Source organism: Triticum urartu, chromosome 2A, assembly GCF_056163025.1.
Source record: "Triticum urartu cultivar PI428250 chromosome 2A, HENAU_Tu73, whole genome shotgun sequence".
Taxonomy (NCBI): Eukaryota; Viridiplantae; Streptophyta; class Magnoliopsida; order Poales; family Poaceae; genus Triticum; species Triticum urartu.
This window is the reverse complement of record NC_141874.1, coordinates 677,948,979-678,021,067: the sequence shown is the minus strand read 5'-3', so window position 1 is coordinate 678,021,067 and position 72,089 is coordinate 677,948,979. Positions and strand designations below refer to the sequence as shown.

Sequence of the window (72,089 nt, the reverse complement as noted above, 5' to 3'; positions counted from 1 at the left end):
TTTGTTAATGTTCGGTTGTAGATAACCTGAACTTGACCTTAATTAAAATGAAACAACAGCGTGTGTCACCGTGATGGTCTCTTTCCGGCGGAGTCCGGGAAGTGAACACGGTTGTTGGAGTTATGCTTGACGTAGGTTGTTCTAGGATCACTTCTTGATCATAGTTTCTCGACCATGCTTTGCCTTCTCTTCTCACTCTCATTTGCGTATGTTAGCCACCATATATGCTAGTCGCTTGCTGCAGCTCCACCTCATACCTTTTACCTTACCCATAAGCTTAAATAGTCTTGATCGCGAGGGTGCGAGATTGCTGAGTCCCCGTGACTCACAGATACTTCCAAAACCAGCTTGCAGGTGCCGTTGAACCGTGCAGATGACGCAACCGAGTTCAAGGAGGAGCTCAATGAAGATCTTGTCATTTATGTTGTTTCGTTCTAGTTGATCAGTAGTGGAGCCTAGTTGGGGTCGATCGGGGACCTTTGTCGCATTTGGGGTTCTTCTTTTATTTTGGTTCCGTAGTCGGACCTTGATTGTATTTGGTTGATGTAATGCTTTATTCATGTAATTATGTGAAGTGGCGATTGTAAGCCAACTATGTAACTCTTTCCCTTATGTATTACATGGGTTGTGTGAAGATTACCTCACTTGCGACATTGCTTTCAATGCGGTTATGCCTTTAAGTCGTGCTTCGACACATGGGAGATATAGCCGCATCGAGGGCGTTACACAACCCCACCGGGAACTATTCATCCAACCCCCCCCCCCCCCCCTGCAACGCTCACTGTTCATCCAGAGGCAGCATCGATCGGCTTCAGTTAGCAGCAGTAGCGAAGGAATCGCTCGATCGGGTTCAGTTAACAGCCATCGATCGATCGCTCGGGTTCAGTAATGTGTAGCCTGCAGTGCAATCGCTCGGGTTCAGTTAGAGCCCAACCCCTCGCTCGGGTTTAGTTAGAGCCAACGCCTCGCACACACGCGCATACGTGTACGAGAGAAACGCGCATCGCTTGGCCCCCGACCTCCCACCGTAACCGGGAACTCCCCGAAATTTTCCTCACCCTCGCTTATACCACGGTTTTTTCCATCATGGACGGCCTAAAGAATATCATGCAGCTGCGTCTCCGGCCCGCCCAGGACGAAAAGCCCATTTTCTGTCATGATTTTTTGTCATAGAAGTAGGAGCCCACCACACCTATGATGATACCGGGTTTTGTCACAATTATCGTCATAGAAGTGTCATATGTATGACAGAAAAAAAATTCGTTCGGCCCAAAATGTCACGGATGTGTCTTTTTTTGTAGTGTATGGTGCTCCATCGGACAATACAGCATGAAAATGTAACAGTCAAGTCAAATGAACTGAGCTTCTGAACTTCGGGTGGTGCATTTATCTGCTAGACTGTTAAGTTTTATGCCAACCTTCCTTTTGTTATATAGTTGTAATTTGTTTTGGTGCGATACAAAATTTATTCTTAACGTGCAGCCACCTCCTGAAGAAAACAGCAAACCATTTTTGTATAGTGTAGGGTGTTCCCTATATTTGCACTGGTGGCGATCTTTGATGCCGAGTGGATGTAATCTGTGCAATCGCCTTAATAGCCTAGCGTTAGTTTCGGCCTTATTTATTTCCTAGTCTTCTTTTTCCCTGGTTTGCTAGTGGCCGCAACTACCATGGGCCATATACGAGCCGTAGGATCCATGGGTCTCCTACGGGTCGTCGATAAATGGGCCTGTAATCGGTGGGCCTCGGGCCATCGGATAAATGGGTCTACATGGGCCATAATCGGGCGTAATTGGTATCGGCCTAGCACGGTAACAGGCCGTTAACAGGCCGTAGGACAGCAAAGGCTTAATTCTGTCATAGGCATAACGGGTCGTTAATGGGCCAGGATATAGGACGGGCTGGAAACGGCGCAACGGGTTAACAGGCCAGAAACGGGCCGACTCTTGCCATGGGCCGAATTTGGCCCATTAGGGTAACAGGCCAGTAACGGGCCGACTCTTGCCATGGGCCGAATTTGGCCCATTAGTGGAACAGGCCAGTAACGGGCCAGCTCTTGCCATGGGCCGAATTTGGCCCATTAGGGGAACAGGCCAGTAACGGGCCGGAAGTAATCGAGGGCCGAAAAGGAGCCCAAGAATGTATGGGCTGTCAATAGGCTGAAAGCTAACACAGGCTGGAAACGGCCCATGTAAATCACGGGTCGTTAACAGGTATAAAGAAAATTACTGTTCATTATGGGCTAGAGTCACCGTGGGCCCGTAATGGGCCGAAAGATACGAAGGCCTCATATGGGCCGAAAGACGTCGTGGGCCATACATGGGCCGAAAGAGAAATGGGCTGGTATTATATTTGATGGCCCACATGACATTGTTGGGCCGATTTCCTTTAGGGCCTAACGGGCCGTGAGTTAACGGGCCGTAAAATGGGCTATTTGCGAAGAGACCATTAACAAGCTTTTCATGGGCCAGCCCGTTAACTTTTGACCAAGTCAAATGGGCCGGCTTTGTAAGTTAAATGGGCCACTGTTAGGCCGTGCCACGTGTCGACATATCATAGGCGCCTATCTGACCAACTGACGAGCTGACACGTGTTACGTCCGGCCAATAAGAATTTTACACGTGGAAATTTCCCATTGGTCGGGGCTGTTAACGGGTTATCGGATCCAAAACCCGAGCCGGTAGCTTAACGGCGTTCCGTTATGGTGGATGCCACGTGTCGGTCACCCTTGACGAAAGCACTTCTGTGACGCGCGATTTATCGTCATGGAACTGGACACTTCCGTGATGATAATTTTAGTAATGTCATGGAACACTTCTATGACAGCACAGGTATGACTATCTTGATTCTATCATAAATTTGTCATGGATGTACATGCATGAAAAAAAAGCGACCTACTGTGACAAACACGTATCATCATGGAAGTGTATTTTTTTGTAGTGCATACATCATTGGGAAATAATATATAGCATTGAGCACCATGTTTAAGTAGAGATTACAGCGGGCAAAAGAGGGGTTACACCGCTTCATAGAGGGGGGAAGAGTTGGTGATGACGGTGGTGAAGTTGTTGGTGTAGATCGTTGTCGCGATGATGGCCCCGGCGGCGTTCCGGCGCCACCGGGAGAGAGGGGGAGAGAGCCCCCCTTCTTCTTCTTCTTCCTTGACCTCCCCCCTAGATGGGAGAAGGGTTTCCCCTCTGGTCCTTGGTCTCCATGGCATGGGAGGGGCGAGAGCCCCTCCGAGATTGGATCTGTCTCTCTGTCTCTCTCTGTTTCTGCGTTCCCTGATTCTGTCCTTTCACCGTTTCTTAAATTCCCGGAGATCCGTAACTCCGATTGGGCTGAATTTTGGACACGATTTTTATCCGGATATTGGCTTTCTTGCAACGAAAGAAGGGCACCAACTGCCTTATGGGGTGGCCACGAGGTCCCAGGGCGCGCCCCCTGCCTCGTGGCCCCCTCAGGCGTCGTCTTGCTGATTTTTCTTCCCAAAAATCACATATATTCCAAAAAAATCTCCGTTAGTTTTTAACCCGTTTGGACTCCATTTGATATGGATTTACTATGAAAAAAACATGCAACAAACAGGGACTGGCACTGAGCACTGGATCAATATGTTAGTCCCAAAAATAGTATAAAAAGTTGCCAAAAGTATATGAAAGTTGTAGAATATTTGCATGGAACAATCAAAAATTATAGATACGACGAAGACGTATCACAAGTCTCTTTACTCATTTCATAATACATCACCTCGTGACTAACTCCTTAGTCGTTTGCTTGCAAGCTTATGATGTGTATTACCGAGAGGGCCCAGAGATACCTCTCCGATACTCGGAGTGACAAATCCAAATCTCGATCTATGCCAACTCAACAAACACCTTAGGAGATACCTGTAGAGCACCTTTATGATCACCCAGTTACGTTGTGACATTTTATAGCAGACAAGGTTAATGGAGAACGCAATATTTCAAAAAAATTACCTACGATCAGCCAAGATCTATCTAAGAGATGCATAGCAACGATAGGGGAGAGTGTGTCCACGTACCCTCGTAGACTGAAAGCGGAAGCGCTTAGTAACACGGTTGATGTAGTCGAACGTCTTCGCAATCCAACCGATCCAAGCACCGAACGTATGGCACCTCCACGTTCAACTCGATGACATCCCTCGAACTCTTGATCCAGTTGAGGCCGAGGGAGAGTTCCATCAGCACGACGGCGTGGCGACGGTGATGATGAATTTACCGGTGCAGGGCTTTTCCTAAGCACTACGATGGTATGACCGAGGTGTGTAACTGTGGAGGGGGGCACCGCACACGGCTAAGAGAAGACTTGGTGTGCCTTTGGGGTGCCCCCTCCCACGTATATAAAGGGGGGAGAGGTGGTCGGCCCAAGGGGGGCGCGCCATGGGGGGGAGTCCTACTTGGACTCCCGGTCCAAGTAGGATTCACCCCCCTTTCCTAGTCCCACAAGGAGAAGGAGGGAAGGGGGAGGTGTCGGTGTCAAAACCGGCGGATCTCGGGTAGTGGGTCCCGAACTGTGCGTCTAGGCCGGATGGTAACAGGAGGTAGGGAACACGATGTTTTACCCAGGTTCGGGCCCTCTTGATGGAGGTAAAACCCTACGTCCTGCTTGATTAATATTGATGATATGGGTAGTACAAGAGTAGATCTACCACGAGATCAAGGAGGCTAAACCCTAGAAGCTAGCCTATGGTATGATTGTTGTATATGGAGTTGATTGCCTACGGACTACAACCCTCCGGTTTATATAGACACCGGATAGGGTTAGGGTTACATAGAGTCGGTTACAATGGTAGGAGATCTTGAATATCCGCATCGCCAAGCTTGCCTTCCACGCCAAGGAAAGTCCCATCCGGACACGAGACGGAGTCTTCAATCTTGTATCTTCATAGTCCATGAGTCCGGCTGAAGGTATAGTCCGGCTACCCGAACACCCCCTAATCCAGGACTCCCTCAGTAGCCCCTGAAGCAGGCTTCAATGACGACGAGTCCGACGCGCAAATTGTCTTCTGCATTGCAAGGCGGGTTCCTCCTCCAAGTCCTTCATAGAAGATTGTAAACACCAAGAGTAGTGTCCGGCTCTGCAAAATAAGCTTCCACATATTGCCATAGAGAGAATAATATTAACAGAAATCAATTCTGCTGACGTATTCCACAGTGCGTCATCACACTACAGCCAAGTCCTTTACTCGAATCATTTTCACTTTTCCACCTCAGCGTGTTTTGCGAGGCGGTTTCCTTGGCACGTCTTGTCAAAGCAGAGATCGTGTACCCCCCTTTTACGGGATTCTCATCAATACGAGCATGGGTAACCCAACCGCGCCACTTATCATGGCGCTTGGGAGGCAAGCAAGTTTTACTAGGCAGGTGGGGACGCACAACCGCATCCGCCCATATAAGGGGACAAGGATCCACCTTTTTACCTACGCCTTCTTCCTCCTTTGCCTATCCATCTCCTGTGCACCCGAGCTCCAGCGCCCAAGCCCGCACTTCCCACCTCAACCTTCTCCAGCAATGTCCGGAGCGGGAGGCAAGTGGATGGTCTCCTCCGCCACGGAGGGCCAAGTCAAGAAGCTAAGGAAGGCCGGATACCTGTCCAAGGACATCGCACACCGGCTTCCCGAAAAGGGGCAGCTTCTCCCCACCCCAAGGCCCCATGAGAGGGTAGTATTTCTCCCCCACTTCCTCCGCGGACTGGGTTTTCCACTCCACCCATTTGTCCGGGGGCTCATGTTCTACTGCGGCCTGGATTTCCACGATCTAGCCCCGAACTTCATCCTCAACATCTTGGCGTTTATCATCGTGTGCGAGGCTTTTCTCTGCGTCCGCCCTCATTTCGGCCTCTGGCTCAAGACCTTCAACGTCAAGCCCAAGGTGGTGCGCGGTAGCCAGGCGGAGTGCGGAGGTGCCATGGCGGGCAAGATGGCCAACGTCCTATGGTTCGAGGGCTCTTTCGTGGAGACCCTAAAGGGGTGGCAATCCGGGTGGTTTTATATCACCGAGCCGCGCGATCCGAAATGGACCGCAGCCCCCGAGTTCTGATCCGGACCCCCCACGCGGCTTATGTCCTGGAAAGAGACGGGCCTGTCATGGGGTGACGAAAAAGAGGTGACCGGATGGCAAACATGCATCCGGTCCCTGGTGAACAAGCCAGTCCGGCTTGTTAATGTAATCCAGGTTATGCTCGTCCGCCGGATCCTCCCATGCCAACAACGGGATTTTAATCTGTGGGAGTTCGACCCGGCGCAACATCAAACCCTCAGCAGGCTCTTCGACACGATGTACGAAGATGCCTGGAAGATGCTATTCAAGGGCGCCGAGGCTCCCGCATCCGCTTCCGAGGACCGCGGATACAGCTTGCAGCGTCACGCTGGCGAGGTAAGCCATCTACACCTTTTATAGGATGTTAAGCTTTTTTCATAGTTTAACTCTATGCGGGATCTAAACTCCCTTACCTTTGACAGGCTTGGCGGGCGATATCCGGACCGATTAACTGTCCGGCTCCGCTGCCCGAAGACCCAGCCACAACTCTACTAGTGAAGCTGCTGGTTCCGGCGCCTTATGTGGTGCCGGAGAAGAAGGCCAAGAAGAAGAAGACCACGGGGACTCGAAAGAGTGCCCGCAACGTGGTGGTGTCGGACTCGTCATCTGACGAGTCCGAGACGCCCTCCTCCCGCGAAAACGAGGAGGAGGAAGAAGAAAACTCCCCCCCCCCAGCGGAGGGAGGAGAGAAGAGGAAGGCCGCCCCAACGGGGGAGGCCGAGGGGTCTAGGAAAAGGAAGACCCCTTTGCCGGACTACGCCCCCAACACCGAAGAGGGCAAAGAGGAGTGGCCAAATAGGGCCAAGCGTCCGGCGAAATCATAAGTTCGGATATCAGAGTAACTCATGATGTTCCTTTGTTGCACAGCTTTCCCAAATGTCGAATGTAATTATGCAGTCCGCCCCGGGCCAAATTCGACGAATCGTCGGGCGGCTCCCTGGACTCATCGGACGTGAACTCAGTTCCGCCCGCTGTCTCCCCCCACACTGCAGACGACGCCGAAGTGGCGTCGCGACAAGCTCCGGGGCAGGAGGAGGTGGTCCCGGAGGAGCCGCAAGGCAACCTCCCGGACTCCAGGAGTGAAGGGGATAAGGCTCCCCAGGGCTCTAAGTCCGGCTTTGTGCCGGACACCGCGCCGGAATCAGTTCCGGACCGCGGTAGGCGAACTCCTTCCAAGAGGAGCAAGCCTTCTGAGCCGGCGGCCTCCGTCCAACAGGAGGTGCCGGACAATTTGCTGGAGGTGCTTGACGATGCCTCCATCGACGAGGGGCACCGTACTATTATGAGTACGGTGATCCAGAAGGTTTAGTCCACCAAGAGCGGACTAACTGAAGCTTGCGCTAGCCTTCTAACAGGCTTCGAGGTAAATAAAAATATGTAAAAATATTACCGCATAGAAAGTAGCGCCTAATGCTCTGTTTGGCGTTCGGAAAGAAAAGCCGAATAGAGGATCTATTAAATTTCGCAGGAGTCTAAAAAAAGAGTCAATATGCGTATGCAGGCTTCGCTGCTATCCACCGCCGCACTGACTGCGGAGGTGGGTGTCCTGAAGCAGGACCTCGAGCGGACCGAGCAAGAGCTCGGCCTTATAAAAAGTGCCTATAAAAAGGCTTGATTGCAAAAAGAGTAACAGGATTGTACTGCTTATTGTAGGGGCCACGACTGAGGTGGCGACCCTTAAGCAGGCGCTGTCTGAGGCCGAAAAGAAAACGGCCGCGGAGCGCACCGAGCGAGACAGACTTGGGGCTCAGGTCGGCGAGGTGCAGCAAGAGCTTCAGGCTCTCATGAAAAAACATGAGAGTTTGGAGCTGGAGTCGAAGGCGCAAGCATCCGAGCTTGCAACGGCCCTAGAGGCTGCCAAGTCTGCCAATGCCGAAGCCCAAAAGGCCCTCCAAGAGTTGGAGGAGATGAGGAAGATAGCAGCGGGTAAGGCATTCTTTATGCAAAGCAGAAATATAAAAGTGAACTACCTGTTACTTACCCGAATCCGGAGCTCTCCAGGGGCATTCGCAGATCTTCCCCGCGGCATATCCGACGCCACCGCATTCTACCAATCTGAAGAGGGTAGCTCGATGGAGAAGGTGTTCTGGTCTCAGTATTCTGAGGCCGGACACCCTGTGCCCTTGAGCGACCAGCTGAAACAGCTGGTCGAGCTCCACAAGGCGGCCGAGCAGGCCATGGAGGGCTTCATAGTTCGGCTTTGGCCCGGAGAGGCCCTGCCTGGGAGCTATTTCGGGCTGGTGCGGCGGCTGGTGGAGGCTTGTCCGAGGCTCGAGGTCATCAAGCGCTCCGTCTGCATCGAAGGTGCCCGTCGGGCCCTTGCCCGTGCAAAGGTGCAATGGGGTAAGCTGGACGGTGAGAAGCTTGTGAAGGACGGGCTGCCGCCGGGGAAGGAGCATCGCAAGCCCGAGAACTACTACAAGGATGTTCTTGCAGGTGCCCGCCTTGTGGCGGATGAATGTACCAAGGATGTGATTTTTGAATGAACTCGCTCGTGTTTATCCTGTGCGCTGAAAACTTGTTCATATGCGCTAAGCAATGCTTATTGAATTTAAATATTACTTTTTGTGCGGCCGTTTATCAAAAATTGAGAGATGGCCAGTCGTTGGCTTCTGCCCCCATGCCACTAGTGCTGGGGTGTTCGGGATAAACCTGAGCGCTCTTTTTCCCATAGTTGGGTCCTTCGAGGGAGGCGCTCAGCACAACGAACCAGGCAATCGGACTATAATGCTTGAACACTCTCACTTAGCCATAGAACTCTATAATTTTAAATTTCGGCGAAACCCCTAGTTCGAAAGACCGAGTTCGGGGCGCTATCCACGCCTTGGCCGGACAAAGCCAGCTCCTCGCTCGAAGCGGCATAAGCCTTTAGGGACTCGAAAAACCTCTCGAACAGCGACCGGTCTCTCACCACATCATGACAGTCAGTTTTAGCTTTCTCCACTGAGGTGCTTAACCCAGCTGAACCGGGGCACAACCGCAGTGGTTCTCCTAGTGCTACCTTAGCCGATAGAGCGGAACGTAAGGCACCAAAACATAGGAGCCGGGCAAACCCAACTATTGACCCAAATCATGATTCGGAGCCGATGCATATAGTGCTATAAGTTCAGGGTGCCGCACTTGTGAAAGTGTACGGACTTCTCACACCATTATGAGGGGTACTGAAGCCCCTGGCGTGTTTTCCGTACCATGGTGTACGGGTGCAATCATGTCATTTAATAAACATAAATGTGAAAAGAAGATAATGCAAAAAATAGACAAGAAGCTAATCATTGTTTATAGAGAGGCTATTTATCAAAGCCGAACGATAAAAATAGTGCGGTAATCAAAAGATATTGGACTATTTAGTATGTCCTGACCAGGGGCAGGCCACGGAATTGTATTTAAAACAGGTATACCGCTCGTAACAGAGACCACCTGGGAGTTCCATAATGCGGCATGGCTTGTCTGCCTCCCTGGAGCTTGCATCGTTTGTGCGGCAGTCGAATTACCGAACAGGTCGTCCGAAGTATGGAGTCCTGAACGTAAGAAAAAATTAAAAAAGAATCCGGCAGTCCCTAGTACGTTTTAAGCCGTATTTTGGGTATGCCGTTATTGTGCCCCTTCCCCTGTGCCCATGGTATTTCAAGGGCGTAGTTATGTACGCGAGGTACTGGTTTCGCTATGTCGCGAGAGCTGGGGTTGGGGCCGCATTGCTACGCTTGCTCAGAGTGTGCCAGGCGGTCCTGCTGTGGGTTACTCCGGGCGCGCTTGGCAGTGTCTGGCTTTTTAATGGCCGGACTGGAGAATTGCCTGGGAAGGCTACTTTGTACCTCCGCTGCGAGAGCCGCCGTGTGCTCCTCCGTACGGAGGGAGCGTTCGGTGTTTCCGTTGACCGTGATTACTCCTCGAGGGCCTGGCATCTTGAGCTTGAGATATGCGTAGTGCGGCACCGCATTGAACTTTGCGAATGCGGTTCTTCCGAGCAGGGCGTGATAGCCACTGCGAAACGGGACTATATCGAAGATTAACTCTTCGCTTCGGAAATTGTCCGGGGATCCGAAGACCACGTCAAGTGTTACTGAGCCTGTACAGTTGGCTTCTACACCTGGTATAACGCCTTTAAAGGTCATTCTTGTGGGCTTAATCCTTGAGGGATCTATGCCCATTTTCCGCACTGTATCCTGATAAAGCAGGTTCAGGCTACTGCCGCCGTCCATGAGGACTCTTGTGAGATGAAATCCGTTGATGATTGGGTCGAGAACCAATGCGGCGAAGCCACCATGACAGATGCTAGTGGGATGGTCCCCTCGATCAAAAGTGATCGGGTAGGAGGACCATGGGTTGAACTTTGGGGCGACTGGCTCCATCGCGTATACATCCCGTAGCGCACGCTTCCGCTCCCGCTTGGGAATGTGGGTTGCGTATATCATGTTCACCGTCCGCACTTGTGGGGGAAAGCCCTTCTGTCCATTGTTGTTCGGCGGCTTGGGCTCCTCGTCATCGCTGTGCAGCCCCTTGTCTCTGTTTTCGGCCCTTAACTTGCCTGCCTGCTTGAACACCCAACAATCCATGTTAGTGTGATTGGCTGGCCTTTCGGGGGTTCCATGTATCTGGCACAAGCGATCGAGTATTCGGTCCAAACTGGACGGGCCCTAAGTATTCTTTTTGAATGGCCTTTTCCGCTGACCGGATTTATAGCCTTTGAATCCGGCATTGACTGTCGTGTCTTCATTGCTGTCGCTGCTAACGCGGCGTTTTTGCTTATTCTGACGTGTCCTGCCACTTTTTTCCTTGGTATCCGAATTACCAGGGTTCTTTGATAAGTTGTTACTGCGAGCTAGCCAACTGTCTTCTCCCGCGCAAAAGCGGGTCATGAGTGTCGTGAGGGCTGCCATAGATTTCGGCTTTTCCTGTCCCAGGTGCCGGGCAAGCCATTCGTCGCGGATGTTATGCTTGAAGGCTGCTAGGGCCTCTGCGTCCGGACAGTCGACTATCTGGTTTTTCTTTGTTAGGAACCATGTCCAGAATTGTCTGGCCGATTCCTCTGGCTGCTGAATTATGTGGCTTAAGTCGTCGGCATCCGGTGGTCGCATGTAAGTGCCCTGGAAGTTGTCGAGGAGTGCAGCTTCCAGGTCCTCCCAAGAACCGATTGAGTCTGCTGGCAAGCTGTTAAGCCAATGTCGGGCCGGTCCTTTAGGTTTGAGCGGGAGGTATTTGATGGCGTGTAGATCACCGCCGCGTGCCATGTGGATGTGAAGGAGATAATCCTCGATCCATACTGCCGGATCTGTTGTGCCATCGTATGATTCGATGTTTACGGGTTTGAAACCCTCAGGGATTTTATGATCCATTACTTCATTTGTGAAGCATAGAGGGTGTGCGGCGCCTCTGTACTGGGCTATATCACGACGCAGCTCGGAAGAGCTATATCTGTTGTGTTCGGCCCGGCCGGATTTGTTGTATCCGGAGTGAAGATCATTGTCACATGCCGTAGGGTGCCTGCGCGATCCGTAGATCGATCTTGTTTGTCTTGTCTTATCCTCCAGTATGTCTCGCAGGTCTGGCGCATTTTCCCATGCCTTAGTTGAGCAGCGTCGGGGCATGGCTTGGGTGGAGGGCCGAGAGGCCTCTCTGTCGCGGCCGCGAGGTGGCCGGTCTGCCATGTCATGCGCTGGTGATGTAGGTGCTTCCTCCTCTGATCGGGGTAGCGGCCTGCGCTTTGGGTAACTCTTGGAGGGGCGTTCGAGTTCATACTCTTCGGCCGCAAGGACTTCAGTCCATCTGTCAGCTAGCAAATCTTGGGCAGCTCTAAGCTGTTGCTGCTTTTTCTTGAGGCTGCTTGCCGTGGCTAAAAGCCTACGCTTAAAACGCTCTTGTTCGGTGTGGTCTGATGGTATGACGAATTCGTCGTCATCGAGGCTTGCCTCGTCTTCAGAGGGAGGAGTATAGTTATCATCCTCGACCTCTCGGTCTGCCGCTCTCTCATGAGTGGCTTCTCCATCTTCCTGTGCCGAATCTTGCTGAGGTGGGTGTTCTTCGGCGCTATCTGGGGTAGTATTATCTTCCTGCCGGAATCACCGTTTTTGCTTTGGCGGGATTTAGAGCGGCGCCGCTGACGCCGGCGCTTTGGTTGTTTCTTGGGAGCGTCATCCCCCACTGTTCCATCTCCATCTCCATCTTTTGGAGTATCCACCATATATATGTCATATGACGAGGTGGCCTTCCAGCGCCCTACAGGTGTTGGTTCCTGTTCGTCTCCTACATCGTCGTCCATGCCGTTGATGTCTTCGGAGCCGAAGTCAAGCATGTCGGTTAGATCGTCGACGGTGGCTACAAAGTGGGTGGTGGGTGGGCTTTGAATTTCCTCATCGTCCGTATCCCACCCTTGCTGACCGTAGTTCGGCCAGGGCTCTCCTGATAAAGAGAGAGACTTAAGAGAATTCAGGATGTCGCCAAAAGGCGAATGCTGAAAGATGTCTGCGGTGGTGAACTCCATTATCGGCGCCCAATCGGATTCGATTGGCAGGGGCGCGGGGGGTTCGGAGTCCGGGGAGGAGTCCGGATCCTCGGAGTCACGGGTCGTGCAAAGTGCGGGGCTAGCGTTCGGCTCGATCGCTTTTGGGATCGCAGCCCCCAAGGTGACATCCAACCGCTCATCCTCAATTGGCGCAATAGGCTCCGAGTTAGGGGTCGGAACCGATGCGTGTGCGGCCTCCAGGACACTATCCGGGGGCAGAGCTAGATCATGCCCCTCGAGATAGTGCGGCGCGCTTGGCCATGGCTCGAACCCGTCGAAGATCAAGTCTCCGCGGATGTCAGCCGTGTAGTTTAAGCTTCCAAACCTGACTTGATGTCCAGGGGCGTAGCTTTCGATCTGCTCCAGGTGGCCGAGCGAATTGGCCCGCAGAGCGAAGCTGCCGAAGACGAAGATCTGTTCGGGGAGAAAAGTCTCACCCTGGACCGCATCGTTGTTGATGATCCAAGGAGCCATCGGGCCTAAAGGCGACGACACAGAGGAACTCTCAATGAAAGCACCAATGTCGGTGTCAAAACCGGCGGATCTCGGGTAGTGGGTCCCGAACTGTGCGTCTAGGCCGGATGGTAACAGGAGGCAGGGAACACGATGTTTTACCCAGGTTCGGGCCCTCTTGATGGAGGTAAAACCCTACATCCTGCTTGATTAATATTGATGATATGGGTAGTACAAGAGTAGATCTACCACAAGATCAAGGAGGCTAAACCCTAGAAGCTAGCCTATGGTATGATTATTGTATATGGAGTTGATTGCCTACGGACTACAACCCTCCGGTTTATATAGACACCGGATAGGGTTAGGGTTACATAGAGTCGGTTACAATGGTAGGAGATCTTGAATATCCGCATCACCAAGCTTGCCTTCCACGCCAAGGAAAGTCCCATCCGGACACGGGACGGAGTCTTCAATCTTGTATCTTCATAGTCCAGGAGTCTGGCTGAAGGTATAGTCCGGCTACCCGAACACCCCCTAATCCAGGACTCCCTCAGGAGGAGAAGAGAAGGAAAGCCCCCCCCCCCCAACCCTAGTCCAATTTGGTTTGGGCTTGGGGGGCGCCACCACCTAGCCACCGCCTCCTCTCTCCACTAGGGCCCATGAATGCCCATTAACTCTGGGGGGGTCCAGTAACCCCCGGTACTCCAGAAAATGCCCGAACCTTCTGAAACCATTCCGGTGTCCAAACATAACCTTCCAATATATCAATCTTTATGTATCGACCATTTTGAGACTCCTCGTCATGTCCATGATCTCATCTGGGACTCCGAACATACTTGAGTTCATCAAATCACATAACTCATAATACAAATCGTCATCGAAAGTTAAGCATGCGGACCCTACGGGTTCGAGAACTATGTAGACATGACCGAGACACATCTCCGGTCAATAACCAATAGTGGAACCTGGATGCTCATTTTGGCTCCTACATATTCTATGAAGATCTTTATCGGTCAAACCACATAACAACATATGTTGTTCCCTTTGTCATCGGTATGTTACTTGCCCGAGATTCGATCGTCGGTATCATCATACCTAGTTCAATCTCGTTACCGGCAAGTCTCTTTACTCGTTCCGTAATGCATTGATACGTCTCTAACGTATCTATAATTTTTGATTGTTCCATACTATTATATTATCTGTTTTGGATGTTAATGGGCTTATTTATACACTTTTATATTATTTTTGGGACTAACCTACTAACCCAAGGCCCAGTGCAAATTGTTGTTTTTTGCCTATTTCAGTATTTCACAGAAAAGGAATATCAAACGGAATCCAAACGGAATAAAACCTTCAGGAGAGTTATTTTTGGAACAAACGTGATCCAGGGGACTGGGAGTGGACGTCAAGAAATCAACGAGGAGGCCACGAGGCAGGGAGGCGTGCCTGCCCCCCTGGGCGCACCCCCACCCTCATAGGCCCCTCGTAGCTCCACCGACCTACTTCTTCCTCCTATATATATCCATATACCCTAAAAACATCCAGGAGCACCACAAAACCCTATTTCCGCCGCCGCAACCTTCTGTACCCAAGAGATCCCATCTTGGAGCTTTTTTGGAGCTCCGACGGAGGGGGAATCAATCATAGAGGGCTTCTACATCAACACCATAGCCTCCCCGATGATGTGTGAGTAGTTTACCTCAGACCTTCGGGTCCATAGTTATTAGCTAGATGGCTTCTTCTCTCTCTTTGGATCTCAATACAATGTTCTCCTCGATCTTCTTGGAGATCTATTCGACGTAACTCTTTTTGCGGTGTGTTTGTCGAGATCCGATGAATTGTGGGTTTATGATCAAGTTTATCTATGAACAATATTTGATTCTTCTCTGAAATCTTTTATGTATGATTGGTTATCTTTGCAAGTCTCTTCGAATTATCAGTTTGGTTTGGCCTACTAGATTGATCTTTCTTGCAATGGGAGAAGTGCTTAGCTTTGGGTTCAATCTTGTGGTGTCCCTTCCCAGTGACAGCAGGGGCAGCAAGGCACGTATTGTATTGTTGCCATCGAGGATAAAAAGATGGGGTTTATATCATATTGCTTGAGTTTATCCCTCTACACCATGTCATCTTGCCTAATGCGTTACTCTATTCTTGTGAACTTAATACTCTAGATGCATGCTGGATAGTGGTCGATGTGTGGAGTAATAGTAGTAGATGCAGAATCATTTTGGTCTACTTGTCGCGGACATGATGCCTATATACATGATCATGCCTAGATATTCTCATAATTAAGCACTTTTCTATCAATTGCTCGACAGTAATTTGTTCATGCACCGTAATACTTATGCTATCTTGAGAGAAGCCACTAGTGAAACCTATGGCCACCGGGTCTATTCTCTATTATATTAATCTCCCATCAACTAGCTATTTCTGGCACCATTTATTTTGCAATTTTATATTCCAATCTATATCATAAAAATACCAAAAATATTTATCTTATTATTATTATCTCCATCGGATCTCACTCTCGTAAGTGATCATGAAGGGATTGACAACCCCTTTATCGCGTTGGTTGCGAGGTTCTTATTTGTTTGTGCACGTATGAGGGACTTCTGTATAGTCTCCTACTAGATTGATACCTTGGTTCTCAAAAACTAAGGGAAATACTTACGCTACTTTGCTGCATCACCCTTTCCTCTTCAAGGGAAAACCAACGCAGTACTCAAGAGGTAGCATGCATCATCCCATGAATAAATCATTAGTCACATTGCTTGCAAGGCTCATAGTGATGTGCATTACCGGGAGGGCCCAGAGATACCTCTCCTATACATAGAGTGACAAATCCTAATCTCGATCTATGCCAACTCAACAAACACCATCGAAGACACCTGTAGAGCATCTTAATAATCACCTAGTTACGTTGTGACATTTGATAGCGCACAAGCTGTTCCTCCGGTATTCGAGAGTTGCATAATCTCATAGTCCGAGGAACATGTATAAGTCATGAAGAAAGCAATAGCAATAAAAACTAAACAATCATTATGCTTAAGCTAACGGATGGGTCTTGTCCATCAGATCATTCTCTAATGATGTGATCATGTTCATCAAATGACAACACATGTCTATGGCTAGGAAACTTAACCATCTTTGATTAAGGAGCTAGTCAAGTAGAGGCATACTAGGGACACTCTATTTGTCTATGTATCCACACATGTACTAAGTTTCCGGTTAATAAAATTCTAGCATGAATAATAAACATTTATCATGATATAAGGAAATATAAATGACAACTTTATTATTGCCTCTAGGGCATATTTCCTTCAGTCTCCCACTTGCACTAGAGTCGGTAATCTAGCTTACATAGTAATGATTCTAACACCCATGGAGTCTTGGTGCTGATCATGTTTTGCTCGTGAGAGAGGCTTAGTCAATGGGTATGCAACATTCAGATCTGTATGTATCTTGCAAATCTCTATGTCTCCCTCCTTGACTTGATCAAGGATGGAATCGAAGCGTATCTTGACGTGCTTGGTTCTCTTGTGAAATCTGGATTCCTTTGCCAAGGCAATTGCACCAGTATTATCACAAAAGATTTTACTTGGACCCGATGCACTAGGTATTACACCTAGATCGGATATGAACTCCTTCATCCAGAGTCCTTCCTTTGCTGCTTCGGAAGCAGCTATGTACTACGCTTCACACGTAGATCCCGCCACGACGCTCTGCTTAGAACTGCACCAACTGACAGCTCCACCATTCAATATAAATATGTATCCGGTTTGTGACTTAGAGTCATCCGTATCAGTGTGAAAGCTTGCATCAATGTAACCATTTACAACGAGCTCTTTGTCACCTCCATAAACGAGAAACGTATCCTTAGTCCTTTTTAGGAATTCCAGGATGTTCTTGACCGCTGTCCAGTGATCCACTCCTGGATTACTTTGGTACCTCCCTGCTAAACTAATAGCAAGGCACACATCAGGTCTGGTACACAACATTGCATACATGATAGAACCAATGGCTGTGGCATAGGGAATGACTTTCATTTTCTCTCTATCTTCTGTAGTGGTCGGGCATTGAGTCTGACTCAACTTCACACCTTGTAACACAGGCAAGAACCCTTTCTTTGACTGATCCATTTTGAACTTCTTCAAAACTTTATCAAGGTATGTGCTTTGTGAAAGTCCAATTAAGCGTCTTGATCTATCTCTATAGATCTTGATGCCCAATATATAAGTAGCCTCACCGAGGTCTTTCATTGAAAAATTCTTATTCAAGTATCCTTTTATGCTATTCGGAAATTTAGTACATTTTCCGATCAACAATATGTCATCCACATGTAATATTAGAAATTCTAAAGAGCTTCCACTTACTTTCTTATAAATACAGGCTTCTCCAAAAGTCTGTATAAAACCATATGCTTTGATCACACTATCAAAGCGTATATTCCAACTCCGAGAGGCTTGCACCAGCCATAAATGGATCGCTGGAGCTTGCACACTTTGTTAGCACCTTTTGGATCGACAAAACCTTCTGGTTGCATCATATACAACTCTTCTTTAAGGTATCCATTAAGGAATGAAGTTTTGACATCCATTTGCCAAATTTCATAATCATAAAATGCGGCAATTGCTAACATGATACAGACAGACTTAAGCATCGCTACGAGTGAGAAGGTCTCATCATAGTCAACTCCTTGAACTTGTCAAAAACCTTTCGCAACAAGTCAAGATTTGTAGATAGTAATATTACCGTCAGCGTCAGTCTTCTTCTTGAAGATCCATTTATTCTCTATGGCTTGCCGATCATCGGAAAAGTCAACCAAAGTCCACACTTTGTTCTCATGCATGGTTCCCATCTCAGATGTCATGGCCTCAAGCCATTTTGCGGAATCTGGGCTCATCATCGCTTCCTCATAGTTCTTAGGTTCGTCATGGTCAAGTAACATGACCTCCAGAACAGGATTACTGTACCACTCTGGTGCGGATCTTACTCTAGTTGACCTATGAGGTTCAGTAGTAACTTGATCCAAAGTTTCATGATCATGATCATTAGCTTCTTCACTAATTGGTGTAGGAATCACTGGAACTAATTTCTGTGATGAACTACTTTCCAATTTGGGAGAAGGTACAATTACTTCATCAAGTTCTACTTTCCTCCCACTCACTTCTTTCGAGATAAACTCCTTCTCTAGAAAGGATCCATTCTTAGCAATGAATATCTTGCCTTCGGATCTGTGATAGAAGGTGTACCCAACAATTTCCTTTGGGTATCCTATGAAGCACATTTCTCCAATTTGGGTTCGAGTTTATCACGTTGAAGCTTTTTCACATAAGCATCGCAGCCCCAAACTTTAAGAAATGACAACTTGGGTCTCTTGCTAAACCATAGTTCATATGGTGTCGTCTCAACGGATTTAGATGGTGCCCTATTTAACGTGAATGCAGCTGTCTGATGACCCACAAGATAGGGGATCTATCGTAGTCCTTTCGATAAGTAAGAGTGTCGAACCCAACGAGGAGCGGAAGGAAATGACAAGCGGTTTTCAGTATGGTATTCTCCGCAAGCACTGAAATTATCGGTAACAGATAGTTTTGTGATAAGGTAATTCATAACGGGTAACAAGTAACAAAAGTAAACAAGGTGCAGCAGGGTGGCCCAATCCTTTTTGTAGCAAAGGACAAACCTAGACAAACTCTTATATAAAGAAAAGCGCTCCCGAGGACATATGGGAATTATCGTCAAGCTAGTTTTCATCATGCTCATATGATTCGCGTTCGTTACATTGATAATTTGATATGTGGGTGGACCGGTGCTTGGGTACTGCCCTTCCTTGGACAAGCATCCCACTTATGATTAACCCCTCTTCCAAGCATCCGCAACTACAGAAGAAGTATTAAGGTAAACCTAACCATAGCATGAAACATATGGATCCAAATCAGCCCCTTACGAAGCAACACATAAACTAGGGTTTTAAGCTTCTGTCACTCTAGCAACCCATCATCTACTTATTACTTCCCAATGCCTTCCTCTAGGCCCAAATAATGGTGAAGTGTCATGTAGTCGACATTCACATAACACCACTAGAGGAAAGACAACATACATCTCATCAAAATATCGAACGAATACCAAATTCACATGACTACTTATAACAAGATTTCTCCCATGTCCTCGGGAACAAACGTAAATACTCAAAAATCATATTCATGCTCATAATCTGAGGGGTGTTAATATGCATAAAGGATCTGAACATATAATCTACCACCGAATAAACCAACTAGCATCAACTACAAGGAGTAATCAACACTACTAGAAACCCACACGTACCAATCTGAGGTTTTGAGACAAAGATCGGATACAAGAGATGAACTAGGGTTTGAGAGGAGATGGTGTAGGTGAAGATGTTGATGGAGATTGACCCCATCATGATGAGAGGATTGATGGTGATGACGATGGTGACGATTTCCCCCTCCCAAAGGGATGTTTCCCCGACAGAACAGCCCTGCCGGAGCCCTAGATTGGTTCTGCCCAGGTTCCGCCTCGAGACGGCTGTGCTTCATCCCGAAAGCTTCCTTATGATTTTTTTTCAGGGCAAAAGACACCTTATACCAGAAGATGGGCATCGGAGGCCTGCCATGTGGCCCACAAGGCAGGGGGGCGCGCCCAGGGGGTAAGGCACGCCCTCCACCCTCGTGGACAGCCGGTGGCCCCCCTCTGGTGCTTTCTTCGCCCAATGTTTTTAATATATTCCAAAACTGACTTTCGTGGAGTTTTAGGACTTTTGGAGTTACACAAAATAGGTCTCTAATATTTGCTCCTTTTCCAGCCCAGGATTCCAGCTGCCAACATTCTCCCTCTTCATGTAAACCTTGTAAAATAAGAGAGAAAAGGCATAAGTATTGTGACAGAATGTGTAATAACAGCCCATAATGCAATAAATATCGATATAAAAGCATGATGCAAAATGGACATATCAACTCCCCCAAGCTTAGACCTCGCTTGTCCTCAAGCGGAAGCCGATATCGAAAAATATGTCCACATGTTTAGAGATAGAGGTGTCGATAAATTAAAATATGGACATGAGGGCATCATCATCATTATTAGAATAGAACATATATATATTGTCATATGATTTCTTATGATAAAGTAACAATCTATTCACAATGTCGAGTATGAATCAGAAACTTCATTGAAAACTAACAAACTATAATCTCAGTCATTGAAGCAATTGCAATTTATCATAACATTAGAAAGAGTCAATATAAGAGCCTTTCAGCAAGTCCACATACTCAACTATCATTTAGTGTTTCACAATTGCTAACACTCACGCAATACTTATGGGTACGAAGTTTTAATCAGACACAGAGAAAGATAGGGGCTTATAGTTTTTCCTCCCAACCTTTTACCCCAAGGGTAATATCAACAATAATAGTTTATGAAAACCCACATCCAATTAGCTATATATATCAGGATCTTTCCAACACACAGTGCTTGCCAAAGGATAAAATGTAAAAAGGAAAGGTGAAGATCACCATGACTCTTGTATAAGGTATAAGACAAAAACAAAAGATAGGACCTTCGTAGAGGGAAGCAGACGTTGTCATGTGCTTTTATGGTTGGATGCACAAAATCTTAAGGCAAAAGAACGTCACTTTATATTGCCACTTGTGATAGGGACCCTTATTATGCAGTCTGTCGCTTTTATTTCTTCCATATCACAAGCTCGTATAAAGCTTATTTTCTCCACACTAATAGATTATACATATTTAGAGAGCAATTTTTATTGCTTGCAACAATGACAACTTACTTGAAGGATCTTACTCAATCCATAGGTAGATATGGTGGACTCTCATGGCAAAACTGGGTTTAAGGATATTTGGAAGCACAAGTAGTATCTCTACTTGGTGCAAAGAATTTGGCTAGCATGAGGGGGAAAGGCAAGCTCAACATGTTGGATGGTCCATGACAATATACTTTATTTCGGATATAAGAAAACATAACCCATTGTGTTGTCTTCCTTGTCCAACATCAACTTTTTAGCATGTCATATTTTAATGAGTGCTCACAATCATAAAAGATGTCCAAGATAGTATATTTATATGTGAAAACCTCTCTTTCTTTATTACTTCCTATTAATTGCAACGATGACCAAAACTATGTTTGTCAACTCTCAACAACTTTTATTCATCATACTTTTTATATGTGAAGTCATCACTCTCCACAAGATCAATATGATCTCTTTATTTCTTTTTATTCTTTCTCCTCTTTTTCTTTTATTCCCTCAAGATCATAGCCAGATAACCAAGCCCTTGACTCAACACTAATCTTTATTATATATAGCTCACGGACTCAATTACATAGAAGGATCATAAAGCAAAACTCAAAACTAGATCATACTAAAACTTTATTCTACTAGATCAAGATATTACCAAAAGGATCGAACTAAGAAAATGGTAAAAAATAGAAGTGTGATGGTGATACGATACGATACCTGGGCACTCCCCCAAGCTTGGCAGTTGCCAAGGGGAGTGCCCATACCCATGTATTTATGTCTCTTTCCTCGGAGGTGGTGATGTTGGAGTTGTTGATGATGTAGGCTTGTCATCCATCTTTCAAGGCATGGGCTCGCCATCATACAAGGATGATTGAGTCTCCGAGATCCTCAAATCTACAGCCAAACTCATCCTCTTGAATCTATATTCATACTCACAGTTTTGGTTTTGCAGGTCATAGATCTGGGCTTGGAGGTGCTCGATTTTCTCATGAAGCTTGAAGATGCTCTCCCCAATGTTCTTGGCATTCAGCTTGTGGTTGTTGCTGAACTCCACGATCATCATGTGGTTGGCGTCGAGTCCGCGTTCCACCATCTCCTGACACTTGAAAACTTGTTGCTCCATTGCTTCGAGTCTTGTCTCCACGCTTCCGCTCCTCCTTGGTCCCTCAACATCGCGGATGTGCAGCAACCCCTCACGCATCTCAATGGTTTGAGGGTGTTGCAGAGTATACGTTGGTTTTCCCTTGAAGAGGAAAGGGTGATGTAGCAAAGTAGCGTAAGTATTTCCCTCAGTTTTTTAGAACCAAGGTATCAATCCAGTAGGAGACTACACGCAAGTCACCTAGTACCTGCACAAACAATCAAGAACCTAGCAACCAACACGATAAAGGGGTTGTCAATACCTTCACGGCCACTTGCAAAAGTGAGATCTGATAAAGATAATAAGATAAATATTTTTGGTATTTTTGTTGTATAGATTGAAAAGTAAAGGTTGCAAAATAAATAGAAAACTAGAATTGTAGATCAGAAACTAATATGATATAAAGTAGACCCGGGGGCCATAGGTTTCACTAGTGGCTTCTCTCATGATAGCATATATTATGGTGGGTGAACAAATTACTGCCGAGCAATTGATAGAAAAGTGCATAATTATGAGAATATCTAGGCATGATCATGAACATAGGCATCACATCGGTGTCATGTAGACCGAAATGATTCTGCATCTACTACTATTACTCCACACATCGACCGCTATCCAGCATGCATCTAGAGTATTAAGTTCACAAGAACAGAGTAACGCATTAGGCAAGATGACATGGTGTAGAGGGATAAACTCAAGCAATATGATATAAACCCCATCTTTTTATCCTCGATGGCAACAATACAATACGTGCCTTGCTGCCCCTGCTGTCACTGGGAAGGGACACCACAAGATTGAACCCAAAGCTAAGCACTTCTCCCATTGCAAGAAAGATCAATCTAGTAGGCCAAACCAAACTGATAATTCGAAGAGACTTGCAAAGATATCAAATCATGCATATAAGAATTCAGAGAAGAACCAAATATTGTTCACAGATAATCTTGATCATAAACCCACAATTCATCGGATCTCGACAAACACACCGCAAAAGAATATTACATCGAATAGATCTCCAAGAACATCGAGGAGAACTTTGTATTGAGAACCAAAGAGAGAGAAGAAGCCATCTAGCTAATAACTATGGACCCGAAGGTCTATGGTAAAATACTCACACATCATCGGAGAGGCTATGGTGTTGACGTAGAAGCCCTCCGTGATCGAATCCCCCTCTGGCAGATCGCCGGAAAAGGCCCTAGATGGGATCTCACGGGTACAGAAGGTTGCGGTGGTGGAAAAGTGGTTTCGTGGCTCCCCTGGATGTTTTTAGGGTATAAGAGTATATATATAGGCGAAAGAAGTACGTCGGTGGAGCTACGAGGGGCCCACGAGGGTGGGGGCGCGCCTTCCTACCTCGTGGCCACCTCGTTGCATCTCTGACTTCCTCTCCAAGTCTCCTGGATTGCGTTTCTTCCAAGAAATATCCTCGCGAAGGTTTCGTTCCGTTTGGATTCCGTTTGATATTCCTTTTCTATGAAACACTGAAATAGGAAAAAAAACATCAACTTGCACTGGGCCTCCGGTTAATAGGTTAGTCCCAAAAATAATATAAAAGAGCGTATTAAAGCCCATTAAACATCCAAACCAGATAATATAATAGCATGGAACGATAAAAAATTATAGATACGTTGGAGACGTATCAGCATCCCCAAGCTTAATTCCTGCTCGTCCTCGAGTAGGTAAATGATAAAAACAAAATTTTTGATGTGGAATGCTACCCAACATAATTTTCAATGTAATTTCCTTTATTGTGGCATGAAAGTTCAGATCCGAAAGATTCAAGGCAAAAGTTTAATATTGACATAAAAATAATAATACTTCAAGCATACTAACGAAGTAATTATGTCCTCTCAAAATAACATAGCCAAAGAAAGCTCATCTCTACAAAATCATATAGTTTGGCCATGCTTAGTTTTCGTCACACAAAATGCTCCCATCATGCACAACCCCAATGACAAGCCAAGCAACTGTTTCATACTTTAGTATCCTCAAACTTTTTAAACTTCACGCAATACATTAGTGCAAGCCATGGACATAGCACTATAGGTGGAATAGAATATGATGATGGGGGTTGTGTGGAGAAGACAAAAAAGGGAGAAAGTCTCACATCGATACGGCTAATAAACGGGCTATGGAGATGCCCATCAATTGATGTCAATGCGAGGAGTAGGGATTTCCATGCAACGGATGCACTAGAGCTATAAATGTATGAAAGCTCAACAAAAGAAACTAAGTGGGTGTGCATCCAACTTGCTTGCTCATGAAGACCTAGGGCATTTTGAGGAAGCCCACCGTTGGAATATACAAGCCAAGTTCTATAATGAAAAATTCCCACTAGTATATGAAAGTGACAAAATAAGAGACTCTCTATCATGAAGATCATGGTGCTACTTTGAAACACAAGTGTGGAAAAAGGATAGTAGCATTGCCTGTTGTCTCTTTTTCTCTCATTTTTTTGGGCCTTCTCTTTTTCTATTTGGCCTTTATCTCTTTTTTTTATTTTTTTTATTTCCTCACATGGGTCAATGCTCTAATAATGATGATCATCACACTTCTATTTATTTACAACTCAAGAATTACAACTCGATACTAGAACAAAATATGACTCTATATGAGTGCCTCCGGCGGTGTACAGGGATGTGCAATGATTCAAGAGTGACATGTATAAAAAATTATGAACGGTCGCTTTGCCACAAATACAATGTCAACTACATGATCATGCAAGGCAATATGACAATGATGAAGCGTGTCATAATAAACGGAACGGTGGAAAGTTGCATGGCAATATATCTCGGAATGGCTATGGAAATGCCATAATAGGTAGGTATGGTGGCTATTTTGAGGAAGATATAAGGAGGCTTATGTGTGATAGAGCGTATCATATCACAGGGTTTGGATGCACCGGCAAATTTTGCACCAACTCTCGGGGTGAGAAAGGGCAATGCACGGTACCGAAGAGGCTAGCAATGATGGAAGGGTGAGAGTGTGTATAATCCATGGACTCAACATTTAGTCATAAAGAACTCGCATACTTATTGCAAAAATCTACAAGTCATCAAAACCAAGCACTATGCGCATGCTCCTAGGGGGATAGATTGGTAGGAAAATATCATTCCTCGTCCCCGACCGCCACTCATAAGGAAGGCAATCAAAGAACACCTCATGCTTCAAATTTGTTACACAATGTTACCATATGTGCATGCTATGGGACTTGCAAACCTCAACACAAGTATTTCTCAAATTCACAAATACTCAACTAGCATGACTCTAATATCACCATCTTCGTATCTCAAAACAATCATCAAGTATCAAACTTCTCATAGTATTCAATGCACTTTATATGAAAGTTTTTATTATACCCAACTTGGATGCCTGTCATATTAGGACTAATTTTATAGCCAAAGAAAATTACCATGCTGTTCTAAAAGGCTCTCAAAATAATAGAAGTGAAGCATGAGAGATCAATAATTTCTATAAAATAAAACCACCACCGTGCTCTAAAAAGATATAAGTGAAGCACTAGAGCAAAATTATCTAGCTCAAAAGATATAAGTGAAGCACATAGAGTATTCTAATAAATTCCGATTCATGTGTGTCTCTCCCAAAAGGTGTGTACAGCAAGGATGATTGTGGTAAACTAAAAATCAAAGACTCAAATCATACAAGACGCTCCAAGCAAAACACATATAATGTGGTGAATAAAAATATAGCCTCAAGTAAAGTTACCGATAGACGAAGACGAAAGAGGGGATGCCTTCCGAGGCATCCTCAAGCTTAGGATTTTGGTTGTCCTTGAATTTTACCTTGGGGTGCCTTGGGCATCCCCAAGCTTAGGCTCTTGCCACTCCTTGTTCCTAAATCCATCAAATCTTTACCCAAAAACTTGAAAACTTCATAACACAAAACTTAACAAAAAATCTCATGAGCTCCATTAGTATAAGAAAATAAACCACCACTTTAAGGTACTGTAATGAACAAATTCTTTATTTATATTGGTGTTAAACCTACTGTATTCCAAATTCTCTATGGTTCGTACCCCCGATACTAGCCATAGATTCATCAAAATAAGCAAACAACACAAGAAAAACAGAATCTGTCAAAAACAGAACAATCTATAGCAATCTGGATAGTTCGAATACTTTGGTCACTCCAAAAAATCTGAAAAATTAGGACCACCAGGAAAATTTGTATATTGATCTACTGCAGTTTGAATTAGTATTTTATCTCTCTTTGGTAAAAGATGATAATTATTTTCATCAGCACATACTTTCTGTTTTTATCAGCAAGATCAAACAACAATCACCCAAGAAGATCATAAAGGCATTACTTGGCACAAACACTAATTAAAACAAAAAAACACAGTCATAACAGAGGCTAGATAAATTATTTATTACTAAACAGGAACAAAAATAAAATTTTGTTGCCTCCCAACAAGCGCTATCGTTTAACGCCCCTAGCTAGGCAAAGAGATTTCAATGATGCTCACATGAAAGACAAGAATTGAAGCACAAAGAGAGCATCATAAAACACGTGACAAACACATCTAAGTCTAACATACTTCCTATGAATAGGCATATTATAGGCAAACAAATTATCAAGGCAAGCAAAAACTACATATGCAAGGAAGCGGAAAGAAACAATAGCAATCTCAACATAACGAGAGGTAATTTAGTAATATGAAAATTTCTACAACCATATTTTCCTCTCTCATAATAATTACATGTAGGATCATAAGCAAATTCAGCAATATATCTATCAAAAAACATATTCTTAACACGATCCACATGTATGCAAAGTTGACACTCTTCCAAAATAGTGGGATTAACATTAACTAAAGTCATGACCTCTCCAAACCCACTTTTATCAAAAACTTCATAAGATTGAACATTCTCCAAATATGTGGGATCTAAAGTTGACACTCTTCCAAACCCACTTTCAATATTATTGCAAACATTATTATCAATCTCATATTCATCATGGGGCTTAAATAAATTTTCAAGATTATAAGAAGAATCACCCCAATCATGATCATTGCAACAAATAGTGGACATAGCAAAACTAGCATCCCCAAGCTTAGGGTTTTGCATATCATTAACACAATTGACATTCATAGAATTTATAATAACATCATTGCAATCATGCTTTTTATTTAAAGATCTATCGTGAATCACTTTATAATTTTCTTCTTTCAACACTTCATCAAAGTTTTCAGATTCACGAATTTCAAGCAAAACCTCATAAAGATAATCTAGTGCACTCAACTCACTTGCAATAGGTTCATCATAATTGGATCTCTTAAAGAGATTAGCAAGTGGATGAGGGTCCATAAACTTTTAGCAAGCGAAGATGCAAGCAAAAAGAAGGTACATGGTAACACAAGCAAACAAAAGATCAAACGGAAGAGGGCGAATAAAACGGCAAGGGTGAAGTGGGGGAGAGGAAAACGAGAGGCAAATGGTAAATAATGTAATGCGAGGGAGAAGAGTTTGTGATGGGTACTTGGTATGTCTTGACTTGAGCGTAGATCTCCCCGACAACGGTGCCAGAAATCCTTCTTTCTACCTCTTGAGCATGCGTTGGTTTTCCCTTGAAGAGGAAAGGGTGATGCAGCAAAGTAGCGTAAGTATTTCCCTCCGTTTTTGAGAACCAAGGTATCAATCCAGTAGGAGACTACACACAAGTCGCCTAGTACCTGCACAAACAATGAAGAACCTAGCAACCAACGCGATAAAGGGGTTGTCGATCCCTTCATGGCCACTTGCAAAAGTGAGATCTGATAAACATAATAAGATAAATATTTTTGGTATTTTTGTTGTATAGATTGAAAAGTAAATATTGCAAAATAAATAGAAAACTAGAATTGTAGATCGGAAACTAATATGATATAAAGTAGACCCGGGGGCCATAGGTTTCACTAGTGGCTTCTCTCATGATAGCATATATTACGGTGGGTGAACAAATTACTACCAAGCAATCGATAGAAAAGTGCATAGTTATGAGAATATCTAGGCATGATCATGAACATAGGCATCACGTCTGTGTCAAGTAGACCGAAACGATTCTAAATCTACTACTATTACTCCACACATCGACCGCTATCTAGCATGCATCTAGAGTATTAAGTTCATAAGAACATAGTAACGCATTAGGCAAGATGTCATGATGTAGAGGGATAAACTCAAGCAATATGATATAAACCCCATCTTTTTATCCTCGATGGCAAAAATACAATACGTGCCTTGCTGCCCCTACTGTCATTGGGAAAGGACACCGCAAGATTTAACCCAAAGCTAAGCACTTCTCCCATTCCAAGAAAGATCAATCTAGTAGGCCAAACTAAACCGATAATTCGAAGAGACTTGCAAAGATATCAAATCATGCATGTAAGAATTCAGAGAAGAACCAAATATTGTTCATAGATAATCTTGATCATAAACCCACAATTCATCGGATCTCGGCAAACACACCAAAAAAGAATATTACATCGAATAGATCTCCAAGAACATCGAGGAGAACTTTGTATTGAGAACCAAAGAGAGAGAAGAAGCCATCTAGCTAATAACTATGGACCCCGAAGGTCTGTGGTAAACTACTCACACATCATCGGATAGGCTATGGTGTTGATGTAGAAGCCCTCAATGATCAAATCCCCCTCCGACAGATCGCCAGAAAAGGCCCCAGATGGGATCTCATGGGTACAGAAGGTTGCGGTGGTGGAAAAGTGGTTTCGTGGCTCCCCTGGATGTTTTTAGGATATAAGAGTATATATAGGCAAAAGAAGTATGTCGGTGGAGCTACGAGGGGCCCACGAGGGTGGGGCGCGCCTACCCCCTGGGCGCGCCCTCCTACCTCGTGGCCACCCCGTTGCGTCTCTGACTTCCTCTCCAAGTCTCCTGGATTGCGTTTGTTCCAAGAAAGATCCTCGTGAAGGTTTCGTTCCATTTGGATTCCGTTTGATATTCCTTTTCTGTGAAACACTGAAATAGGCAAAAAAAACAGCAACTGGCACTGGGCCTCCGGTTAATAGGTTAGTCCCAAAAATAATATAAAAGAGCATATTAAAGCCCATTAAACATCCAAAATAGATAATATAATAGCATGGAACGATCAAAAATTATAGATACATTGGAGACGTATCATGCAGCACCTCCGCGAGGTAGGGGTTGATGACCTTCTCAAAGAACTTGTCCTTAGGGGCACTTGAAGAGGTCATGGCAATCTAGATCTATCGGACAAATAGCTCGAAACAAAAACAGGAGATGTTTGCATGGTACGATGGTCAAAACCTTTGGGAGATTATATAATGAATTTTTACTGACCAAAAGAAGTATCATGCAAGAAAACGGAGTTTGGAGAGCACACGAGGTGCCCGCGAGGCAAGGGCGCACCCAGGGGGTAGGGTGCACCCTCCACCCTCGTGGACGCTTCGTGTCCTTTCCATACTACTTCTTATTTTTCCTATTTTCTTAAATATTCCAAAACAGAGAGAAATTGCTACTACAACTGTTTTGGAGTCAGTTTACTTACCGTACCACATACCTATTCCTTTTCGGAGTCTGAAACGTTCTGGAAAGTGTCCTTTATGTACTCCTCCGGGGTTACGGTGTTAATAACATTGGTTTCAACATTTATGGGATTACTTGAGATATAATGTTTGATTCTTTGACTGTTCACCACCTTCGGATTTGTGTCTTCGAAGTTGTTGATTTTTATGACACCAAAATGATAGACCTCCTCGATAACTTAAGGACCTTCCCATTTAGAGAGAAGTTTCCTGCAAAAAATCTTAAACGAGAGTTGTATAACAGAATATAATCACCTACATTAAACTCATGCTTTTGTATCCTTTTGTCATGCCATCTTTTAACTTTTTCTTTAAATAGTTTGGCATTCTCATAGGCCTGGGTTCTCCACTTATCAAGAGATCTGATGTCAAAAAGTCTCTTCTCATGGCAAGTTTGAAATCATAATTGAGCTCTTTAATGGCCCAATATGCCTTATGTTCTAGTTCGAGACGTAAGTCACATGCTTTTCCATAAACCATTTTATACGGAGACATACCCATAGGATTTTTATATGCAGTTCTATAGGCCCATAATGCATCATCAAGTTTCTTGGACCTATTCTTTCTAGATCTATTAACAGTCTTTTGCAAAATTAATTTAATCTCCCTATTACTCAGTTCTACGTGACCACTAGATTGTGGGTGGTATGGAGATGCAATTCTATGATTAACATCATACTTAGCAAGCATTTTACGAAAAGCACCATGAATAAAATGTGAATCACCATCAGTCATTAAATATCTAGGGACTCCAAACCTCGGAAAAATAACTTCTTGAAGCATCTTAATAGAGGTGTTATGATCAGCACTACTAGTTGGAATAGCTTCTACCCACTTAGTAACATAATCAACAACAACTAAAATATGTGTAAACCCATTAGAGGAAGGAAACGGTCCCATATAATCAAAGCCCCAAACATCAAATGGTTCAATAACAAGTGAATAATTCATAGGCATTTCTTGACGTCTACTAATATTACCAATTCTTTGACATTCATCACAAGACAAGAAAAACTTACGGGCATCTTTGAAGAGACTAGGCCAATAAAAACCGGATTGCAATACCTTATGTGCAGTTCTATCTCCAGCGTGGTGTCCTCCATAAGCCTTAGAGTGACACTTGCATAGGATATGTTCCTGTTCATGCTCAGGTACAGAACGTCTAATAACACCATCTACTACTTCTTTATAAAAGTGTGGGTCATTCCAGAAGTAATGTCTTAAATAGTAGAAAAACTTTTTCTTTTGCTGGTATGTGAAACTAGGTGGTATAAATTTAGCAACAATGTAATTAGCATAATCAGCATACCATGGAGCAGTACGAGAAGCATTTATGACAACTAATTGTTCATCAGGAAAGCTATCATCTATAGGTAGCGGGTCATCAAGAACATTTTCTAACCTAGACAAATTGTCTGCAACGGGGTTCTAAGCTCCCTTTATATCAATAATATGCAAATCAAATTCTTGTAGCAAGAGGACCCATTTAATAAGTCTAGGTTTAGCTTCTTTCTTTTCCATGAGGTATTTAATAGCAGCATGATCAGTGTGAACAGTTACTTTAGAATCAACAATATAAGGTCTAAACTTATCACAAGCAAATACAACTGCTAAAAATTCCTTTTCAGTAGTAGCATAATTTCTCTGGGCACTGTCTAGAGTTTTAATTACTAGCATATTGGATAACATTTAATTTTTTATCAACTCTTTGTCCTAGAACAGCACCTACAGCATAATCACTAGCATCACACATAATTTCAAAGGGTAAATTCCAATCAGGTGGATGAACAATAGGTGCAGAAATCAAGGCTTTCTTAAGTATTTCAAATGCTTCTACACAATCATCATCAAAGACAAAAGGAACATCTTTTGTAAGAGATTAGTCAGAGGCCTAGAAATTTTTGAGAAGTCTTTAATGAACCTCCTATAAAAACCGGCATGACCAAGGAAGCTTCTTATACCTTTGATGTCCTTTGGGCACGGCATCTTTTCAATAGCATCAACTTTAGCATTACCAACTTTAATACCTCTTTCAGAAACTTTATGCCCCAAGATAATTCCTTCATTAACCATAAAGTGGCACTTCTCCCAATTCAAGACAAGATTAGTTTCTTCACATCTCTGCAAAACTCGATCAAGGTTGCTTAAGCAATCATCAAAAGAAGTTCCATACACGGAGAAATCATCCATGAAAACCTCAACAATCTTTTCACAAAAGTCAGAGAATATAGCAGTCATACATCTTTGAAAAGTAGCATGTGCATTACGTAAACCAAAAGGCATACATCTATAAGCAAAGGTACCAAAAGGGCAAGTAAAAGTGGTCTTTTCCTGATCCTCTTTCGACACGGGTATTTGAGAGAAACCATAATAACCGTCTAGAAAGCAAAAATGTGTATGTTTGGATAATCTTTCTAGCATTTGATCAATAAAAGGTAAAGGGTAATGATCTTTTCTAGTAGCTTTATTTAGTTTGCGGACATCAATTACCATTCTATATCCTGTAACAACTATTTGTGGGATAAATTCATCTTTATCATTAGGAACAACAGTAATACCTCCCTTTTTAGGGACACAATGGACAGGACTTACCCACTGACTATCAGCAACGGGATAAATTATACCTGCCTCCAGAAGCTTTAGTATTTCTTTTCTTACCACTTCTTTCATCTTAGGATTTAACCGTCGTTGGTGATCAACAACCGGTTTAGCATCTTTTTCCAATTTTATTTTGTGCTGGAATAGAGTGGGGCTAATGCCCTTAAGATCATCAAGAGTATATCCAATAGCAGCATGGTGCTTCTTCAGAGTTTTCAATAATTCTCTTCTTCCTGCTCTGAAAGGTTAGCACTAATAATAACAGGACATATCTTCTTTTCATCAAGATAAGCATATTTAAGAGTATCAGGTAATGGTTTAAGCTCAAACACAGGATCACCCTTGGGTGGGGGAGGATCCCCTAGAATTTCAACAGGCAAGTTGTGTTTCAAAATAGGTCCCTGTTTAAACAATACTTCATCTATTTCCCTTCTTTCATTCATAAACATATCATTTTCATGGTCTAGCAAATATTGTTCTAAAGGATCATTAGGAGGCACGGCAATAGAAGCAAGACCAATAATTTCATCTTTACTAGGAAATTCTTTATCTTGGGGTTGTCTATGAAATTTAGCAAAATTAAAATCATGAGACATATCCCCTAAACCAACAGAAACAATATCCTTTTTGCAGTCTATCTTAGCATTAACAGTATTCAAGAAGGGTCTACCAAATATAATGGGACAAAAGTCATCTTGTGGGGAACCAAGAACAAGAAAATCAGTAGGATATTTAACTTTCCCACACAAGACTTCAACATCTCTAACAATCACAACTGGTGAAATAGTATCTCTGTTGGCTAGCTTAATTGTAACATCTATCTCTTCTATCTCAGCAGGTGCAATATCATGCATAATTTCTTTGTATAAGGAATGAGGTATTGCACTTGCACTAGCACCCATATCACAGAAGTCATGATAGCAATGATCTCCTATTTTAACAGAAACAACAGGCATGCCTACAACAGGTCTATGTGTATTTTTAGTATTGGGTCTAGCAATTCTAGCAGCTTCATCACAGAAGTAAATAGCATGCCCATCAATATTATCGGCCAAGAGATCTTTAACCATAGCAACACTAGGTTCAACTTTAATTTTCTCACGGGATGTAGGTGTTTTAGCATTACTCTTACGAACCACAGTTGAAGCTTTAGCATGATCCTTTATTCTAATAGGGAAATGTGGTTTCTCAATATAAGTGGTAGGAACAATAGGATCAACATTATAAGTGATAGTATTTTCTTCAACTTTAATAGGTTCAACTACTTTTACTTCAATGGGAGGATGATATTTAAACCACTTCTCCTTAGGGAGATCAACATGAGTAGAAAATGATTCACAGAAAGAAGCTACTATCTCATAGTCAAGTCCATATTTAGTGCTAAATTCACTAAAAGCATCGGTATCCATAAAAGATTTAACACAATCAAACTTAGGTGTTATACCTGACTCCTTACCATCATCGAGTTCCCAATCTTCAGAGTTGCGTTTATTTATTTCCAATAAATCCCATCTGAATTCAATAGTCTTCATCATAAAAGAACCAGTACAAGAACTATCGAGCATGGAGCGATTATTGAGAGAAAGCCGAGCATACAAATTTTGAATAATAATTTCTCTTGAGAGCTCATGATTGGGGCATGAATATAACATTGACTTAAGCCTCCCCCAAGGTTGAGTGATACTTTCTCCTTCGCAAGGCCAAAAATTATATATATATAATTACGATCACGATGAACCAGATGCATAGGATAAAAATTCTGATGAAATTCCAATTTCAGTCGGTTGTAGTTCCATGATCCAATATCATCACATAGCTTAAACCATGTCAATGCCTTTCCCTTCAAAGATAAAGGGAAGACCTTCTTCTTCATAAAATCCTCGAGCATACCTGCAAGCTTAAATAATCCACAAACTTCATCCACATAGATTAGGTGCATATCAGGATGTAATGTTCCGTCTCCTGTAAAAGGATTAGCTAGCAGTTTCTCTATCATACCCGAAGGAATTTCAAAGTAAACATTTTCAATAGGTTCAGTAGGTTGAGGAGCAACTCCTTGCTCTACTGGTCGGGATGAAGATACCCCGAACAAGCCCCTCAAAGGATTACTTTCCATAGTAACAAGTGACAGTAAATTTCAGCACACTATATAAATTTTTCCTTACCAAATTCCACTTACCAAAGGTGTTTCACTCCCCGGCAATGGCGCCAGAAAATAGTCTTGATGACCCACAAGTATAGGGGATCTATTGTAGTCCTTTCGATAAGAGTGTCGAACCCAATGAGGAACAGAAGGAAATGAAAAGCGGTTTTTAGTAAGGTATTCTCTGCAAGCACTGAAATTATCGGTAACTGATAGTTTTGTGATAAGGTAATTCATAACGGGTAACAAGTAACAAAAGTAAACAAGGTGCAGCAAGGTGTCCCAATCCTTTTTGTAGAAAAGGACAAGCCTGGACAAACTTTTATATAAAGAAAAGCGCTCTCGAGGACATGGGAATTATCGTCAAGCTAGTTTTCATCATGCTCATATGATTCGCGTTCGTTACTTTGATAATTTGATATGTGGGTGGATCGGTGCTTGGGTACTGCCCTTCCTTGGACAAGCATCTCACTTATGATTAACCCCTCTTGCAAGCATCCGCAACTACAAAAGAAGTATTAAGGTAAACCTAACCATAGCATGAAACATATGGATCCAAATCAGCCCCTTACGAAGCAACACATAAACTAGGGTTTAAGCTTCTGTCACTCTAGCAACCCATCATCTACTTATTACTTCCCAATGCCTTCCTCTAGGCCCAAATAATGGTGAAGTGTCATGTAGTCGACATTCACATAACACCACTAGAGGAAAGACAATATACATCTCATCAAAATATCGAACGAATACCAAATTCACATGACTACTTATAACAAGACTTCTCCCATGTCCTCAGGAACAAACGTAACTAATCACAAATCATATTCATGTTCATAATCAGAGGGGTGTTAATATGCATAAAGGATCTGAACATATAATATTCCACCGAATAAACCAACTAGCATCAACTACAAGGAGTAATCAACACTAGTAGCAACCCACAAGTACCAATCTGAGGTTTTGAGACAAAGATCGGATACAAGAGATGAACTAGGGTTTGAGAGGAGATGGTGCTGGTGAAGATGTTGATGGATATTGACCCCCTCCCGATGAGAGGATCGATGGTGATGACGATGGTGACGATTTCCCCCTCTCAGAGGGATGTTTCCCCGGCAGAACAGCCCCGTCGGAGCCCTAGATTGGTTCTGCCCAGGTTCCGCCTCGAGAGGGCGACGCTTCGTCCCGAAAGCTTCCTTATAATTTTTTCTAGGGCAAAAGACACCTTATACCAGAAGATGGGCATCGGAGGCCTGCCAGGTGGCCCATGAGGCAGGGGGTAGGGTGCGCCCTCCACCCTCGTGGATAGCTGGTGGCCCCCCTCTTGTGCTTTCTTCGCCCAATATTTTTAATATATTCCAAAACTGACTTTCGTGGGGTTTCAGGACTTTTGGAGTTACGCAGAATAGGTCTCTAATATTTTCTCCTTTTCCAGCCCAGGATTCCAGCTGCCGGCATTCTCCCTCTTCATGTAAACCTTGTTAAATAAGAGAGAAAAGGCATAAGTATTGTGACATAATGTGTAATAATAGCCCATAATGCAATAAATATCGATATAAAAGCATGATGCAAAATGGACGTATCACTGTCTCTAAAGCATAACACCAAAACGATAGCGGTAAATCAGTAAGAGACATCATAGATCGCACCATATCTAATAAAGTGCGGTTACGACGTTCGGACACACCATTACGCTGTGGTGTTCTAGGTGGCATGAGTTTTGAAACTATTCCACATTGTTTCAAATGAAGACCAAGCTCATAACTCAAATATTCACCTCCATGATCAGATCGTAGAAATTTTATTTTCTTGTTACGATGATTTTCCACTTCACTCTGAAATTCTTTGAACTTTTCAAATGTTTCAGACTTATGTTTCATCAAGTAGATATACCCATATCTGCTCAAATCATCTATGAAGGTCAGAAAATAACAATACCCGCTACGAGCATCAACACGCATACATCAGTATGTATTATTTCCAATAAGTCTGTTGCTCACTCCATTGTTCCGGAGAACGGAGTCTTAGTCATCTTGCCCATGAGGCATGGTTCGCAAGCATCAAGTGATTCATAATCAAGTGATTCCAAACGCCCATCAGCATGGAGTTTCTTCATGCGCTTTACACCAATATGACCTAAACGGCAGTGCCACAAATAAGTTGCACTACCATTATTAAACTTGTATCTTTTGGCTTCAATACTATGAATATGTGTATCACTACTAGCGAGATTCAATAAAAGTAGACCACTCAACAAGGGTGCATGACCATAAAAGATATTACTCATATGAATAAAACAACCATTATTCTCTCATTTAAATGAATAACTGTCTCGCATCAAACAAGATCGAGATATAATGTTCATGCTTAATGCTGGCACCAAATAACAATTATTCAGGTCTAAACTAATCCCGAAGGTAGATGTAGAGGTAGTGTGTCGACCGCGATCACATCGACTTTGGAACCATTTCCCACGCGCATCGTCACCTCGTCCTTAGCCAATCTTCGCTTAATCTGTAGCCCCTGTTTCGAGTTGCAAATATGAGCAACAAAACCAGTATCAAATACCCAAGCGCTACTACGAGCATTAGTAAGGTACACATCAATAACATGTATATCAAATATACCTTTCACTTTACCATCCTTCTTATCCGCCAAAGACTTGGGGCAGTTCCACTTCCAATGACCAGTCCCTTTGTAGTAGAAGCACTCAGTCTCAGGCTTAGGTCCAGACTTGGGCTTCTTCACTTGAGCAGCAACTTGCTTGCCGTTCTTCTTGAAGTTCCCCTTCTTCCCTTTGCCCTTCTTCTTGAAACTAGTGGTCTTGTTAACCATCAACACTTGATGCTCCTTCTTGATTTCTACCTTCACAGCCTTTAGCATCGCGAAGAGCTCGGGAATTGTCTTATCCATCCCTTGCATATTATAGTTCATCATGAAGCTTTTGTAGCTTGGTGGCAGTGATTGAAGAACTCTGTCAATGACACTATCATCAGGAAGATTAACTCCCAGTTGAGTCAAGTGATTGTGGTACCCAGACATTCTGAGTATATGTTCACTGACAGAACTATTCTCCTCCATCTTGCAGCTGTAGAACTTATTGGAGACTTCATATATCTCAATTCGGGCATTTGCTTGAAATATTAACTTCAACTCCTGGAACATCTCATATGCTCCATGATGTTCAAAACGTCGTTGAAGTCTCGATTCTAAGCCGTAAAGCATGGCACATTGAACTATCAAGTAGTCATCAGCTTTGCTTTGCCAGACGTTAATAACGTCCAGAGTTGCTCCTGCAGCGGGTCTTGCACCTAGCGGTGCTTCCAGGACGTAATTCTTATGTGCAGCAAATGAGGATAATCCTCAAGTTACGGACCCAGTCCGTGTAGTTGCTACCATCATCTTTCAACTTAGCTTTCTCTAGGAAGGCCTTAAAATTCAAAGGAACAGTAGCACGAGCCATTTATCTACAACAACATAGACATGCAAACTACTATCAGGTACTAAGTTCATGATAAATTAAAGTTCAATTAATCATATTACTTAAGAACTCCCACTTAGATAGACATCCCTCTAGTCATCTAAATGATCACATGATCCATATCAACAAAACCATGTCCGATCATCACGTGAGATGGAGTAGCTTTCAATGGTGAAGATCATTGTGTTGATCATATCTACTATATGATTCATGTTCGACCTTTCGGTCTTACTGTTTCGAGGCCATATCTGCATATGCTAGGCTCGTCAAGTTTAACCCGAGTATTCTGCGTGTGCAAAACTGGCTTGCACCCGTTGTATGTGAACATAGAGCTTATCACACCCGATCATCACGTGGTGTCCCGGCACGACGAACTGTAGCAACGGTGCATACTCAGGGAGAACACTTGTACCTTGAAATTTAGTGAGGGATCATCTTATAATGCTACCGTCGTACTAAGAAAAATAAGAGGCATAAAGGATAAACATCACATGCAATCAAAATAAGTGATATGATATGGTCATCATCATCTTGTGCCTTTGATCTCCATCTCCAAAGCACCGTCATGATCACCATCGTCACCAGCTTGACACCTTGATCTTCATCGTAGCATCGTTGTCGTCTCGCCAACTATTGCTTCTACGACTATCGCTACCGCTTAGTGATAAAGTAAAGCAATTACATGGCCATTCCATTTCATATAATAAAGCGACAACCATATGGCTCCTGCCAGTTGCCGATAACTGTTACAAAACATGATCATCTCATACAACAATTTATATATCATCACGTCTTGGCCATATCACATCACAACAAGCCCTGCAAAAAGCAAGTTAGACGTCCTCTACTTTGTTGTTGCAAGTTTTACGTGTCTGCTACGGGCTTCTAGCAAGAACCGTTCTTACCTACGCATCAAAACCACAATGATTTTTCATCAAGTGTGCTGTTTTAACCTTCAACAAGGATCGGGCATAGTCAAACTCGATTCAACTAAAGTTGGAGAAACAGACACCCGCTAGCCACCTGTGTGCGAAGCACGTCGGTAGAACTAGTCTCATGAACGCGGCCATGTAATGTCGGTCCGGGCCACAATACCACCGAAACAAAGTAAAACGTCGTTGGTAAGCAGTATGACTATTATCGCCCACAACTCATTGTGTTATACTCTTGCATATAACATCTACGCACAGCCCTGGCTCGGATGCCACTGATGGGGAACGCAGTATTTTAATATTTTTACCTACGATCACGCAAGATCTATCTAGGAGATGCATAGCAACGAGAGGGGAGAGTGTGTCCATGTACCCTCGTAGACCGAAAGAGGAAGCGTTTAGTAACGCGATTGATGTAGTCGAACGTCTTCACGATCTAACCGATCCAAGCACCGAACGTACGACACCTCCACGTTCAGCACACGTTCAGCTCGATGATGTCCCTCGAACTCTTGATCTAGTTGAGGCCGAGAGAGAGTTCCGTCAGCACGACAGCGTGGCGACGGTGATGATGAAGTTACCAGCGCAGGGCTTCGCCTAAGCACTACGATGATATGACCGAGGTGTGTAACTGTGGAGGAGGGCACCACACACGGCTAAGAGAAGACTTGGTGTGCCTTTGGGGTGCCCCCTCCCACGCATATAAAGGGGGAGGAGAGGTGGCCGGCCCAAGGGGGGCGCGCCATGGGGGGAGTCCTACTTGGACTCCCGGTCCAAGTAGGATTCGGCCCCCCCCTTTCCTATTCCCACAAGGAGAAGGAGGGAAGGAGGGGGAGAAGAGAAGGAAAGGGGGGCCCAACCCTAGTCCAATTCGGTTTGGGCTTGGGGGGGCACCACCATCTGGCCGCCGCCTCCTCTCTCCACTAGGGCCCATGAACGCCCATTAACTCCCGGGGGGGGGGGGGTTCCGGTAACCCCCGATACTCCAGAAAATGCCCGAACCTTTCCGAAACCATTTCGGTGTCCAAACATAACCTTCCAATATATTAATCTTTATGTCTCGACCATTTTGAGACTCCTCGTCATGTCCGTGATCTCATCCGGGACTCCGAACAAACTTCGGTTTCATCAAATCACATAACTCATAATACAAATTGTCATCGAACGTTAAGCGTGCGGACCCTACGGGTTCGAGAACTATGTAGACATGACCGAGACACATCTCCGGCCAATAACCAATAGCGGAACCTGGATGCTTATATTGGCTCCTACATATTCTAAAGATCTTTATCGGTCAAACCGCGTAACAACATACGTTGTTCCCTTTGTCATCGGTATGTTACTTGCCCGAGATTCGATCGTCGGTATCATCATACCTAGTTCAATCTCGTTACCGGCAAGTCTCTTTACTTGTTCTATAATCCATCATCCTGTGACTAACTCATTAGTCACATTGCTTGCAAGGCTCATATAGTGATGTGCATTACCGAGAGGGCCCAAAGATACCTCTTCGATACACGAAGTGACAAATCCTAATCTCGATCTATGCCAACTCAACAAACACCATCGGAGACACCTGTAGAGCATCTTTATAATCACCCAGTTACGTTATGACGTTTGATAGCACACAATGTGTTCCTTCGATATTCGGGAGTTGCATAATCTCATAGTCTGAGGAACATGTATAAGTCATGAAGAAAGCAATAACAATAAAAACTAAACGATCATTATGCTTAAGCTAACGGATGGGTCTTGTCCATCACATCATTCTCTAATGATGTGATCCTGTTCATCAAATGACAACAGATGTCTATGGCTAAGAAACTTACCATCTTTGATTAACGAGCTAGTCAAGTAGAGGCATAGTAGGGACACTCTATTTGTCTATGTATCCACACATGTACTAAGTTTCCGATTATTGCAATTCTAGCATGAATAATAAACATTTATCATGATATAAGGAAATATAAATAACAACTTTATTATTGCCTCTAGGGCATATTTCCTTCAAAGGTATTCCTCCGGTATTCGAGAGGTGCATAATCTCATAGTCAAAGGAGTATGTATTTGACATGAAGAAAGCTATAACAATAAAACTGAATGATCAATATGCTAAGCTAACGGATGGGTCTAGTCCATCACATCATTCTCCTAATGATATGATCTCGTTATCAAATGACAACACATGTCTATGGTTAGGAAACCATAACCTTCTTTGATGAATGAGCTAGTATAGTAGAGGCTTACTAGGGACATGGTATTTGTTTATATATTGATACATGTATTTAAGTTTCTGATCAGTACAATTCTAGCATGAATACTAAACCTTTGTCATGAATAAGGAAATATAAAATAACAACTTTATTATTGCCTCTAGGGCATATTTCCTTCATATGCATGGTCGCAATATTCTTGAGGGAGTGGTGGTCCTTCATGAGACGGTCCATGGGCTCCACACTAAGGTCCTGTTTGTTTCGGATTTTGGGACTAGATTTAGCTTTACCAGCGAAGCTGAATATGGAATCTGAAACGAACAGCTATTTCAAATCAGCTTTGCTAGTGAAGCTGGATTCAGGCCATTTTTAGTGCAATTGGCTAAAGTACGTCAAAGTGTACTTCGGTAGCGAAGCTGATTCGCATAATCAGCTTTGCCACTAAAGCAAATCCACAGGTGATTAAAATTCAAGCAAAACTAAAACAAGCAGGGCCTAAGAAACTCGATCTAGTTATCTTTACAGTGGATTTTGAATAAGACTATGACAAAATAAAGTGGTCTTTTCTTCAACAAGCCCTTTGCATAAAATGTTTTGCGGATAAATGGAGGAAACAAGTGGCTTCTTATGTTCAAGTTGTGAGTGCTGAGTTAAGGTCAGTGGTCATTATTTTCAAACCCTGAAGAGATTCAGGCAAGGGGACCGCATGTCACCATTCTTATTTAACATTGTGGCAGATATGTTAGCAATTTTACTGGTAATGTTGCTGCCATCATTGATAATTGTTATCACCTGGCGTGTGAATTCGTCTCTATATCCTTTGAGTATTGTCCGGGAGAAGCTAATGTTGTTGCACATGAATTAACCAAAATAGCTACGTATCTTCATTTTGTAATGAGTGGGCTGAAGATGATCCTTATAAGCTACTTCCTCTATTGATCAAATATGTAAACCTGCTTACTGCTCCCTCCGCACCATAATATAAGACGTTATTGCATTTCAAATGCAATAACGTCTCGTATTAGGCTATGGAGGTAGTTAATAAAGAGGAAGTAAAGTTATAAGAAAATGATACTGCTGGCAGTTCACAATTTTCTAGAGAAGGCAACATTTCTTAGGCATTTAGATAAGTTAACAAATTGTTTTTCTTTTCTTGTTGAGGGGGGGGCGGGGGGGGGTGTTACCAAATTGTTTTTTTTTGAGCTGCACCAAATTGTTGTGATAGTTGTGATAGTGATATTTTTATACGGCCTGCGGCGCAGCCATCCAGTAGCCCATCAAGGCCCAATCCAGCGCCAGCCCACGCACGAACGCACCACTAGCCAGCCCCCGTTTCCAGTCCAGTCCATCAGTCCATTCCGAGTTCCCTACCGGAGGACAAGCCAGCCAGCCACGCGCCGCCGCTGCTCAGCTGCTCGCCTGCCCCGCCTCCCCGCCGCCTGCTGCTCCCGCGCCGCGCGCCGCCGCTGCTCTCCCCAGTCACTGACTCTCCCGCTCCGGCCCTTTCAACATCCCACCAGCACAGTCGGCAGCAGCGCGAGCGAGCGAGCGAGTGAGTGCAGAGGGGACTGGGGAGGACAATGTCGCTGGAATCCGACGGCGCCGCCACCGCGAAGAGGCCGCGGCTGCCGGCAGAAGATCCATCCATCCATTTCGGCGCGGCGGTGGAGGCAGCCGACCGCATCTCGGCGCTACCGGAGGCGATGCAGCTGCACATCCTGTCCTTGCTCCCACTGTTCCAGCATACACGGCTTTCGAACAGTGGAGCCCTAACTGGTTTCAGATGATACATTGGAAACGAAAAGCATTTTGCATCAACTTCAGAAGCGAAACGAGTTCAAAAATAAGGGATGATAGAACAGTGGAGCCCTAACTGGTTTCAGATGATACATTGGAAACGAAAAGCATTTTGCATCAACTTCAGAAGCGAAACAAGTTCAAAAATAAGGGAAGATAGTACGCTTTCCGGTTTGATGCATTCCAGGGAAATCCACTGTTTATACTAGTGTACTGTAAAGTTAAATATGGGGCAAAAAAACCTGGTACGCAGCACTCGAGGCGTATTTTAACGACGTGAAGAATAGGATGTGTTGAAGAAAAGAAATCAACAGAAAGCCGCCGGCAGAAGCGAGTGGCCGAGATCCTAGCGGCTTCCTGTCAAGTCCATCGCTCAGTCCATGTTTGTATGCAGGCAAAGGCAATGGCGCTCACTGGTGGGCAGTGATAGCTTTGTTTCATTCAGCAGACATGTCAGTGAAGAGGCCGAAGGGGATCCTGATGGACAACACCGGCCGTGGACATATCCACCTTCTATATCCCGAGTGCAAAGCATTCCCCCGGAGATCTGTTACGCTGTGGTCTGCGCTCTCAGTCTCTCACAGCTTACGGTTTCAGACCTGCAGTTCATGATACAACGCTGGGGCAGTGCCTTACCTTTCTGCCACTCATCCGTACTTCTACAAATATTGAAACAATTGTGCATTAGCAACTCTGATCTAAAAATATCCAAACACCACATCACCCCAATACTTGTTCTCAGTTTTCTGATCCAAGCATAGCAGTCTACAAATCCTCTTGTATCAGGAAAACGGAATAAAACCTGTTTCTACACTGTTGTACCAAAACAACCATCTACGGTTTTAGCTGTAGAAAGCTCAACTTTGGAACGATGGGTTACAACACAAATGCAGCATGCCTATGTAACGTGCTCAGATGCGGTAAATCGGCATCTTCTTTCGAACAAAGCATTCAGATGCACACTGTCATTCATACACAAATTTAGCCGGTTGATAAAACTGAAGACCCTTAGCCTCTGATCATAATCTACATCTAATGTTTCTTTGCTGGCAAGAAAATTCTGCAGCATTAGCATAAGATCAAAGTTTTCACAGTAACTTCACACAGCTCATTCAAATGTTAATCCTATGGCCTCAATGGGACATTTTTTTTCCTGACCATTTGACTTGGCCGGCCTTCCAACACTGCCTGTGCGACACTCATTTCCTATTGACTGTGAAGTGAAAGCCCATGGGTTCTCGATATTCACCTGTTCCATGGCACCGGTGGCAGTAATCTAGGCCGCTACCCCCGCATATTTGGCACCTGACAATTGAAAGTTATGTTAGAGGGATGTGCCAGTGTTCAGTACCTCAGTATGCTAGACGTATATGAGTAGGGGTGTCCTCACCATTGCGGCCATTCTCCCTTGGGGAGCACGGCGAGATCGACATGATTTATTCTTCCTGCACATTTCAGGCCCGATTTTCATGAGAACTGATAGTACGGATCAACATACTAGCAAGAGAAAATAGCTTGGGAGTAAAATAGACACCTCTACCGAAACAGTTGCGGCAATTTATTGTCCCAGTGCCTTTGCAGATGGTGCATGGAGGATCAGGTCGTTTTGGTCTTTCTCTCCTAACATTAGACTGCATCATGGTCACAACTAAGAAAACAGAGGACTGACCAATTAATAAGTGAAAGAATGACACACAATGTTCAATTATTTGCACCATCTAATGTATATCTGGCCTGACATGGTGTCCTATCTGGCTATTTCTCATTTCTCCTGCAAGGTGAAAACCTCCTATACCCTGAACTTGGTGGAGGATCACAAGGGAAGCGGCAAGATAATACATCGTCGTATTGATACTTTGTTTAATTTATTTATCCAGTGTAAACTCGACCATGAGTATGTTTTGTCTTCTGTGGTTCTGTCACAAGAATCACCGTGCCAACAATCCAAGGTATCAAGACCCTCTTTGGGACTAACTGTTCTGTGGACTTTGAGTATGTTGCTAAGTGGTGGGTTAGTAACAAGAACATCAGGCAATCAACCTTGTTCATGCTGCAACCTTATGGGCTCTCAGGAAACATAGAAATGAACTCTGCTTTAACAGATGTTCATGGCTTGGTGTGCAGATAGTTCTGAAGGGCATAGCTGTAGCATGCTCTCAGTGGGCAATTCTATGCTCCGATCATGCAAAAGAGTGCATTCTGGAGATCACAAGTTCTTTATGGGTGCTGGCCAGGAGCCCACCTCCACTGACGTGGCCAAATCCAGGCTAACTGGGCAGTGGGTGGTGGCTGAAGCTGTCGTCGCTATCTGGTCTGCCGGCCTAAGGCTGCTGCTGCTTGGGAAGCCAACATTGCTGGGTTAGCGAAGTGTGCACAGGAATCCTCCCGCAGTCTGCTTGAAGACAGCGTCTGGCTCAAGAGTCCACTGGGACCTTGAAGGCACTGGCTTGTGTTCTGATTTCGTACTTGTGCTGTGTGTCGTGCAATGGTCATATTTTCCGAACCCATAAAGAATGTAGCCTGTTCCCTTCCCTGAACTTTGGGCATTGCTTGTTTTCCTTGCTGTAATTTCTAGTAGAGTACTTAGTTTCCACTGGATTTGGCATGTCAGCCTACTCCCGAGTGCGTTCATGTAAACTATTTGGTTTCAGCTCAATGAAATGGGCCTTTTCCTCTGAAAAATCAATCCAAGGTTTACATGTAACTCTGGTTATTCTGTCTGTAAACAAGCATTTGATGCATAACTGAAGTTGTCTACCGCAATATTTGCACATGAACTGGCCACTCCTACCGGATTGCATGACTTACTCATTCTGCAATGCTGCTTACCCCCACCCACTCAGCCACTCGGGCAACTTGTGCAACATCCATTCTCCATGCTTCTCAGCCTTACCATTACCATAATATCCCAAAAACTACCTGGAAGTACAAGCAGTTCCACTTCCACCTCACTGTTCTAAAAGGCCGCGAGAACAAAAATACAAGCTCTGCCTAATTTTCTGTTTATTTCACCTTTCATTTTGGATTCCTGCTATTTTTTCCCCACCCTTTCTTGTTTCTTCTGCACCGCTCTTCAACGGGACGCTGCCAGACCACACTACATAGATGAACAATTCACAGACGCCTTGCAGCCAAAGCAGTCCCGTGAAGAGAATACGAGCTACTGTTGCTAAAGGTCTAAACTATGTGCTTCCAGCCTATCAATTGTTCGACGAATTGCGGACACGGGAACAGAGCAGAAGGAATGGGACAAAGGGGGAAAAGTTCAGCTCACCTCGGTGCGGACGACCCATGCCGGCCTCCGAACGCCCAGCCGGCTAGGGGGGCCTTCAAATCCGGGGAGTGAGCTCGTCGGAGGTTGCGCCGGCAGCCCAGCGCAACCGGGGCTGGCCGCCGGCGTCGCAGGCATCGGTGGCTACCGCCTAGCCGCTTACTACACCACGGATTTCCAGAAGCCTCTCAAACATTTTCAGGGTTGCGTTATCCACTGATAATTGGGCCACTTTGAGCTCTCACTAGTTGGACGTCGGATCTTTGGGCTTTACATGTTCTTCACAATGAACTTTCGAGCCAACCGTTTTGGGTTGGTTTAACATTTTGTTTTTGTTTTTGAGAACTAGTAGTAGTTATGTAAGTGCAACACACGATCCGAAATTTAAAAAATTCTGATTTTTTAAAATTAATCTATGTTTTGCATCTTCGGATTTACTTAATCAGTCTTGCAAGCGGTGAATATCAATATCTCTGGCGGTGGCGGCGAGATGTCAACAGCGGCATGGTTCGCGTCTAACATGGTCGTGGTCTAGGGATCAGGTTGACTGGTTTGGAAATATTCCAAATTATGATTTGTTTTTTAGAGCAACTCTAGCAGACCCCGCATCCGCCCCCGACCCGCAAAATAACCGCCAAAATGTGGGTAGGGACGGAAAAACCTGCCCGTTCAGACCTCGCATCCTGCCCCGACCCGTAAAAAATTTTGAGGGGCGCGGCAAAATCCCGACCCCAACCCGGGAATACGCGGGTTTCCCCCTCGCGGCTGCAGTGCCCTGCATTACACAAAAGCAGTTGGCGGGAGGGAGATTTCAGCCCGCGCGTTTTCCCCCTCCTTCCGCCGCCGACCGCCCTTGCTTCCGCCCGCCTGCCGCCAGGGATTTGGCCAAATCTGCGGGCGGAATCGGTCCGCGGGGCCGCCTGATACGTCTCCGTCGTATCTACTTTTTCAAACACTTTTGCCCTTGTTTTGGACTCTAACTTACATGATTTGAATGGAACTAACCCGGACTGACGTTGTTTTTAGAAGAATTGCTATGGTGTTATTTATGTGCAGAAAAAAAACGTTCTCGGAATGACCTAAAACTTCCCGGAGCAACTTTTCAGAAATAATAAAAAATCCTCGCAAAAGATGAAGGTCAGGGGGCCCACCACCTGTCCACGAGTGTGGGGGCGCGCCCCCTACCTCGTGGGCCCCCTGGAGCTCCTCCGACCTCAACTCCAACTCTATATATTTGGTTTCGGGGAGAAAAAAAATCAGAGAGAAGGATTCATCGCGTTTTACGATACGGAGCCGCCGCCAAGCCCTAAAACCTCTCGGGATGGCTGATCTGGAGTCCATTCGGGGCTCCGGAGAGGGGAATTCGTCGCCATCGTCATCATCAACCATCCTCCATCACCAATTTCATGATGCTCAGCGCCGTGCGTGAGTAATTCCATCGTAGGATTGCTGGACGGTGATGGGTTGGATGAGATTTATCATGTAATCGAGTTAGTTTTGTTAGGGTTTGATCCCTAGTATCCACTATGTTCTGAGATTGATGTTGCTATGACTTTTCTATGCTTAATGCTGAAGGAAATATACCCTAGAGGCAATAATAAAGTTATTATTTATTTCCTTATTTCATGATAAATGTTTATTATTCATGCTAGAATTGTATTAACCGGAAACATAATACATGTGTGAATACATAGACAAACAGAGTGTCACTAGTATGCCTCTACTTGACTAGCTCGTTAATCAAAGATGGTTATGTTTCCTAACCATAGACAAAGAGTTGTTATTTTATTAACGGGATCACATCATTAGGAAATTGATGTGATTGACATGACCCATTCCATTAGCTTAGCACCCGATCGTTTAGTATGTTGCTATTGCTTTCTTCATGACTTATACATGTTCCTATGACTATGAGATTATGCAACTCCCGTTTGCCGGAGGAACACTTTGTGTGCTACCAAACGTCACAACGTAACTGGGTGATTATAAAGGAGCTCTACAGGTGTCTCCAAAGGTAAATGATGGGTTGGCGTATTTCGAGATTAGGATTTGTCACTCCGATTGTCGGAGAGGTATCTCTGGGCCCTCTCGGTAATACACATCACCTAAGCCTTGCAAGCAATGCAACTAATGAGTTAGTTGCGAGATGATGTATTACGGAACGAGTAAAGAGACTTGCCGGTAATGAGATTGAACTAGGTATTGAGATACCGACGATCGAATCTCGGGCAAGTAACATACCGATGACAAAGGGAACAACGTATGTTGTTATGCGGTCTGACCGATAAAAGATCTTCGTAGAATATGTAGGAGCCAATATGAGCATCCAGGTTCCGCTATTGGTTATTGACCGGAGACGTGTCTCGGTCATGTCTACATTGTTCTTGAACCCGTAGGGTCCGCACGCTTAAGGTTTCGATGATAGTTATATTATGAGTTTATTGGTTTTGATGTACCAAAGTTAGTTCGGAGTCCCGGATGTGATCACGGACATGACGAGGAGTCTCGAAATGGTCGAGACATAAAGATTGATATATTGGACGACTATATTCGGACACCGGAAGTGTTCCGGGTGATTTCGGAGAAAACCGGAGTACTGGAGGGTTACCGGAACCCCCCCCCCCAGGAGAAGTAATGGGCCATATGGGCCTTAGTGGAGAGAGAGAAGGGCAGCCAGGGTGGGCCGCGCGCCTCCTCCCCCCGGTCCGAATTGGACTAGGAGAGGGGGGGGGGCGCCCCCCTTTCCTTCTCCCTCCCCACTTCCTTCCCCCTCCTAGTAGGAGTCCTACTCCTACTAGGAGGAGGACTCCTCCTTGGCGTGCCATAGGGCCGGCCGGCCTCCTCCCCTTTCTCCTTTATATACGGGGGTAGGGGGAACCCCTAGACACACAAGTTGATCCACGTGATCGTTTTCTTAGCCGTGTGCGGTGCCCCCTTCCACCATAATCCTCGATAATATTGTAGCGGTGCTTAGGCGAAGCCCTGCGACGGTAGAACATCAAGATCGTCACCACGCCGTCGTGCTGACGGAACTCTTCCCCGACACTTTGCTGGATCGGAGTCCGGGGATCGTCATCGAGCTGAACGTGTGCTAAAACTCGGAGGTGCCGTAGTTTCGGTGCTTGATCGGTCGGGCCGTGAAGACGTACGACTACATCAACCACGTTGATATAACGCTTCCGCTTTCGGTCTACGAGGGTACGTAGACAACACTCTCCCCTCTCGTTGCTATGCATCACCATGATCTTGCGTGTGCGTAGGAATTTTTTTAAAATTACTATGTTCCCCAACAGTGGCATCCGAGCCTAGGTTTTATGTGTTGATGTTATATGCACGAGTAGAACACAAGTGAGTTGTGGGCGATATAAGTCATACTGCTTACCAGCATGTCATACTTTGGTTCGGCGGTATTGTTGGATGAAGCGGCCCGGACCGACATTACGCGTACGCTTACGCGAGACTGGTTCTACCGACGTGCTTTGCACACAGGTGGCTGGCGGGTGTCAGTTTCTCCAACTTTAGTTGAACCGAGTGTGGCTACGCCCGGTCCTTGCGAAGTTTAAAACAACACCAACTTGACAAACTATTGTTGTGGTTTTTGATGCGTAGGTAAGATTAGTTCTTGCTTAAGCCCGTAGCAGCCACGTAAAACTTGCAACAACAAAGTAGAGGACGTCTAACTTGTTTTTGCAGGGCATGTTGTGATGTGATATGGTCAAGACATGATGCTAAATTTTATTGTATGAGATGATCATGTTTTGTAACCAAGTTATCGGCAACTGGCAGGAGCCATATGGTTGTCTCTTTATTGTATGCAATGCAATTACGCTGTAATGCTTTACTTTATCACTAAGCGATAGCGATAGTCGTGGAAGCATAAGATTGGCGAGACGACAATGATGCTACGATGGAGATCAAGGTGTTGCGCCGGTGACGATGGTGATCATGACGATGCTTCGGAGATGGAGATCACAAGCACAAGATGATGATGGCCATATCATATCACTTATATTGATTGCATGTGATGTTTATCTTTTATGCATCTTATCTTGCTTTGATTGACGGTAGCATTATAAGATGATCTCTCACTAAATTTCAAGATAAAAGTGTTCTCCCTGAGTATGCACCGTTGCCAAAGTTCGTCGTGCCCAGACACCATGTGATGATCGGGTGTGATAAGCTCTACGTCCATCTACAACGGGTGCAAGCCAGTTTTGCACACGCAGAATACTCAGGTTAAACTTGACGAGCCTAGCATATGCAGATATGGCCTTGGAACACTGAGACCGAAAGGTCGAGCGTGAATCATATAGTAGATATGATCAACATAATGATGTTCACCATTGAAAGCTATTCCATTTCACGTGATGATCGGTTATGGTTTAGTTGATTTGGATCACATGATCACTTAGAAGATTAGAGGGATGTCTATCTAAGTGGGAGTTCTTAAGTAATATGATTAATTGAACTTAAATTTATCATGAACTTAGTCTTGGTAGTATTTTGCAAATCATGTTGTAGATCAATAGCTCCTGTTGTTGCTTCCCTGTGTTTATTTTGAAAGATGTTAGTAGCAATGATGCGGATTGGATCCGTGATCTGAGGTTTATCCTCATTGTTGCACAGAAGAATTATGTCCTTGATGCACCGCTAGCTGACAGACCTATTGCAGGAGCAGATGCAGACGTTATGAACGTTTGGCTAGCTCAATATGATGACTACTTGATAGTTTAGTGCATCATGCTTAACGGCTTAGAATCGGGACTTCAAAGACGTTTTGAACGTCATGGACCATATGGATGTTCCAGGAGTTGAAGTTAATATTTCAAGCAAATACCCGAGATGAGAGATATGAAGTTTTCAACAAGTTCTATAGCTAAAAGATGGAGGAGAATCGCTCAACTAGTGAGCATGTGCTCAGATTGTCTGGGTACTACAATCGCTTGAATCAAGTGGGAGTTAATCTTCCAGATAAGATAGTGATTGACAGAATTCTCTAGTCACCATCACCAAGTTAGTAGAACTACGTGATGAACTATAGTATGCAAGGGATGACGAAAACGACTCCCGAGCTTTTCATGATGATGGAATCGATGAAGGTAGAAATCAAGAAAGAGCATCAAGTGTTGATGGTTGACAAGACCAATAGTTTCAAGAAAAGGGCAAAGGGAAGAAGGGGAACTTCAAGAAGAACGGCAAGCAAGTTGCTGCTCAAGTGAAGAAGCCCAAGTCTGGTCCTCAGCCTGAGACTAAGTGCTTATACTTCAAAGGGACTGGTCACTGGAAGCGGAACTACCCCAAGTATTTGGCGGATAAGAAGGATGGCAAAGTGAACATAAGTATATTTGATATACATGTTATTGATGTGTACTTTACTAGTGTTTATAGCAACCCCTCAGTATTTGATACTAGTTCAGTTGCTAAGATTAGTAACTCGAAACGGGAGTTGCAGAATAAACAGAGACTAGTTAAGGGTGAAGTGACGATGTGTGTTGGAAGTGGTTCCAAGATTGATATGATCATCATCGCACACTCCCTATACTTTCGGGGTTAATGTTGAACCTAAATAAGTGTTATTTGGTGTTTGCGTTGAGCATGAATATGATTTGATCATGTTTTTTGTAATACAGTTATTCATTTAAGTAAGAGAATAAATTGTTGTTCTGTTTACATGAATAAAACCTTATATGGTTACACACCCAATGAAAATAGTTCATTGGATCTCGATCGTAGTGATACACATATTCATAATGTTGAAGCCAAAAGATGCAGAGTTGATAATGATAGTGCAACTTATTTGTGGCACTGCCGTTTAGGTCATATTGGTGTAAAGCGCATGAAGAAACTCCATCCTGATGGGCTTTTGGAACCACTTGATTATGAATCACTTGGTACTTGCGAACTGTGCCTCATGGGCAAGATGACTAAAACACCGTTCTCCGGTACTATGGAGAGAGCAACAGATTTGTTGGAAATCATACATACAGATGTATGTGGTCCAATGAATGTTGAAGCTCGTGGCAGATATCGTTATTTTCTCACCTTCACAGATGATTTAAGCAGATATGGGTATATCTACTTAATGAAACATAAGTCTAAAACATTTGAAAAGTTCAAAGAATTTCAGAGTGAAGTTGAAAATCATCATAACAAGAAAATAAAGTTTCTACGATCTGATCGTGGAGGAGAATATTTGAGTTACGAGTTTGGTCTACATTTGAAACAATGCGGAATAGTTTCGCAACTAACGCCACCCGGAACACCACAGCGTAATGGTGTATCCGAACGTCGTAATCGTACTTTACTTGATATGGTGCGATCTATGATGTCTCTTACAGATTTACCGCTATCATTTTGGGGTTATGCTCTAGAGACAGCCGCATTCACGTTAAATAGGGCACCATCAAAAATCCGTTGAGACGACGCCTTATGAACTGTGGTTTGGCAAGAAACCAAAGTTGTCATTTCTGAAAGTTTGGGGCTGCGATGCTTATGTGAAAAAACTTCAACCTGATAAGCTCAAACCCAAATCAGAGAAATGTGTCTTCATAGGATACCCAAAGAAGACTGTTGGGTACACCTTCTATCACAGATCCGAAGGCAAGACATTTGTCGCTAAGAATGGATCCTTTCTAGAGAAGGAGTTTCTCTCGAAAGAAGTGAGTGGGAGGAAAGTACAACTTGATGAGGTAACTGTACCTGCTCCCTTATTGGAAAGTAGTACATCACAGAAACCGGTTTCTGTGACACCTACACCAATTAGTGAGGAAGCTAATGATAATGATCATGAAACTTCAGAACAAGTTACTACCGAACCTCGTAGATCAACCAGAGTAAGATCCGCACCAGAGTGGTACGGTAACCCTGTTCTGGAAGTCATGCTACTAGATCATGATGAACCTACGAACTATGAAGAAGCGATGGTGAGCCCAGATTCCGCAAAATGGCTTGAAGCCATGAAATCTGAGATGGGATCCATGTATGAGAACAAAGTATGGACTTTGGTTGACTTGCCCAATGATAGGCAAGCAATTGAGAATAAATGGATCTTCAAGAAGAAGACTGACGCTGACGGTAATGTTACTGTCTACAAAGCTCGACTTATCGAAAAAGGTTTTTGACAAAGTTCAAGGTATTGACTACGATGAGATTTTCTCACTCGTATCAATGCTTAAAGTCTGTCCGAATCATGTTAGCAATTGCCACATTTTATGAAATCTGGCAAATGGATAACAAAACTGCAATCCTTAATGGATTTCTTAAAGAAGAGTTGTATATGATGCAACCAGAAGGTTTTGTCAATCCTAAATGTGCTAACAAAATATGCAAGCTCCAGCGATCCATCTATGGACTGGTGCAAGCATCTCGGAGTTGGAATATACGCTTTGATAAGTTGATCAAAGCATATAGTTTTATACAGACTTGCGGTGAAGCCTGTATTTACAAGAAAGTGAGTGGGAGCACTACATCATTTCTGATAAGTATATGTAAATGACATATTGTTGATCGGAGATAATGTAGAATTATTCTGCAAAGCATAAAGGAGTTTTTGAAAGGAGTTTTTCAAAGAAAGACCTCGGTGAAGCTGCTTACATATTGAGCATCGAGATCTATAGAGATAGATCAAGACGCTTGATAAGTTTTTCAATGAGTACATGCCTTGACAAGATTTTGAAGTAGTTCAAAATGGAACAGTCAAAGAAAGAGGTCTTGCATGTGTTACAAGGTGTGAAGTTGAGTAAGACTCAAAACCCGACCACAACAGAAGATAGAGAGAGAATGAAAGTCATTCCCTATGCCTCAGCCATAGGTTCTATAAAGTATGCCATGCTGTGTACCAGACCTATTGTATACCCTGCCCTAAGTTTGGCAAGGGAGTACAATAGTGATCTAGGAGTAGATCACTGGACATTGGTCAAAATTATCCTTAGTGGAATAAGGATATGTTTCTCGATTATAGAGGTGACAAAAGGTTCGTCGTAAAGGGTTACGTCGATGCAAACTTTGACACTGATCCAGATGATTCTAAGTCTCAATCTGGATGCATATTGAAAGTGGGAGCAATTAGCTAGAGTAGCTCCGTGCAGAGCATTGTTAACATAGAAATTTGCAAAATACATACGGATCTGAATATGGCAGACCCGTTGACTAAACTTCTCTCATAGGAAAAACATGATCACACCTTAGTACTCTTTGGGTGTTAATCACATAGCGATGTGAACTAGATTATTGACTCTAGTAAACCCTTTGAGTGTTGGTCACATCATGATGTGAACTATTGGTGTTGAATCACATGGCAATGTGAACTAGATTATTGACTCTAGTGCAAGTGGGAGACTGAAGGAAATATACCCTAGAGGCAATAATAAAGTTATTATTTATTTCCTTATTTCATGATAAATGTTTATTATTCATGCTAGAATTGTATTAACCGGAAACATAATACATGTGTGAATACATAGACAAACAGAGTGTCACTAGTATGCCTCTACTTGACTAGCTCGTTAATCAAAGATGGTTATGTTTCCTAACCATAGATAAAGAGTTGTTATTTGATTAACGGGATCACATCATTAGGAGAATGATGTGATTGACATGACCCATTCCATTAGCTTAGCACCCGGTCGTTTAGTATGTTGCTATTGCTTTCTTCATGACTTATACATGTTCCTATGACTATGAGATTATGCAACTCCCGTTTGCCGGAGGAACACTTTGTGTGCTACCAAACATCACAACGTAACTGGGTGATTATAAAGGAGCTCTACAGGTGTCTCCAAAGGTAAATGTTGGGTTGGCGTATTTCGAGATTAGGATTTGTCACTACGATTGTCGTAGAGGTATCTCTGGGCCCTCTCGGTAATACACATCACCTAAGCCTTGCAAGCAATGCAACTAATGAGTTAGTTGCGAGATGATGTATTACGGAACGAGTAAAGAGACTTGCCGGTAATGAGATTGAACTAGGTATTGAGATACCGACGATCGAATCTCGGGCAAGTAACATACCGATGACAAAGGGAACAACGTATGTTGTTATGCGGTCTGACCGATAAAAGATCTTCGTAGAATATGTAGGAGCCAATATGAGCATCCAGGTTCCGCTATTGGTTATTGACCGGAGACATGTCTCGGTCATGTCTACATTGTTCTTGAACCCGTAGGGTCCGCACGCTTAAGGTTTCGATGATAGTTATATTATGAGTTTATTGGTTTTGATGTACCGAAGTTAGTTTGGAGTCCCGGATGTGATCACGGACATGACGAGGAGTCTCGAAATGGTCGAGACATAAAGATTGATATATTGGACGACTATATTCGGACACCGGAAGTGTTCCGGGTGATTTCAGAGAAAACCAGAGTACCGGAACCCCCCTCGGGAGAAGTAATGGGCCATATGGGCCTTAGTGGAGAGGGAGAAGGGTAGCCAGGGTGGGCCGCGCGCCTCCTCCCCCATGGTCCGAATTGGACTAGGAGACGGGGGGCGGCGCCCCCCTTTCCTTCTCCCTCCCCACTTCCTTCACCCTCCTAGTAGGAGTCCTACTCCTACTAGGAGGAGGACTCCTCCTTGGCCCGCCAAAGGGCCGGCCGGCCTCCTCCCCTTGCTCCTTTATATACGGGGCAGGGGGCACCCCTAGACACACAAGTTGATCCACGTGATCGTTTTCTTAGCCGTGTGCGGTGCCCCTTCCACCATAATCCTCGATAATATTGTAGCGATGCTTAGGCGAAGCCCTGCGATGGTAGAACATCAAGATCGTCACCACGCCGTCGTGCTGACGGAACTCTTCCCCGACACTTTGCTGGATCGGAGTCCGGGGATCGTCATCGAGCTGAACATGTGCTAAAACTCGGAGGTGCCGTAGTTTCGGTGCATGATCGGTCGGGCCGTGAAGACGTACGACTACATCAACCGCGTTGATATAACGCTTCCGCTTTCGGTCTACGAGGGTACATAGAAAACACTCTCCCCTCTCATTGCTATGCATCACCATGATCTTGCGTGTGCGTAGGAAATTTTTTGAAATTACTACGTTCCCCAACAAATGCTTGTCACTAGGGCCCGAGTGCCATGATTTCAGATCTGAACCTATTATGTTTTCATCAATATATGAGAGTTCTTGATCCTATCTTGCAAGTCTATAGTCACCTATTATGTGTTATGATCCGTTAACCCCGAAGTGACAATAATCGGGATACTTACCGGTGATGACCATAGTTTGAGGAGTTCATGTATTCACTATTTGCTAATGCTTTGTTCCGGTACTCTATTAAAAGGAGGCCTTAATATCCCTTAGTTTCCATTAGGACCCCCTGCCACAGGAGGGTAGGACAAAAGATGTCATGCAAGTTCTTTTCCATAAGCATGTATGACTATATTCGGAAAACATGCCTACATTAGATTGATGAACTGGAGCTAGTTCTGTGTCACCCTAGGTTTTGATTGTTACATGATGAACCGCATCCGGCATAATTCTCCATCACCGATCCATTGCCTATGAGCTTTCCATATATTGTTCTTCGCTTATTTACTTTTCCGTTGCTATTGCTATCATCACTACAAAATACCAAAAACATTACTTTTGCTACCGTTACCTTTTGCTATCGTTACCACTACTATCATATTACTTTGCTACCAAATACTTTGCTGCAGATATTAAGTTTCCAGGTGTGGTTGAATTGACAACTCAGCTGATAATACTTGAGAATATTCTTTGGCCCCCCTTGTGTCGAATCAATAAATTTGGGTTGAATACTCTACCCTCGAAAACTGTTGCGATCCCCTATACTTGTGGGTTATCAAGAGTATTTTCTGGCGCCGTTGCCGGGGAGCATAGCTCTATTCTTTGAGTCACTTGGGATTTATATCTGTTTATCATTATGAAGAACTTGAGAGATCCAAAAACCAAGATTTATCCCTCAACTACGAGGGGAGGTAAGGAATTGCCATCTAGCTCTGCACTTGATTCACCTTCTGTTTTGAGTAAGCTTGCGACACCTAAACCTGCTTCTGCTATTCGTTCTGATATGCCGCATGTTATTGATGATGTCACTTCTGTTATGCATGATACTTATGATGAAACTACTTCTATGCTTGATACTACTGTGCCACTAGGTGAATTTCTTGATGAACAACTTGCTAGGGCTAGAGAGAATGAAAATATTGAATCTGATAATACTGATGAAAGTGATGATGAAGACTTGCCTATTATTTCTAAGGGTTATGTTTTTGATAAAGAAGCTTCTTTAGCTATTTTAGCTTGCAAAGATAGATACGAACTCAAGAGGTTATTAGCTAAATGGAATCAGCAATCTCTTAATGCTAGAATGAAACCTGACCCTGCTTTTGCTACTTCACCTATTTGTGTTACTGATAAGGATTATGAATTCTCTGTTGACCCCGATATAATTACTTTTAGGTTGAATCTGATCCTTTTCATGGCTATGAATCTGAAACTGTTGTGGCACATCTTACTAAATTAAATGATATAGCCACCCTGTTCACTAATGATGAGAGAACCCGTTACTTTTATATCCTTAAAATATTTCTGTTCTCACTAAAGGGTGATGCTAAGATATGGTTTAATTCTCTTGATCCTGGTTGTGTGTGCGTAGTACCCAGGATATGATTTATTACTTCTCTGCTAAATATTTCCCTGCTCATAAGAAACAAGCTGCTTTAAGGGATATATATATAATTTTGTGCAAATTGAAGAAGAGAGTCTCCCACAAGCTTGGGGGAGGCTTCTCAAGTTACTTAATGCTTTGCCTGATCATCCTCTTAAGAAAAATGGAATACTTGATATCTTTTATAATGGACTAACCGATGCCTCCAGAGATTACCTGGATAGTTGTGCTGGTTCTGTTTTTAGGGAAAGAACGTTGGATGAAGCTGAAATTCTATTGAATAATATGTTGGCAAATGAAAATAATTGGACACTTCCTGAGCCAAATCCTGAGCCTATTCCTAAACCAACTCCGAAGAAGAGGGGTATTCTATTTCTCGGTCCTGAAGATATGCAAGAGGCAAAGAAATCTATGAAAGAAAAAGGTATTAAAGCTGAAGATGTTAAGAATTTACCTCCTATTAAAGAAATACACGGTCTTAATTTACCGCCTGTTGAAGAAACACATGATCTTAATCCATTACCTATTGAAGAAGTACATGGTCTTGATAACCCAACACAGGTAGTAAAGGTAAATTCTCTCTATAGATATGATAAAGCTGAAATCCCATTTACTAAGTTTGCTAGCCCATGTTTATATGAGTTTGATAAATTTATAGCTAAGCAAGAAGACTTCAATCCTTATTTTGGTAGACAATTGAAATACAATTCAAATATGCTTGAACACTTGGGTGATTATATGGCTAATGTTAAAAGTGAACTTAAACTTATTAGTAAACATGCTTCTATTGTTACCACTCAAGTAGAACAAGTACTTAAAGCTCAAAATGATTTACTCAATGAATTGAATAGTAAGAAAAATGATAATGCTGGTAGAGTTATGACTAGAGGTGGTAGAATGACTCAGGAACCTTTGTATCCTGAAGGCCACCCTAAGAGAATCGAGCAAGATTCTCAGAGAAAAAATATAGATGCGCCTAGTCCTTCTAAAAGGAAGAAAAAGAAAAATCATAGGACTTTGCATGCTTCTAGTGAACCTGTTACTGAAACACCTGAGAATCCAAATGATATTTCTATTTCTGATGCTGAAACACAATCTGGTAATGAACCTGAAACTAGTGATAATGTTAATGATAATGTTCATGATGATGCTCAACCTAGTAATGATAATGACATAGAAATTGAACCTGCTGTTGATCTTGATAACCCACAATCAAAGAATCAACGTTATGATAAGAAATACTTTGTTGCTAGGAAACACGGTAAAGAAAGAGAACCACGGGTTGAGAAACCCATGCCTTTTCCTCCCAAACCATCCAAGAAAAAGGATGATGAGGATTTTGAGCGCTTTGCTGAAATGATTAGACCTATCTTTTTGCGTATGCGATTAACTGATATGCTCAAAACCAATCCTTATGCTAAGTACATGAAAGATATTATTACAAATAAAAGAAAGATACCGGGAGCTGAAATTTCCACCATGCTTGCTAATTATACTTTTAAGGGTGGAATACCAAAGAAACTTGGAGATCCCGGTGTACCAACTATACCATGCTCCATTAAAAGAAACTATGTTAAAACTGCTTTATGTGATCTTGGAGCCAGTGTTAGTGTTATGCCTCACTCTTTATATCGTAGACTTGATTTGAATAAGTTGACACCTACTGAAATACCTTTGCAAATGGCTGATAAATCAACTGCTATACCTGTCAGTATTTGTGAGGATGTGCCTGTTGTAGTTGCAAACGTTACTATTTTAACGGACTTTGTTATTCTTGATATTCCCGAGGACGATAGTATATCTATTATTCTTGGAAGACCCTTTTTGAATACTGCAGGGGCTGTTATTGATTGCACTAAAGGCAATGTTACTTTTCATGTTAATGGTAATGAGCATATGGTACACTTTCCGAGGAAACAACCTCAAGTTAATAGTATCAACTCTATTGGAAAAATTCCATCAATTATATTTGGAGGTTTTGAATTTCCTCTTACTACTGTCAAGAAGAAATATGATATTCTTATTATTGGGGATGTGCATATCCCAGTTGAGGTAACATAGTGTTATTCGAAATTTCTCCGGTTTCATGTTATTCGGAATGAGTTCGTTAACAAGACTTGATCAACCTTGTTAGTGGGTTCCTTTTGATGAGCATGAGATGGATGAAACTAGGAGACACAACCTTCTATACCCTCCTTTTACTTTATGTTATTCATATTTAATAAAATAAAAATAGTATTTTCTCGTCTATTATCTGATTATCCGTGCAATATAAAAATACCCCAAAAATAAAAGTTCTTCAGATGCCCTGAAATTTAAATATGATTTTTTTTCTGGAATATTTGAGAATATTTGGCATCGAGAACACAGCAGGGGGGTCATCCACCTGGCCACGAGGGTGGAGGGTGCGCCCTACCCCCCTGGGCGCGCCCCCTGCCTCGTGGGCCCATGGTGGCCCTCCTCCACTTATTCCTGCACCCACACACTTCTTCTTCCTCCCACAAACACGAATATCCAGCTCAAGCACGAGTTCTAGCTCATTTTATTGCGATTTTCGATCTCCTTTCTCAAAGCACCTCTCACAAAACTGCTTGGGGAGATTGCTCCTTGGTATGTGACTCCTCCATTGGTCCGATTAGTTTTTGTTCTAGTGCTTTATTCATTGCAAATTTTTGCTGCTTAGGTGACCCTGTTCTTGAGCTTGCATGTCAAATTTATATGGTCAAAAGTAGTTTTGATGCATGATATATGCTCTAGGCACTTGTAGGAGTAGTTGCTATCAATATTATTGAGTTTGGTTCACTTTTATCTAGAAGTTACTAAAAATTTCAGAAATTTTTCAGAGGAAGAAATATGCTTAGGAAAATGTTCCAAGGTGGTTTTTCAAGGAAGCAAGGACCCAGACTTGCAATGCGTGATGCTGATGAAGAGTCACCAAGAGACGCTCTAGTGGGTCCTTGTGAATGGCCTTCGGAAAATTTTATGGATCGAGCGGGAATTAAAGAAGAATTTAACGCATATTTGTGTAACGCTGATCTTGTGAGCTTCGAGGAAGAAAAGTGCAGCCAGTATCACTATCTCACTAGTTCCTTTGTGAGGAGGTTTGAATTTTCATCTTCATGTAATTCTCCAGTTGTCCTGTTTGATCTTTATGAAAATTCTTACACTATGGACTTAGAGGATTTTACCACTGCTTGCAAACTTCCACAATGGGGTAGTATCAGGGAACCTCGCAAATCTGAATTTAGAGATTTTCTTGCTAGTATAACTGTGGGGGAATCTAGAGATATAACACAAGCTACCATAGGGAGCATTCATTTTCCTGCTATACATTATTTTGCTCTCTTCATAGGTAGATGCATTAACGGTAAAGATGAATCATGTAACGTGTGTGTCCCCGACCTTAGTATTCTTAGGAGTGATGTGTTGGGAGATAAATCTTATAATTTGGGAGCCATTGTTGCACGTAGGTTGCATCTTAATAGATTTAATGGAGATTTCTTTGGTGGAATTTATGCAACCTGCATAGCTAATTTTCTTGGTGTAGCCATACGCGAAGATGATATTGAATTACCTCCTGCTTACCTAGATTTTAATGCTATGGTTCACCATCAGTTTGTCGATAGGAATGAATCACCTCTCCAGTATCGCTTAATCTTTGACAGACGCCGTGCTGTCCGTATTACTCTCCTTGCTCATGCCTTCTTTGATTATCAGGCAAGAGGAAGATATGTTATTACCAGAGAGGAGGCAGATGAGTACGAGAGGAGGGCGGAGGCCGCTCGTCGCCACGCTGCATCTCAGGAGGCGATAACCGCTGCATCTCAGTATGACCCCAACTTTTATTATGGATATCCGCCAGGCCAGCCGTGGCCATAGACCAACTTAGGCCAAAAGCCTAAGCTTGGGGGAGTACGTATTTCTCACCGACATTACATTTATGTTCACACACTCATTGCTAGATGTCGGTGCTCATACTTTTTCATTGTATCATCCATGCTAGTTTATTTTCCCTTTTTATGGTTTCTTCGTGTGTGTCTGATAAACCTTAAGAAAAACCAAAAAAATTATTTGTAGCTTTTAATTAGTTTACTTTCCATGCTTGTAGTAGTAATTAAAAAAAATCCAAAAAGATTTCATGTTCTTCTTTTGCTTGTTGGGAGCTTTCCCATGTAAATAGTTTTATTTCTTTTCTTTTCTTTGGGGGTCGATAGGAGAAGACCATAATTAAATTGTTGAAATGGGTCTTATATGCATAATTATTGATCTGACAAAAGAGCCCATATTGCCTTGTCTTCTCCTATTTATTGAATGCTTGTAGATTCCAGCTTAGTCCAATGCACGCACACTCTTATTATTATTCACATCATTCGGTCGTGCAAGTGAAATACAATAATGATGATATATGATGGACTGGCTGAGATGAGAAAAGCTGGTATGAACTCGACCTCTCTTGTTTTTGTAGATATGATTAGTTCATCGTTCCTGATTCAGCCTATTATGAATAAACATGTTTGCAATGACAACTAGAGATCATAGTTTCTTGTGCCATGCTTGATTAGCTATGAGTTATAATGGTTTACCTTGCGTGCCACCATGCTATTAAAATGGTTGTGATGTGGTATGATGGGGTGGTATCATCCTCTGAATGATTTAAGTGACTTGACTTGGCACATGTTCACGCATGTAGTTGAAACAAAATCAACATAGCCTTCACGATATTTATGTTCATGGTGGATTATATCCTACCCATGCTTGCATTCGGTGTTAATTAATTTTAATGCATGTTCATGACTGTTGTGGCTCTCTAGCTGGTCACTTCCCATCTTTTGCTAGCCTTCACCTGTACTAAGCGGGAATACTGCTTGTGCATCCAACTCTATAAACCCCAAAGTTATTCCATATGAGTCCACCATACCTACCTATATACGGTATCTACCTGCCGTCCCAAGTAAATTTGTATGTGCCTGATACGTCTCCAACGTATCTATAATTTTTGATTGCTCCATGCTATATTATCTACTGTTTTGGATGTTTATGGGCTTTATTATACACTTTTATATCATTTTTGGGACTAACCTATTAACCCAGAGCCCAATGCCAGTTTCTATTTTTACCTTGTTTTAGAGTATCGCAGAAAAGGAAAATCAAACGGAGTCCAATTGACCTGAAACTTCACGTAACTTATTTTTGGAAGGAAAGCAACCTGATGGACTTGGAGTGCACGTCAGGAAAGAAACGAGGGAGCCACGAGGTAGGGGGGGCGCCCACCCCCCTAGGGCGCGCCCTCCACCCTCGTGGGCCCCTCGTGCCCCCCTGACGTACTTCTTCCGCCTATATATCTCCATATACCCTAAAAACATCCGGGAGCATAATAGATCGGGAGTTCCGCCGCCAGAAGCCTCCGTAGCCACCGAAAGCCAATCTAGACCCGTTCCGGCACCCTGCCGGAGGGGGCAATCCCTCTCCGGTGGCCATCTTCATCATCCTGGTGCTCTCCATGACGAGGAGGGAGTAGTTCTCCCTCGGGGCTGAGGGTATGTACCAGTAGCTATGTGTTTGATCTCTCTCTCTCTCTCTCTCGTGTTCTTGAGGTGATACAATCTTGATGTATCGCGAGCTTTGCTATTATAGTTGGATCTTATGTTACTCCTCCCCCTCTACTCTCTTGTAATGGATTGAGTTTTCCCTTTGAAGTTATCTTATCGGATTGAGTCTTTAAAGATTTGAGAACACTTGATGTATGTCTTGCCGTGCGTATCTATGGTGACAATGGGATACCACGTGATTCACTTGATGTATGTTTTGGTGATCAACTTGCGGGTTCCGCCCATGAACCTATGCATAGGGGTTGGCATACGTTTTCGTCGTGATTCTCCGGTAGAAACTTTGGGGCACTCTTTGAGGTCCTATGTGTTGGTTGAATAGATGAATCTGAGATTGTGTGATGCATATCGTATAATCATACCCACGGATACTTGAGGTGACATTGGAGTATCTAGGTGACATTAGGGTTTTGGTTGATTTGTGTCTTAAGGTGTTATTCTAGTATGAACTCTAGGGCTGTTTGTGACACTTATAGGAATAGCCCAACGGATTGATTGGAAAGAATAACTTTGAGGTGGTTTCGTACCCTACCATAATCTCTTCGTTCGTTCTCCGCTATTAGTGACTTTGGAGTGACTCTTTGTTGCATGTTGAGGGATAGTTATGTGATCCAATTATGTTATTATTGTTGAGGGAACTTGCACTAGCGAAAGTATGAACCCTATGCCTTGTTTCAACACATTGCAATACCATTTACGCTCACTTTTATCATTAGTTACCTTGCTGTTTTTATATTTTCAGATTACAAAAACCTTTATCTACCATCCATATACCACTTGTATCACCATCTCTTTGCCGAACTAGTGCACCTATACAATTTACCATTGTATTGGGTGTGTTGGGGACACAAGAGACTCTTTGTTATTTGGTTGCAGGGTTGCTTGAGAGAGACCATCTTCATCCTACGCCTCCTACGGATTGATAAACCTTAGGTCATCCACCTGAGGGAAATTTGCTACTGTCCTACAAACCTCTGCACTTGGAGGCCCAACAACGTCTACAAGAAGAAGGTTGTGTAGTAGACATCAAGATCTTTTCTAGCGCCGTTTCCGGGGAGGTGAGTGCTTGAAGGTATATCTTTAGATCTTGCAATCGAGTCTTTTAGTTTCTTGTTTTATCACTAGTTTAGTTAATAAAAGAAAACTATAAAAATGGAATTGAGTTTGTCTCATACACTTCACCTTTTTAATATCTTTCGTGAGTATGATGGAAAGGATAATTGTGCTCAAGTGCTAGAAGAGGAAATCTATAAAATTTTTGGCACTAAATATTTGAATGATGAGCCTGATTGCAATGTTGTTAGTACGAATTCTTTGAATATCCATGATACTAATTATGATTGCACTAGTTATGATGAAAATGTCTCCTATAAACATGTCAATTTTTGTGGAGTGCATTGGGTTTGTAAGTACATACCAAAAAGGGAAGATAGATATTGCAAGAAGCATAAGTACTTAGAAACTAAATTGTTGCAAGAAAGGCTAGATGAATGTGCTAAAAATTTAAATTATCTTGGCCATACTTGTGAGCTTTCCAATGAACATGATCATTTCAGTACCCAATGCAAATTGTTTCATGATCGTATCGTGTCCAAAAATTGTGATGACTTGATTTCCCTTACACATCATAATGAACTTAGTTTGCTTATGGGTTATGAAGAAATGAAACGTATAACTAATCATCTTCCAGAATTTGCCCGTTACAAACTTCTTGGCTTTGATCTGGAGGAAATTTATATGTATTGTGCGGTGAATTGTATTGAAAATCCTTATATTGCCAACTACATAAAGAAAAGAAAACAAATAGAAGATGAAGAGAATACTAATGAAAGGGAAGAGACTTCCCAATATCCTTCTATTATTTCTTATGATGAATCAGGTAACGAGGAGGAGCCTCCTATTCAACCAATCTCATTAATAAGGAGCTCCAAAAAGAGGATTGAACCCACACATGATGTGGTGCAGAAGAAGAAAAGAAAAAGGAAGAGAGGTAAGAAGATATATCTCCCAAATAATGTTGCTCCTATTACTATTGTGCCTCATGAAAATATAATTGTGGAAGATAATGATACTTCTTATGATCTTGAAAATGTTTTTGGCACTTGCTTGGAAGAATATGATAATTGCTATACTATTGGTGCTATCCATACTATTAATTATGAGAGTGATTATGCTTATGATATGAAAAGTCCCAAGCTTGGGGATGCTATGTTTGATGAAGATGATGTTTTTGAGAATATATTTGCTGCAATTAATGTCTGTCCCAAGCTTGGGGATGCTACGTTTAATGAAGATGATATTTTTAGTCTCCCAAGTTTTGATATGCAAATTTATAATGATGATAGCAGGCCTCCTACTTATGATGATTATTGTGATGATACTTATGCTATAAAAAGTAGTGATTATATTTATAAAACTTGTCATGATTATGGTTACCCCTTTTCTGAACATTACTCTTTTAATGTGGAAACAATTTATAGTATCCAAGTCTCTTATGATACTCCCACTATCCCGAATGAGAAGAATTTTGCTTATGTGGAGAGTAATAAAATTTCTATGCTTGTAGATCATGAAAAGAATGCTTTAGGTGCTGGTTATATTGTTGAATTCATTCATGATGCTACTGAAAATTATTATGAGGGAGGAATATATGCTTGTAGGAATTGCAATAATATCAAGTTTCCTCTCTATGAGCTTAAAGTTTTGAAGTTATGCTTGTTTTGCCTTCCTATGCTAGTTGATTATTGTTCCCATAAGTTGTTTGCTCACAAAATACCTATGCATAGGAAGTGAGTTAGACTTAAATGTTCTAGTCATATTCTTCATGATGCTCTCTTTATGTTTCAATTCTTATCCTTTATGAGAGCATCATTGAAATCATCATGCCTAGCTAGGGGCGTTAAACGATAGCGCTTGTTGGGAGGCAACCCAATTTTATTTTTGTTCCTTGCTTTTTGCTCCTGTATAGAAATAAATAATTCATATAGCCTCTGTTTAGATGTGGTTTTATGCTTTTTCATTAGTGTTTGTGCCAAGTAGAACCTTTGGGAAGACTTGGGGAAAGTCTTGTTGATCATGCTGTAAAAAACAGAAACTTTAGCGCTCACGAGAACTTCCGTCATTTTTTATTAGAGATTTCTATTTAGTTAATTATTTTTGAATATGATTAATAGATAAATTCCTCAGGTCCAGCAAGTTATTTGAGAATTTTATGAGTTCCATAAGTATACGTTTGATCCAGATTACTACAGACTGTTCTGTTTTTGACAGATTCTGTTTTTCATGTGTTGTTTACTTATTTTGATGAATCTATGGCTAGTAAAATAGTTTATAAACCATAGAGAAGTTGTAATAAAGTATGTTTAACACCAATATGAATAAAGAATGAGTTCATTACAGTACCTTGAAGTGGTGATTTATTTTCTTATACTAACGGAGCTTACGAGTTTTCTGTTAAGTTTTGTGTTGTGAAGTTTTCAAGTTTTGGGTAAATATTCGATGGAATATGGAATAAGGAGTGGCAAGAGCCTAATATTGGGGATGCCCAATGCACCCCAAGGTATTATTCAAGGATTACCATGAGCCTAAGCTTGGGGATGCCCCGGAAGGCATCCCCTCTTTCGTCTTCGTTCATCGGTAACTTTACTTGGAGCTATATTTTTATTCACCACATGATATGTGTTTTGCTTGGAGCGTCAATTTATCTTGTTAAGATTTTCTTGGTGTTATTTAGAACAATGTTTTGCATCTTTTATTTCAATAAAAGTGGCATTGATAGCCTTTACTATGCCTATTTTAGAAGTCCACATGTTGCTGTTTGAAAACAGAAAGTTTACCGCTGTTGCAATAATTCCCTAGAAAAGTAAGAATGTGATAAAATGTTGAAAACTTTTGCATATTAAGCTCTGATAAATTTACTACAGTGGGAATTTTATTTCATAATTTTTGGAGCTAGGGAAGTATGGATCTTGCTGCTCTCTTTACAGACTGTCCTGTTTAGGCAGATTGCTGTTATGTTTGCATTGTTTGCATATGTTTGCTTCTTTAATGATTCTATTTGAGGATAGGACTATTAAATATGCAGAGGCATTTAGTATGCAATGTTGAATAATAATTTAGTGATTTACTACAGTAGAGTATGATAAGGTTTTTGCAATGGTTTATACTAACTTATCTCACGAGTCCTTGTTGAGTTTTGTGTGGATGAAGCTTTTGAGATTTAGGGAGACCGTGATATGAGAGGAATTAAGGAGACACAAAAGCTCAAGCTTGGGGATGCCCAAGGCATCCCAATATAATATTTCAAGAAGTCTCAAGCGTCTAAGCTTGGGGATGCCCCAGTTGGCATCCCACCTTTCTTCTTCAACAACTATCGATTAGTATCGGTTGATCCTAAGTTTTTGCTTCTTCACATGATGTTTGCTATTCTTAGATGTCATTTTTTGCTTGCTGTTTGAATAAAATACCAAGATCTGAAATTCTTAAATGTTAGAGAGTCTTCATATAGTTGCATAATTATTTGACTACTCATTGATCTTCACTTATATCTTTCGGAGTAGTTTGTCGTTGCTCTAGTGCTTCACTTATATCCTTTTTGAGCACGGTGGTGGTTTTGTTTTATAGAAATAGATGAACTCTCATGCTTCACTTAGATTATTTTGAGAGTCTTAAATAGCATGGTAATTTTCTTAAAATCCTAATATACTAGGTATTCAAGATTAGTAAAATTTTCTTATGAGTGTATTGAATACTATGAGAAGTTTGATACTTGATGATTGTTTTGAGATATGAAGATGGTGATATTAGAGTCATGATAGTTGAGTATTTGTGAATTTGAGAAATACTTGTGTTAAAGTTTGTGATTCCTGTAGCATGCATGTATGGTGAACCGTTATGTGATGAAGTCGGAGCATGATTTATTTATTGATTGTCTTCCTTATGAGTGGCGGTCGGGGGCGAGCGATGGTCTTTTCCTACCAATCTATCCCCCTAGGAGCATGAGCGTAAAACTTTGCTTTGATAACTTGTAGATTTTCGCAATAAGTATATGAGTTCTTTATGACTAATGTTGAGTCCATGGATCATACACACTCTCACCCTTCCACCATTGCTAGCCTCTCTAATACTGCACACCTTTCACCGTATCATACACCCACCATATACCTTCCTCAAAACAGCCACCATACCTACCTATCATGGCATTTCCATAGACATTCCGTGTAACACCCCGGATGTAACTTTCCCAATTTGTACTCCAACTCTTGCCGTTTCCGGCGCTAAGTTATATTTATTTCCTCGGGTTCGGGTTTTTGTCTCCGCGTGTTGTTGTCGTTGTCATGCATCTCATGTCATGTCATCATGTGCATTGCATCTGCATACGTGTTCGTCTCATGCATTCGAGCATTTTCTCCGTTGTCCGTTTTGCATTCCGGCGCTTCGTTCTCCTCCGGTGGTCATTTCTAGCTTTCTTTCGTGTGTGGGGATTAAACATTTCCGGATTGGACCGAGACTTGCCAAGCGGCCTTGGTTTACTACCGGTAGACCGCCTGTCAAGTTTCGTACCATTTGGACTTCGTTTGATACTCCAACGGTTAACCGAGGGACCGAAAAGGCCTCGTGTGTGTTGCAGCCCAACACCCCTCCAATTTGGCCCAAAACCCACCTAACTCTGCTCCATCATCTAGAGCGTTCGATCACGATCGCGTGGCCGAAAACCGCACCTCGTTTGGACTCTCCTAGCTCCTCCTATGCCTATAAATAGGCCCCCCTCGAAATATCCCGGATCCCCTCTCCCCGAAACCCTAATTCCTAGATCCGCGCCGGCCGGACACGTCCGGGCGGACGTGTCCGCCGCCGCCCCCTCGCGCAATCGCCGCCTGCCACGTCAGCCGCCACCTACCCGCGGCCGCCCGAGGCCCGGGGAGCCCGGAGCCGGCCCCGCGGCCCGAGCCGCCCGTGCCGCGCCGCCTCCTCCCTCGCCTCTGGCCGCCGCGCCGCCGCGGTCCACCCCGCCGCCGCCGTTGCCACCTCGTCGCCCGGGCCGCCGCAGCCTTCGCCGACCCCGGCCGCCGCGCGCCGCCTCTCCTCCCGAGCCGCCGCGCCACCAGCCGCGCCGCCGCGCTCCGGCCGCCGCGCCGGCGGCCTCTCCGGCCTCGCCTCGCCCTCGCCGGCCGCCCGCGACCCCGGATCCGCCGGCCGTGAACAGTGCCGCCGCCGCCTCGGATTACGCGCCGTACAAACCCTAGATCTGAGTGTTGTTTTTTTTCCTAAGTCCCCAGAATTTTTAGTTTATATTCCCATGTTCGCGGCTCCGTAACTTTGCATTCGTAGCTCCGATTCATGCATATAGCATATCAAAATGTTCATCTCAGAGAGTACATCATTTCATTCCATTGCATAATTTTCATTTGAGTTCATCTTGATGCCCGAAATGCTGTTAGAAGAGGGCTACTTGAGTTAATTGACAGATCTGCTACTCTGTTTAGCACTTTTGTCATTTTTTCCATGATTATTGTGTGCATGATATGCCCGTGAGTTCTACATGTGTTTTGTTAAGGGTTTTGTCATCTTTCCAGAGGTGCAACCCATGTATTTTTAGGATGTGTGTGGTGACTTGTGCAAGCTTGCAAAGTGGTGCACTTGCTAAGTCTGTTTTCAGGGACTTAGTAATTTCACTAAGTCCCGGAGCTGTTTATCTCATGATGCCATATGCTCTTGTTGTTTCCTAGTGATCTGTGCCTCTTTTGAGGATGATCAGTAAGGGAGTTTTGTTAATATTGTAGTGCTCTATCCATCCATGTCTTTGTTTTGCAATTATGGAGGACCCTAGCTTGAGTCAATCGAGCTCTACTTTTGCTACTTTGTGAATCTGAGCAGATTGTCAACTTGTTTGCAATTTTGCCGGTGATGTTGTAGTTGATCCGTGCATGCTATGCTATTGTTCTTGCCATGTCTAGCTTGCATTTTGTGCCTTCTTGATGGATGTATGCTTGTCTTGCCATGACTTGCTCTGTAGTGAGTGCATCGAGCTCGTAAACATGCCTACTTGAGTTATATTTCAGCATGTGTCAGTTTTCACTAAGTCTGAAAAACTGATTATGTTTTTGCTATGTTCACATGCTTGCAATTGTATTTTCTGATCCCTTTTGGCTCAAGGTCACTAAGGGACTTTTGTTAAGCTCTTTGAGTAGCTCCATGCCATGCTTTACTTTGCCATGATTAGGTCCTGTAGTATGTAGTTTTGTTGCTCCGAAGAGGGCTACTTGATCTGAAATTCCAGACAAGTGTTGATTTCACTAAGTCTGAGATCTGTTTGCCATTTGCATTTTTGCCATGCTTGTTTCAACCTGGTAATGGATGATTTGGCCGTAGCTCAGTGCTAGACTTTTGTTAAGAATCTTGTGTGCATCCCTGCCATGTATTTTGTTGTCATGTTTGGGTGCTGTAGCATGTTCATTTCATTGCATTTAGAGGCCTACTTGCTGTAAATCGCAGACCGGTGTCATTTTTGAATCGCTTGCCATTTCCAAACCGTAACTCCGATTCCGGCGTTCTTTATATCATTTTCAAGCGATTTCATCTCATCTTTTCAGTGGCACACTTGGATTTCCAAGATGAGGCCAGGTTCATGCATTTCCTGTCATATCTTGCATTTGGCATCCCGCATCGCATCGCGCATAGCACATCATCATTTCATCATATTGCTTGTTCTTGCACGTGGTTGATTGTATCCTTGTTGCTTGTTTGTCTTGTTTGGGTAGAGCCGGGAGACGAGTTCGCTGACGAGGAGCCCGTTGAGTTTGCTTTTGAGGATCCAGTCAACTCTGACAACTGTGCAGGCAAGATGATCATACCCTCGAAATCACTACTATCTTTGCTATGCTAGTTTGCTCGCTCTTTTGCTATGCCATTGCTACGATGCCTACCACTTGCTTTCAAGCCTCCCAAATTGCCATGTCAAACCTCTAACCCACCTTTCTCCTAGCAAACCGTTGATTGGCTATGTTACCGCTTTGCTCAGCCCCTCTTATAGCGTTGCTAGTTGCAGGTGAAGATCGAAGGCCGTTCCTGTTGGAACATTTATTTACTTGTTGGGATATCATTATATTGCTATGTTATCTTAATCCATCTATATACTTGGTAATGGGTGGAAGGCTCGGCCTCTCGCCTAGTGTTTTGTTCCACTCTTGCCGCCCTAGTTTCCGTCATATCGGTGTTATGTTCCCAGATTTTAGCGTTCCTTACGCGGTTGGGTTATAATGGGAACCCCTTGATAGTTCGCCTTGATTAAAGCTTTTCCAACAATGCCCAACCTTGGTTTTACCAATTGCCACCTAGCCTTTTCTTTCCCTTGGGTTCTGTAGACTCAAGGGTCATCATTATTTTTAACCCCCCCGGGCCAGTGCTCATCTGAGTGTTGGTCCAAACCGTCAGCCGCCGGTGGCTACCAGGGGCAACTCTGGGCTGGCCTACCAGAAGTTTAGACAATCTGAGTGTGCCCTGAGAAAGAGATATGTGCAGTTCCTATCGGGATTTGTCGGCACATTCGGGCGGTGTTGCTGGTCTTGTTTTAACCTGTCGAAGTGTCTTGAATTACCGAGATACCGAGTCTGATCGGAACGTCTTGGGAGGAGGTCTATTCCTTCGTTGACCATGAGAGCTTGTCATGGGCTAAGTTGGGACTCCCCTGCAGGGATTTGAACTTTCGAAAGCCGTGCCCGCGGTTATGGGCAGATGGGAATTTGTTAATGTCCTGTTGTAGATAACTTGAACCTTAATTTAATTAAAATGAATCAACTGAGTGTGTTACCGTGATGGCCTCTTCTCGGCGGAGTCCGGGAAGTGGACACGGTGTTTGAGTAATGTTTGCACAAGTTGCTCTCTAGTTTCCCGCTCGCGCTTTGCCTCCTCTTCTCGCCCTCTTTTGCGAATAA

General features: G+C 43.3%; 1 protein-coding gene across 1 annotated transcript; it reads right to left on the bottom strand.

Annotated features, from left to right (window-relative positions):
- Positions 1-43,554: 43,554 nt before the first annotated feature.
- Positions 43,555-46,208, bottom strand: ENA (DnaJ/Hsp40 cysteine-rich domain superfamily protein). The gene is made up of 4 exons (XM_048702977.2): positions 45,926-46,208; positions 44,186-44,282; positions 44,042-44,096; positions 43,555-43,956 (listed from the first exon to the last, which is right to left on the bottom strand). Exons 1-4 carry the CDS (start codon positions 46,058-46,060, stop codon positions 43,851-43,853), a joined length of 393 nt encoding a protein of 130 aa, XP_048558934.1. The 5' UTR covers positions 46,061-46,208; the 3' UTR covers positions 43,555-43,850.
- Positions 46,209-72,089: the final 25,881 nt, after the last annotated feature.

Bases quoted from the DNA above. Each gene is read 5' to 3' on its own strand.
- ENA (XM_048702977.2), bottom strand. From the start codon at position 46,060: ATGCCTGCGACGCCGGCGGCCAGCCCCGGTTGCGCTGGGCTGCCGGCG. The intron at 44,097-44,185 runs GTGTCTATTTTA...TGAAATGTGCAG, and splicing joins CCGCAACTGTTTCGGTAGAG to GAAGAATAAATCATGTCGAT. The intron at 43,957-44,041 runs GTGAGGACACCC...TTCAATTGTCAG, and splicing joins AAGGGAGAATGGCCGCAATG to GTGCCAAATATGCGGGGGTA.